This window comes from Squalius cephalus (assembly GCF_949319135.1).
Source record: "Squalius cephalus genome assembly, chromosome: 20".
In the NCBI taxonomy this organism is placed as follows: Eukaryota; Metazoa; Chordata; class Actinopteri; order Cypriniformes; family Leuciscidae; genus Squalius; species Squalius cephalus.
In genome coordinates, this window is record NC_137141.1 from 8643445 (window position 1) to 8715533 (window position 72089).

Consider the following 72089-nt stretch of genomic DNA (forward strand, 5'->3'; position numbering starts at 1 on the left):
TAAGTAGCCAATTCCAAAAGTTGCTCCTTTTTAAGATTATTAAACGCCTCTACCGAGGGGTTTTCAGCAAACTCCTGAACGATAGACATAATCGATATAACAATCCAAAATAAACAAAACAATACTACAGGCTACTACACCACTACAGGAAAAACAAAAACGAAGTGATCAAAAATCCCCAAAAAATGACCACAAAATTTTAACATGACCAACCACGCCACAATACTGACAAGCTGAGGAAAAGTTAGACATACAAATGGGCTAAACCACCCCCCCCCCCTCCCAAAAAAATCTCTGCAGCCAACAATAGTCTAAACTCAACCTCAGCCTGTTTAAACACTACATTATACAGTGCACTATTAAATCACTAAAGCGACATACAAAACAAGCGAGTAACAAAAGACTGGGAGATTCACTGCACCCCAACCCCTACTTACCTACCCAAAAAAAAAACTAAACTTAGCCTCACTAGTCTTCAGTGGATCCCCTACCCAGTGTACATTAAACGTTAAACTCGTGAGGACGTAGCAGACCGATTGCGCAGTCTACCACAACCCCCGAAACGTACCGACTAAGGATACCACCAAAAATAATGAAACTAAAATAATAAAGTGGCAAACTCCGTGTCTGCCCGATGACTTACTTATTGAGGTGCACGCTCCTCTACCCAAAATATTTATATATATGGTACTCACCAACAACAGCCGCTCACCAAAAACATTACTTCCTACTCAATTCAAAAACGGACGAGCGCCCAAATGTTACGATCAGACACACTAACCGCAACATAAAATGACTGCAACGTCAGTTGGACTCGTTTTGTCTAGGGGTTTATTAAACAAAGAATAAATAAATTGCCAACAAAACAGAAAATGGGAGATCAACTACAACAGAAGAAACGATGCAGGAAGGTCAGCCATTGGCGTGGTTGCCAGAACACAGATCTCCACCCTCTCCACGGAGTGACTGATGTTTTAAAGGGTGCCTCTCCGCCCACTCATTACCGGTCACACCTGCACACAATAATAAACACAGTAACAGAGCAACCAAACAGAAAAAAAGGAAACACAGGTAGTGGAGGGACATAACAGCGATCGACCTGAAGGACGCTTACTTCCATGTCTCCATTCTTCCTCGACACAGACCGTTTCTTCGGTTTGCTTTTGAGGGGCAGGCATACCAGTACGCGGTTCTCCCTTTCGGGCTAGCCCTGTCTCCTCGCGTCTTCACGAAGGTCGTCGAGGCAGCCCTTGTTCCCCTACGAGAACACGGGGTTCGCATCCTGAACTATCTCGACGACTGGCTGATTCTAGCTCACTCTCGAGACCAGGTTTGCGAACACAGGGACCTTGTGCTCCGACACCTAGCTCGTCTGGGCCTTCGGGTCAACTGGGAGAAGAGCAAACTCTGCCCAGTGCAGAGGATCTCTTTTCTCGGTAAGGAAATCGACTCGGTCGCCATGTGCGCGCAGCTTACGAGCGAGCGCGCGCAGTCACTGCTGACTTGTCTTCGTCAGTTCGAGGGCAAGAGTGCGGTCCCACTGAAACTTTTTCAGAGGCTCCTGGGGCATATGGCATCCGCAGCCGCAGTAACACCGCTCGGTTTGCTTCATATGAGACCACTTCAGCTTTGGCTTCGCGATCGAGTCCCGAGGTGGGCATGGCAACACGGCACACTCCGAGTCTCAGTGACTCCGACCTGCCGCCAGACCTTCTCCCCGTGGTCGAACCTCAATTTTCTACGGGCCGGAGTTCCCTTAGAACGAGCTTCCAGGCATGTTGTTGTATCAACAGATGCCTCCGCCATGGGTTGGGGTGCCATGTGCAATGGACATGCTGCCGCGGGCTCCTGGACAGGACCCCAGTGCCTTTGGCATGTCAATTGCCTCGAGTTGCTGGCTGTACGCCTTGCCCTGCACCGCTTTCGTGCGTTGCTCAGGGGTCAACACGTACTAGTCCGATCAGACAATACCGCCACAGTAGCGTACATCAACCGTCAAGGTGGTCTACGCTCCCGCCGTATGTCGCAACTCGCCTGCCACCTCCTCATATGGAGTCAGAAGCATCTGAGGTCGCTTCGAGCCATTTATATCCCGGGAGAACTGAACCAGGTGGCCGACGAGCTGTCTCGGCTTTGGCCTCTCGCTGGAGAATGGAGACTCCATCCCCAGACGGTTCAGCTGATTTGGGATCAGTTCGGGGACGCACCGGTAGATCTGTTTGCCTCCCACGACTCGTCCCACTGCGACCTGTTTTATTCCCTGACCGAGGGCACACTCGGCACGGATGCACTGGCGCACAGCTGGCCGCGGGGCCTTCGCAAGTATGCGTTTCCCCCAGTGAGCCTTCTTGCGCAGACCTTGCGCAAGATCAGGGAGGACGAGGAGCAGGTAATTTTGGTTGCCCCGTATTGGCACAACCGCACCTGGTTCCCAGAACTAGTACTCCTCGCGACAGCACCTCCCTGGCCAATTCCCCTGAGGAAGGACCTGCTTTCTCAGGGACGGGGCACCTTATGGCACCCTCGTCCCGATCTTTGGAACCTCCACGTGTGGCTCCTGGACGGGACAAGGTAGGTTTGAGTACCCTACCACCAGCAGTGGTGGCTACCATCACTTCCGCTAGAGCATCATCCACGAGACATGTCTATGCGTTGAAGTGGAACCTCTTCGTCAACTGGTGTTCTTCTAAAAATCTAGAACCCACGAAATGCCCCATCAGTGTCGTGCTTTCCTTCCTGCAAGAAGGGTTGGAGCGAAGGCTGTCTCCCTCCACCCTGAAAGTGTATGTTGCCGCCATTGCCGCACATCACGACGCAGTTGATGGTAAGTCCTTGGGAAAGCACGACCTAATCGTCAGGTTCCTGAGGGGAGCGAGGAGACTGAATCCTCCTCGTCCTCCCCTCGTACCCTCTTGGGACCTCTCAGTGGTTTTAACTGCCCTGCAGAGTGCTCCCTTTGAGCCTCTGCAATCAGTGGAGCTTAAGTTCCTGTCAATGAAGACAGCGCTCCTGGTTGCATTGGCCTCCATCAAGAGGGTAGGGGACCTGCAGACATTTTCGGTTGACGAAGCGTGCCTGGAATTCGGGCCGGCTAACTCTCACGTGATCCTGAGACCCTGGCCTGGATATGTGCCCAAGGTTCCCACCCCTTTCGAGTCAGGTGGTGAACCTGCAAGCGCTGCCCTTGGAGGAGGCAGACCCAGCCTTGGCACTGCTCTGTCCAGTACGCGCCCTTCATGCTTACGTTGACAGAACGCAGTGTTTCAGGACCTCAGACCAGCTCTTTGTCTGTTATGGTGGGAAGCTGAAGGGAAAGGCTCTCTCCAAGCAAAGGTTGTCTCACTGGATAGTGGACGCCATTGCTTTGGCTTACCAGCAGCAAGGTCTACCATGCCCCCTTGGTGTGACGGCCCACTCCACTCGGAGTGTGGCATCCTCTTGGGCTCTAGCGCATGGCGCCTCGCTAAAAGACATCTGCAGAGCTGCAGGCTGGGCGACACCTAACACATTCGCGAGATTCTACAATCTCCGAGTTGAGCCAGTTTCTTCTCATGTACTCGCTTCAACTAGCCCGTGCTAGATTCTGCTCAGGTGTCTTCGCTTGCTCGCCAGTCCTCTCCACGGACGGGATACGTGCGATATTTCCTCAGGTGAGCCTCATAAGCCCTGAGTCTCCTCCAGCACTGTTGACGTCAATGCCAGAGTTATGCCACTGGCAGCTTTCGCGCTTGGCTAGGTGCCTCCATGTGCATGGTTCCCCTCTGGGCGACCCCCACATGTGTATTTCCACTGTAAGCCTCTTTGAGCATGTGTCTTTCCCTTGGCAAGCCACCTTGCCACCCCTGGGGTTGAAATATTCCACCTTCGGCTGGACACCCCAGTGTTACTCCGTATGCAGCCCTTCGGGGTCATATGTGTATTCCAAGTCCCCCCCTTCGGGTTGGGCATGATTGCATATTTCCACTGAGATATGCTTCCCAGTGTACCTTGATATTCCTGTGTTAAGTAGGAGTCCTTCGTCCGTGCCAGTCTCACGACAGGGAGCTCAGACTTACGCAGGGCACTGGAAGACAGTCGAGAGGTGGCGTGATTACACTGGGAACCCCATTTGTCATCATCCGACGTAACTCGGAGTGACAACGAAAGGGAACGTCTCGGTTACGTATGTAACCCTCGTTCCCTGAGTAGGAAACGGAGACGTTACGTCTCCCTGCCACTTCCGCTGTACCGCTGGAACGCCTGAGTTCAGTCTCGGCTCCTCAGCGAAGAAACATATCTGCATGTTGCCGGCGTACTTCCTTATATACCCCCAGGATGGGGCGGAGATACGCTATCCAAATTCCGCAGACCCATGGCATTTCATTGCCATTGGCTCGTTTTATATACTCGAAGATGATAGGCTTTCTAAGCGAAACCCCATTCGTCGTCATCCGACGTAACGTCTCCGTTCCCTACTCAGGGAACGAGAGTTACATACGTAACCGAGACGTTCTGTTAGGATCAGCATAAGTGTATGTAATACAGTGAGCTTGATATTTAATTGTGGAACTTTTCTTACCACTTTCAAATAATGTGCATAAATGTGAATCTCTGAAAATTCTTAAGTCATGCACAGATCCTGACCATTTTGCTTTCACATTTGTGATATGGAAGATTTTAGTCAACTGCCTTTTTTTTATTTGATATAATATTACTAATCTGGAATATTAAGAATCACAATAGTAACTGGGCTGCACATTTACATTGCGAATCCCCTTTCTGTTCACATAATCCCCTTCATTGAGGCCTTGATGGCAGTCTATGGTAGCCTATAGTCTATGGTACCAATCACGTTAGTGAAGCCTGAGTGACATATCTGTAATCGGCATGGTCATGATTGTATGATCTTCATAAAAAATTATGAAAAAAAAAAAAAAAAACTGCTTTACAACATTGGGTCTTTGTTGTAAAAACACTGTTTTTTAAACATAAAAGCGTCAAAAAACGACAATCTCACGAATCACGAGAAAAAATATATATCTCAGAAAGAAAGTGCACTATTGCGCTGCGCTGGATTTCCCGTATCAGCTCTGCTTATGAAGCCGGGATCTAATCCTGTTAACATGAAATAAGCCTGCTCCCGAGCAGGTTTAAGTTTGCGCACATGTTGCTATGACAGCAAGTCCAGGATGAGCGTTGAAGAACCAAACAATCCAAGATCATGCCAAATCACCAACAATCAAATCCAGCTAAGTGAGTTAGCGACGTACGAAGAACGGACCCCTGGGGTCCGTTCTTCGTACGTTGCTTATTACATCCAAGATCAAATGACACATCCAAGATGATATCATCGTGCGAATCATGATCTGGCTAACTCGGTTCTTCGAACACACTTGCCGGATATGATTAGTATCGCTGGATTGAGTTATCTGAGATAATTGCGCGTTCATGCGCTGGTTAAAAGGGGATATGTATCGATAGTAGAAACATTGATCAGCAACGCTGCTATTGGCTGCTCAGCGTGGCCAAAGAGCGCGCACAGTTTTACTCAGCAGAGCAAGAACTAATTTAGTCGAAGTTTATTCAGAATTTTAATGTTTAATCAAAACGCCAGGGAACACCTCAAAGTCTGCAAAAGCCAGGAGAGAGGGCTGGCAAAAAGTAGCAGACAATTTAAATCCGTTAGAAGTGGCCATATTATATGTTTTTATCACTTATTAGCCTAGATTTTTGTATTTTAATAATTGCATAATTACTTTGTGCATTGTAATGTCAGTCACCATACTAGAACATGGGAACAAATAAAAGTGAAGTACAAAAATATTCTACATAATGGTAATTTTTTGTTATATTATAGTCTCTTTTATAAAAGGCACTGTTAAATAAATGTTTGTCTGTTTATAAAAGCAACCAAGAAAAAGGCTGAGAAAAAAATTGAAAAGATCTCAGTAGCCTACACTGTAAAATAATTTTTGCTGCATTAAATTAAGGCTGTATAGTCATTTCAACTGTTAAATCTTGAGTAATGATGAATTGCTTTGACTTGTGAAAGTGAAAACTGATAAACTTATGTTAATGTAAAAATATTTTGCCATGAGTTATTGATCACATTTTTCCCCAGTGTAGTTCATTGTAATGACATTGTGTTTTCCTCTTTTGTGCACTTTTACATAATACACCAACACTTGTATCTGTTCCCAAGAAAGTGGTGGCTGAAATATGTGCAGTAAGTGGACATTTTCTAACTTTCCAAAGGAAAGAAAGTATAAGACTTTGTAATGTCCATTTGTTTCCATTGCACTGGACAGTGAATAAACCCTCTCAGAATGTCATATGGAGGAACTAGCCTACCTGCAATTGCATAAATAACTTTACTTCATTTATACTTGTATGCTTTATGGCTGCAATATAAGTTGCAGGATTCCACATCTACAGAAAGGCCTACAGAAGAGTCTGCACACACAGAGGAGACATAGGCCTACAGGTGTATAGCCAACTTTTCCTTTTTATTTGTTGCATGAGGCATGTGTCTAATATCTCTTGTTGCAGGCACTTGACCACTGGCTTTTCTTTACAAAGAACAATTGAAATAAAACTCAAGGAACTAAGCACTAATCTTTTATTAAACATTTAATGAAAAGTCTTTTTTTTTTGGCAATGTTGTGTAATATGGCACATGCAACAATGTCACAGGCCCTGTCAGGTGTGCAACCCTCAGACTTTTCAGACATTGAAATCTTCCCTTTAGTTAGCCAAAGTTCATTTCATTGTGTGCCCTTGTCCTGGCTAGAGCTGCACTGTAACTGGTTTGGGTCAGGGAATGGGGTCATAAAACACCTGTCTGCAGGAACATGTCATAATCACCTATGAAAAAATGCAGTTCTGTTAGGATCAGCATAAGTGTATGTAATACAGTGAGCTTGATATTTAATTGTGGAACTTTTCTTACCACTGTCAAATAATGTGCATAAATGTGAATCTCTGAAAATTCTTAAGTCATGCACAGATCCTGGCCATTTTGCTTTCACATTTGTGATATGGAAGATTTTAGTCAACTGCCTTTTTTTTATTTGATATAATATTAGGCTACTAATCTGGGATATTAAGAATCACAATAGTAACTGGGCTGCACAAATTTACATTGTGAACCCCCTTTCTGTTCACATAATCCCCTTCATTGAGGCCTTGATGGCAGTCTATGGTAGCCTATAGTCTATGGTACCAATCACGTTAGTGAAGCCTGAGTGACATATCTGTAATCGGCATGGTCATGATTGTATGATCTTCATAAAAAATTATGATAGCCTAAAAAAAAAAAAAAAAACACTGCTTTACAACATTGGGTCTTAAGTGGCTTGGAAATGCCACAAAAAAAAAAAAAAAAAAAAAAAAAAAAAACTAAAACTGTTTTTTAAACATAAAAGCGACAAAAAAACGACAATCTCACGAATCACGAGAAAAAATATATATCTCAGAAAGTGCACTATCGCGCTGCGCTGGACTTCCCGTATCAGCTCCGCTTATGAAGCCGCGGTCTAATCCTGTTAACATGAAATAAGCCTGCTCCCGAGCAGGTTTAAGTTTGCGCACATGTTGCTATGACAGCAAGTCCAGGATGAGCGTTGAAGAACCAAACAATCCAAGATCATGCCAAATCGCCAACAATCAAATCCAGCTAAGTGAGTTAGCGACGTACGAAGAACGGACCCCAGGGGCCCGTTCTTCGTACGTTGCTTATTACATCCGAGATCAAATGACAAATCCAAGATGATATCATCGTGCGAATCATGATCTGGCTAACTCGGTTCTTCGAACACACTTGCCGGATATGATTAGTATCGCTGGATTGGGTTATCTGAGATAATTGCGCGTTCATGTGCTGGTTAAAAGGGGATATGTATCGATAGTAGAAACATTGATCAGCAACGCTGCTATTGGCTGCTCGGCGTGGCCAAAGAGCGCGCACAGTTTTTCTCCTCTGCAGAGCAAGAACTATTAGTCGAAGTTTATTCGGAATTTTAATGTTTAATCAAAACGCCATGGAACACCTCGAAGTCTGCAAAAGCTAGGAGAGAGGGCTGGCAAAAAGTAGCATACAATTTAAATCCGTTAGAAGTGGCCATGTTAGATGTTTTTATCACTTAATAGCCTATATTTTTGTATTTTAATAATTGCATAATTACTTTGTGCATTGTAATGTCAGTCACCATACTAGAACATGGGAACAAATAAAAGTGAAGTACAAAAATATTCTACATAATGGTAATTTTTAGTTATTGTCTCTTTTATAAAAGGCACTGTTAAATAAATGGTTGTCTGATTATAAAAGCAACCAAGAAAAAGGCTGAGAAATAAATAGAAAAGATCTTAGTAGCCTACACTGTAAAATCATTTTTGCTAAATTAAGGCCGTATAGTCATTTCAACTGTTAAATCTTGAGTAATGATGAATTGCTTTGACTTGTGAAAGTGAAAACTGATAAACTTATGTTAATGTAAAAATATTTTGCCATGAGTTATTGATCACATTTTTCCCCAGTGTAGTTCATTGTAATGACATTGTGTTTTCCTCTTTTGTGCACTTTTACATAATACACCAACACTTGTATCTGTTCCCAAGAAAGTGGTGGCTGAAATATGTGCAGTAAGTGGACATTTTCTAACTTTCCAAAGGAAAGAAAGTATAAGACTTTGTAATGTCCATTTGTTTCCATTGCATTGGACAGTGAATAAACCCTCTCAGATAACTGTCATATGGAGGAACTAGCCTACCTGCAAGTGCATAAATAACTTTACTTCATTTATACTTGTATGCTTTATGGCTGCAATATAAGTTGCAGGATTCCACATCTACAGAAGAGTCTGCACAGACAGAGGAGACATAGGCCTACAGGTGGGCAGTGTATAGACAACTTTTCCTTTTTATTTGTTGCATGAGGCATGTGTCTAATATCTCTTGTTGCAGGCACCTGACCACTGGCTTTTCTTTACAAAGAACAATTGAAATAAAACTCAAGGAACTAAGCATATTTGTCTTTTATTAAACATTTAATGAAAAGTGTTTTTTTTTTTTTTGGCAATGTTGTGTAATATGGCACATGCAACAATGTCACAGGCCCTGTCAGGTGTGCAACCCTCAGACTTTTCAGACACTGAAATCTTCCCTTTAGTTAGCCAAAGTTCATTTCATTGTGCCCTTGTCCTGGCTAGAGCTGCATTGTAACTGGTTTGGGTCAGGGAATGGGGTCATAAAACACCTGTCTGCAGGCAGGAACATGTCATAATCACCTATGAAAAAAATGCAGTTCTGTTAGGATCAGCATAAGTGTATGTAATACAGTGAGCTTGATATATAATTGTGGAACTTTTCTTACCACTTTCAAATAATGTGCATAAATGTGAATCTCTGAAAATACTTAAGTCATGCACAGATCCTGGCCATTTTGCTTTCACATTTGTGATATGGAAGATTTTAGTCAACTGCCTTTTTTTAATTTGATATAATATTACTAATCTGGAATATTAAGAATCACAATAGTAACTGGGCTGCACATTTACATTGTGAATCCCCTTTCTGTTCACATAATCCCCTTCATTGAGGCCTTGATGGCAGTCTATGGTACCAATCACGTTAGTGAAGCCTGAGTGACATATCTGCAATCGGCATGGTCATGATTGTATGATCTTCATAAAAAATTATGATAGCCTAAAAAAAAAAAAACTGCTTTACAACATTGGGTCTTAAGTGGCTTGGAAATGCCACAAAAAAACAAACAAACAAAAAAAACTAAAACTTTTTAAACATAAAACGACAATTTCACGAATCACGAGAAAAAATATATATCTCAGAAAGAAAGTGCACTATCGCGCTGCGCAGGACTTCCCGTATCAGCTCCGCTTATGAAGCCGGGATCTAATCCTGTTAACATGAAATAAGCCTGCTCCCGAGCAGGTTTAAGTTTGCGCACATGTTGCTATGACAGCAAGTCCAGGATGAGCGTTGAAGAACCAAACAATCCAAGATCATGCCAAATCGCCAACAATCAAATCCAGCTAAGTGAGTTAGCGACGTACGAAGAACGGACCCCAGGTTCCTAACTGTCACAGTTGTGTTCAGTTTGAGTTTGTTACTATGGTTACTGATTTGATTCTCATTCTGTTCAGCTGTGTATTATTAATTAACTTGGTCTGTCTTTTGTATTCAGGTTCCTGTTCTTAGTTGTCCGGTCTGGTTTTTGTTTAACAGTTGTTGCTTTGCCTTCCTTCATCTTTCTCTATGTGGATTATTAATTAAAGACTTATGTCCGGGATCATCGCTGCAGCTCCGTTGCAGCCTCTGAAGCCTTCGGAGTCGCCTGATTCCATCGGCTCTCTGTCTGCGCCTGTCAGTCAGAGCACAGTTTAGTGCTTGTAGCATTAAAGCTCTAGGGGTAGCAGTCAAAAACGTAGTCTTAGGAGAAGAGGGAATGCAATTAATCATTTTAAATAGTATGTTGACTTCATGAACAAACATAACTCTTAATTCGCTCGGTCTATTGGGGTACACTAAATAATTATTTATATATTGAGTTTACCTCGCAATTTTGACTTTTTTTTCTCAGAATTTTGAGTTAAAGTCAATCTTTTTTTCCTCAATTTTACTTTATAATTCGCAAGTGTGAGTTTATCACGCAATTCTGGTATAAAAAAATAAATTAGAGATAAAAAGTCGCAATTACCTTTTTTATTTTGTGGTGGAAATTGGCTTTCATAGTTTTAACAGGGATGTGTAGATGTTTTATATCCACTGAACATAATGTCAGCAAAACAAACAAATGTATTTTTCAATTTAGGCTGGCGTATAATTCATGAAAATACACACATAAAATGTTATGCGTTTTTCCACATTTGCTTTCAAAGAAATTTAGCTTCAAATAAGTCCAAGTGTCTTCCTGAAACCACTACTCAAAGATGAGAGAGGGAAAAAGAACAAGGCAGAAATCTATTTATTTATTTCAAATGGAAAATTCTCATTCAGTCCAACATTCAAATCCATACAGAGATAATCTAAACAGAGTAAAGTAGCACCGCCAGGGAACAATTAAAGTATGGAAATACAGCATTACAAAGTACAGGAAATTCAAAACATAACATGGAAAAAAAAAAAAAAAAAAAAAAAAAATCAAAAGCACTTTAACATTTACATCACTTGGAGAGTAGAATGTTTGTACCTTTTCTGTGAAAGAATGGTGCGAACATTTGCATGAACAAAAAACAATACCATGACTTGACAGGTTAACCTAAGGTTAGTTAACCTTGGCCAGTGATGTAAATTCTGGTCGTCTATTCATGGCCATTTAGCTCATTGCTAATTAAACCGAGACTACAGGAGACCAACAGTGATGGTTACTGACAGACCATTTTCCAATGTTTACATAGCAAACACACTGTTCTCTCAAATGAGAGACTGCACATTGAGAATGAAAGATCTCTGGTTAAAGTGTAGCTGGGAAAACAGGGGTGGGCCTATAACAAAAGTTTGATAGTAACACCATAAAAGACAACATTAAAGGGCCTCATTAGAAGAAACGCAAATTGGTGCAAAATGTACTTACATGACATACACAGCACTGAATATTAGAAGACATACAGTAGAATGCATATTTCAATGCAAACGGGAAGTAAAAAAAAAAAAAAAAAAAAAAAAGATTAAAAGAGATTGCTCCTATAACACACTTAAAATACAAACAACAATTCCATCTACAAACAGGAAACTGACTCAGGATGCAGCTCGACACACCAGGGGCACTCAGTAGCATGACGCAAGAGGACAGTGTGAGAACACACACATGGCTAGAGCTCAGCAGAGGGAACCACAACCAGGATCTTTCTTTCTTTCTTTTTTGCTTAGTGTATTGTAATGGTAATTTGTCAGTATGCTGGTTTCATATCAACACAGAACTAGCATGTCAATAAATGAGTAAGACACCAAAACGGTGGTTGTGTCAGTAAAACTAACACTGTAATAACAATTGGTTTCTCATTTCTAATGTTGACTGATTCAACTATCATCTACTTGACAGTGACACATTGAGGGAGGCCGATAGAGTATTTTAGTGCGGATCATCTCATTGTATTGACAGTATTAACAGTTCAGAAAACCATAAATATTGAGATTATCTTTGGATAGTAGTTAACAACACATTTCAGGAACATTAAAACAATGTCTGCATAATCAACCGACTTGGAATAAAATCAAATAATAATTTTTTTTTTTAAATGTAAAAAAAAAAAAAAAAAAAAAAAATTTTTTGACATGCCATTTTAAATAAATCCCAAGTTAAAACAACAGGCCAATATGGTTACCCAAAAACTTCAGGCTAAAATGGAAGACAATAAAAGATTCGGTTTAACATCCAATAAGGATTAAGGTTTTTTTTTTTTCCATCTTAAAAATAAATCACCAATATGGTGAAAAATGCAAACATCTTAATCTATATCTTACAATCTATAATCTATATTGTCAGTGAACTGGTTCACAATGAATTTGAGACCCCTGCAGTTCTGACAATTTAGGTAGAAACCTAAATGGTTTTATGTATTTGCTATCCAATAAATAAAAACCTAATCAAGTCTAGAGCCAATGCAAAAGTCAGCTATTGATATACATCTCTATAAGTCTCTATGCCAACAGCTGCTCTTGTTTGTTCATTTATATAATTGGTTTTTAATTTTAATGCTGTTCCACTAGCAAAATCCTTAAAAAAACAACAGAAATTATAATTTGTAAAATCACATTAAGCTTGTATAAGTCTGCTCACATTGGAAGACAGATGAAAATGGGTTGTGAGAAATAACTTCCATTTTTATAGTTTACACCAATTCAAGTTCATGAAAATGAAAAAAAAAAAATATATATTATGAGACAGTATCAAATGTCAGTATTGTCCTCTTTGGAATACTCTTCCACTAGCTGCTCATAGGAGTGATCATGGTCCAACCCATCTGTGGTGAATACAGAGGTCTCAGATTCTGAGCCCTGTTCCTCTCTGCAATCGGTCTCATCTGAAGCTGAGAATTTAGGCATAAAGTCATTATCATCATCCTCCAGGTTGTTGTTTAGCAAATTCTCCTCATCAATGAAGGTGATGTTAGCACTGGGAAACATGAGGATCTGGTTAACTTTGGAGTCCCACGTGATCCGGCCATTACTGCAGCCTGCAGGTTCAAGACCTTCTTGGTTCTCTCCTGCCTCCTTGTCTAACTGATTCTCATACATTCTCATACAGTCTAGGTCAGTGTCTATCCCTCCTCCCCCATGCATTTCATTCATGAGAAGACATTCCTCTTTGTTAAGAAGGTAACCCTTGGATTTTGAGAGGGCTACAGCAACTCTGTCACTGAAGCTATAGCGGCGCTTCTGTCGAGGGGAGCGGTCTAGACTGAGGATGGAATTTCCTTTTACTGAAAGAGAATCACTGCAGCTCTTTGAGCGGTTTGGTGATTTATTTTTGCAACCAGTGATGAAGCTGACACGTTGATCTTCTCCCTTCTCGACACCTATCTGCTTGATTGAGTCATTGTAATCTTCTTTTTTCTTGGACAGGAAGCTGAAGATGTTGACTTCATTAGGGGTTGGTGGCAGGTGTAGGGTCTTGTGACTTTTTTTGATGCACTGTAACTCATCCAGAGAAAGTTTGCGCCTTTTACGGCGCTTCTTTAGAGCTTTGTGTGCCTCCACAACCATGCGCACCTTCCAGTTGAAGAAAAGGGAGAGCCATGCCAGACCAAGATATATCCACACCTCCACAAAGTAGCGATATAGTGTAGGGTAGTCAGCATTGGGATCAACACCTAAAAATACAGATAAAGAGAAAAAAGTTTGCAAAATGATATCACAATCACAAAAAAACATTGAAGTGATTTCCTTAATGTTGGAATTTTGATATGTGACCCGTGCTGGCAAAACGAATCGGAATGCGCACGGGCAAATTACAAGCTACAGGACCAATTTTGGTCAATGGTTTTCACAAACATTAGTTCATTAAGCCGTCCTCTAGCGATCCCAATGCTCTAAAAAGCTATTAAACATCTAAAAGTATCTTTTTTGTACGTTTTCTGAGAGGAATACCTTTCCTTTCTCCATGAAAAATTCAGTTTTTCTCTGCTCGCTTCTTGACGACTGGCACTCTCAGCACAAGTTTGGCATCGTTTTAAAGCGCAGCATGCCAACTTTGTGAATATTCATAACAAATTCTCAATGGCATGAGTCTGAACCAATGAAATGTGATTTTCAAACTCATGCTGATGTAAACAAAGCGATCTTACTTGCGCGCTGACTGACACATTAGAAGTGTGCGCACAAAGGGATACTCGGACAGTGCATGATCCTGATATGATACACATATACACAGAATTACAGTTTTTCAAAATATCTGCTTTGGTGAGTATTCACGCAAACTATATCTTTTATGTCTTAAGTGAAAGTTTGGTTAACTGTTGGGGAAAAACATCATGTGTATCATGTGATTTTAAGGTATGATTGCTAGGTGATTTTGTTTTGGAACCTTCAGTAAACTTTAACTCGATTTTTCTCAAAACTTTTCTCAAGACTTTGCTGACTCTATCGACTTCAAACAGGTGTAACTCAGTCATTTTTATGATTCCAACAAATCATACATCATTTTGAAGTTTTTTTTAAATGAATACAACAATATATATATTTTTTTTTTTGAAAATGTGCTCATTCCGACTCATTTTGCCAACAGGGATCATATTTTTTTACCAATTCCAAACCACACCAATCTTAATAACTACAACTCATTTAGTATTTAACCATTTATAAGTGCCAAATAATTGTAAAGGTAGGCTAGAAGTGAAAAATGCTTTATATTCAGGTGTACATAATCAAGCAGGTGTACATAATCAAGCAGGTTTTCTTTTACAGGTAAAATGGGCCAAAAAAAGAAGTAGTAAACAATCATTAAATGTTCATGAGAAGGATGCAATACTAAAAATTGCTAAATGAAGGCGTGACCAATGGACACATACATACATACATACACACATACACACACACATACATAATATGGCTATTTGTGCATATCTCAAGAACTATAGAATTAAAGTTTCTCAGGACAAACTTTGATGTTGGCTTGACAAACGCTTTTATGAAAGTTTACATTTACATTTATTCATTAAGCAGACGCTTTTATCCAAAGCGACTTACAAATGAGAACAATAGAAGCAGTTAAACATGCTGCTAATGTGTTTTAACAGATTGCTAACATGTTTCTAGCATGACTTAAACAAATTTACTATATATGTAGCAACACGTTTTCTAACATTTCTAATTTATGTAGAAACTTGATTGAAGATATCGGACTCTTCTGCACAGGCACATCATCTGAATCGTAACGGTCAGCTGTTACTGTACGCTGAGGTAAACATTTTTTATTTTGTTTGATTACTTAATTATATCTTTAAATTGTAATTTTTACACATTTAATTTAAAATGTCATTTTAGAGTTGAAACGTTTTATATTTTAAAACATTTAATAATTTTCTGATTCATAAGTTTGTAACATTGTCATGTTTGCGCACCAGTCCATGCCGCAGCAGGTAAACGATGAGGTATATGTTCGAACTGTTTTAGTTATGTAAATTGTCAACTTCAACAAACTTATTACTTTATAACTTTCATATTTTTTAAACTGTATGACAATAAGGTCATTTTCGGCTGGAAATGAGTCTAAAAAGCAGTTATATATGCCTTTCTCATATGCTCTTGCTCACGTGCAAGGCTGTGAGATTGCTTAATATTAGTATTTGCTTATATGCAAAGTTATTATTGAGATCTTTTAAAAAAGTAATATCATGACTTTATCATGAATGACCCATGATTTTCTTTTTAGATTTAGGGAGGAACTCCGCAACAGAGACACATCACAGAGCACTGAATGGTAGGGGATTTTCCTGTATGTAACAGTGATTCAAGTTTTCTACCTTTGTATCTAACCAGATGGGGTTTGTAAATACATGGATGTTTTAGGTTTTCCATCATAAATATTTTATGAATTACATGTAAAATCAAAACATGACAAAGTCATTGGACTTCTTACAAAATGCCATAAGTCAAAAAATTGTGCGCCGATATTATGCCACAAATGTAGTGGATTGATAGCCTGGTTAAAACCAGACCATTCTCAGTAGTAACTGAGTTATGGTCTGGCAAAGCTTCTTTAATAACTCATTTCCAAAGGGGCGTCATCAACGGATGTCGCTCAAATGCCTCTGGGCGCAATTGGATAGACCTAAAACTCCTAAAATCAATCAGAGCGATCGGCATTGTGTAAAGACATATGCTGCATCCCAATTCGCCTAAGTTACACTACGCCATAAAAGTATGTACTCTTTTTGTGAAGAAAATGTATTTACTTTTGAATGTGTAGCAAAAAAGTAGGCAAGCTTTGGGACATACTACTTCGTCATCTTTATCGGATGGATCTGTCGCGTGCATCCGGTCACGTAAACTGCCCTGTCAATCATCTTGTCACAGTTAAAATCCTCTATTAAATCTAATTTAATTTCCTACTGTTTCGGAGAGAAATCTAGTAGCACGTTCATCTGCCAGTGGGTCTTTCATGGAGACTGTCCTCATGTGTTTGCAATTTGAATATAATAATGCATTTAAAAGTTGGTGCTTCACCAACGGAGTGGACGTCGCTCAAATGCCTCTGGGCGCAATTGGATAGGCTAGACCTAAAACCAATCAGAGCGATCGTCATCGTGTAAAGCCCGCCTCAACGTTTCTGATTGGTGCCGCGATTTCGACGTCATGGAAATGGGCTTGAATGAGCTCTTTGCCAGACTACTTGCAGAGCAAATCTAAATTTGCAGGAAGTTGTCTGGGTTTTCCCAGGCTAGTGGATTGAGCTTAACTTTAATTGAACCTGGAATGACACTGTTATACCAGATGTGATACTTTGAAATGGGTCCGACTGTTATTGAACTGTACTATTTTTATTGCAGGTTTTCTGGAAGCCCCAGTTGAAGGCATCAAGAACAGCTGTTGGCCTAAACGGGTCAGCCTGGACAGACGTCTATTCTAGTCCTACAACACATCAATCTCTCTGCTTTTGCTGACTACTTAACTACCATGTTCTTTTAAGGTATTACTGGAACAAAACAACTGAGCACCAGAGACAGTGGAATTTGTGGTTGTAGAGAATATCACATGTATCAGTGGAATTTGTGGTTGTAGAGAATACCACATGTATTAGTAGATTTGAAGTCACAGAGAATTTTTTTCGGAGTGGCAAAGATCCGCAAACATAGTATCTTTCTCTCTCCCACAAATACAACACAACAGTTACTCAAATCAAATTCTTAATTGCAGACGCAAAAATTCTATTTTATGAAATCACAAATGATCTAACCCATAGACTTTTTTTTGCTACAGTTGCTGCAGTGAATATGGTGCAAAACACACCCGTTTCAAAAATGTTAAGCAATGGAAAAATGTTGCGCATCCCCAAATCAGTATGTAACTTTATGCAATGAAAGTTGTGCACATCATCTCAACTCAGCTCAAATTTTATTTATAAAACACTTTCAAAACTATAAGAATAGACCAAATTAAGTGATGTACATAAATTGCATTGAACTCTAAAATTATTACAAACATAAAATAACAATAAATTACAATCAAGTCATCCATCATACAGCAAATCACTCACATTTATCAGACCTAATCAAGCACCAAAAGCCAGACAAAATAAGTCAGTCAATTAGATCACTTTTGAAAGTGTCCATACTTGAGGATTTTATAGAGAAGGGCAGTTCATTCCAAAGTGCAGGAGCTGCAACAGCAAAGGTGCGAAAGGTGCGCCTCAAAATGCGAGTATGGGACAGTTAAACATATACACTGAGAGGAACGGAAGAGTCTGCTGAGCTCAAATTTTATTTATAAAACACTTTCAAAACTATATATCTTTTATAGACTTTGGAGCCTGATCATGCAGTGCTTTGTAAACAAACATTAACACCTTGCATTTTGTATTATACAGGTAACCAATGAAGAGATATCACCAGGTGTTATATGATCCCTTTTCCTGGTATTAGTTAAACTCAGTCTTATCCTCGTTTAGTTGTAGGATGTAATCACTTGCAAACCACCCCTTCAGTCAAACACTTATGAAAATTAACAAAGGATATACAGTCATCAAACTCTAAAAGGAAAGTACAATTGCGTATAAATAATTTTATATTTTCTAAAAATTGACCCCCAGGGGCAGCATATATAAAGAGAACAGTTAGGAGCCCCCGAGAGATAGTTACTGATGCAGAAACATCGTTTCCAATCTTAACTGAGCATGTCCTGTCCTGCAGATAAGAGGATAACCATTTAAGCGCCACACCCTTGATACCTACATAATCTCTAAGGCTTTCTATTAAAAAAAAATTATCTATGGAATCACAAGCTGCGTTCAAATCTAACAACATTAAAGCAACACCTTTCCCGGAGTCAATACAAAATATCATTAGCAACCTTCAATAAAGCTGACTCTGTGGTGTTTAGTCCTTAATCCAGACTGAAAAATATCCATAGCATTATTTACAGTAAAAAAAAACAAAAAAAAAACAACAACCCTTGAACATTGTTTATGAACGTCTTTAAGATTTTATTCATAAAAGGAAGTTTTGAAATAGGCCTGAAGTTTTTAAAATCCTGTGGATCCAGGATCGTCATCTGTAAACTGGTTCAACAATGGCATGCTTCCCATATGATGGCACAGTGCCATAAAATAAAAGGCTATAAATAATCGATAAAATACTAGGACTAATAATGTCAACGACCCCCTTAAGTAGTCACGAAGAAAGAACTTCATAAAGTGAGGTAGTCGGCTTTAAAAGCAATATATCTTTCAGCTGAGCTAAGGAAATTAATTCAAATTTACTCAAGCAATCTGAAGGATTCATTGCTTCAACTACAACGTTCCCTACTGGCGAAATATTCAACCTTATAAGATTAACTGTGTTAATGAAAAACTTTTAAAAACCTCACAATCCTTGGACAGGGAAGAGAAAATGTTACTACTGTAGATGGACTAATTACCTTATATGGTTGCAATTTGCAAACAATGCCTTTGGGTTATTGACATTTTGTGGTATAATTTGCAAAAAAATATGAAAATCTAACAGCTTTAACATCATTTTACAAATTTTGAATTCATACCCTTTGTCTAAACCCTAGTGATGGGTAAGTTTAGGGGCAGGGTCAGGGGTAGGTCATTTGTGCAGATTCATATGAATTGGGCAACTCGTAAAATATGTACAATTTAGCAAAAATCATACGAATTCGTACGAGTGAGGTCGTATGAATTCGTACAAATTAGCCACCACATAAAATACATATGAATAGCCATGAGATCGGGTTGGTAATACATTTCTTAAAAGTCAAATTGAACCTAATAAACATATGGTCCAAAATAGCGGTTTCCTCAACCCAAATGTTTTCAATCTTTATTCCCAAAGAAAACACAAAATCAAGCGTATGACCATGATCATGTGTTGGTCCAAAGACACAAAGATAAAAAAAAAATAAAAAAAATTCTTGGGTCATAGGTTTAGAAGGACAATAAACATGGATATTAAAATAACCCAGAATCAAAATCCTATCTGCAGATGGAACAACCACAGATAACTCCTAACATTCATCAAGAAAATGTGTGTTGTATCTGGGAGGCCTAGGGCAGGTCAATCTTCATGAATTAAACTTTCAAAACTTTTGAAACTTTCAACATGCAACAACCCAGATAGCAAAAAATATCCGCACGGCTTCTTTTTACCGGCACGTTTGAAACGTTTGCCGCCGAATACGTCACTCCCATTTCTTGCGAGATGCCGCCGGCGGGCCGACTGCTTAATTTTCTTTGGCGGTTGCCTCCGTCTAATGGACCGCGGCCGGCTGGCGGCAGGCCGCTTTGGAATACAAGGATTTCTACTCTAAAATCGACCTGCCATGTTGGCTATGTTTGGCATGTTGGGAGTTAGAATGGAAGTGGAACTGACAGCATTTTAACTACTTTTCACATTTGAAGCGATTATAAAATCATAATAGCCTATATGTGAATTATATCAAATATTAGTTTTTTTTTTTTTTTTGCTCCAAAGCCATTAGGGTTTATAACAGATTCTTGACTCTTGATTCCATGATAAGGTAAGGTTTAAATGACATTTAAATTACTTTGAAACTCTGAAGGATACAGTAAGGCTATATATTTAAAATGTATCAAATTATTTTATGCACTTAGTTAAATTGTTTACATTTCTTTGATTTATGCACAATTGAGACATGCACCAATAAACCAAAAATAATTCCTTTTGTAAAACTTACTTGGCAATAAATATATTTCTCATTGTGATTTAAACTAGATATTTAATTCATGGTATGAACCATTAGCTGAATAAATTGAAGTTGGACTTTTCACTAATGCCTGGCTAAATCAGTGAACGGTGAAAGACATCTGCAACATGGCCAAAATCTTGGGTTGGCCTAGGCTATACTTTATATTTTTTTATTCATTTATAACCATGGTAGGCCTAATATCTATCATAAACATGAAAATTTCTGTTTTGACCTGAAGGATAAACTCAATGAAAAAGCTAAAATCTCCTCTGGTTTCACAGCTGCGCTAGTAGATTTGTGAAATAGTTAGAAATATTTTTTCTCTCTGCCATTCCAGGAAATTTCGTTTATGTCTTTAATTTTTTTCCAACCTCGATTTTTTCATTTATTTAAATAAATCTATTTTTTATTTATTTATCTAAACACATTATACATTTTAGAAATGTATTGCTAAAACACATTACAAAGACTGTGAACTGTGAAGTACTGATTTGTGTGTGACTGTTTTATAGTTTTTCACCATTGCTGTGTTCAGGATTTTTTTGGGCGGGGCTAAAACGGTGGCTCGATGACGCACTGGAGCCACTTAGGCTGGCCCCTCCCCAAACAATATAACTAGAGCACATTCGCCGTTCAATCGCGTGTTACTGTCGATTATCATCGTTTAAGTAAGTACATGTTTCCTTTTTGTGTAACGCAATATTATGTTTACATTGTTTTTAGTTTATCTTTGTTCTTGTCTTACTAGTCAAGCTAAAGTAAGGCTAAAGTCAGTTAGCTTTTTACACACTGAGTTCAATCATGTTCTACATGTTAAAATGTATCTAGCTACTACAGTAGGTAGCCAAAGCTTTACATATAGCAAGACTAAGTTTAACTTCTGGTGTTTTCTTGCAAAAATAATGTTGTATATAGGTTGTTTAAATTATTTTGTTTGTCTGAACAAGCTGCAAGTCCAGTAGCTAGAGTGGCTAGCAAGTGTTAGCTAACACATGCTGTTTTGCCTTACAGTACACACTGAGGTTAAGCAATGTTGCTAGTTACGTTACATGTAGAAATGTAACTAGCTACAGTAGGTAGCCAAAGCTTTACATCTAGAAAGACTAAGCATAACTTTTGATGTTTTCTAACAAAGCAGAATGATGTATATAGGTTATTTAATTATTATTTTGTTTGTCTGATCAAAGTATGCTGCTAGTTCAGTTCACAATGTAGCTACAGCGGCTAGCAAGTGTTAGCTAGCACGTGCTGTGTTACTACTGTACTTCTAGGATTTAAAGGGATTATGATGAGTTATTTATTTAGTGATTAATAAATGAGTTATTTATCTGAACTGCTGTACATATGTTTGAGGGCAATGCTGTGTTCACTTGAATCACTACACTGAATGAGTAAATATTCTAACAACTTTTCCCTACAGCATAGCTACTGTATATTCCTAACATTAACAATGTGATTTTGTTCACATTTTCTTGCAGATACCTTGACCGGAGCATAACTGGTTAACTTCACTCAAGAGACCTACTGTTGGACAATCGTTTTGGCTTTAAAAGGTAAATGCATTGTTAGTCACAATGTCTAGTTACTGGGCCAAAAGGAGAAGAATACTGAAAGGAGTTGAGAGGGACAAACAAGAAATTGCAGCTGCAAACAAGGCTCTACTTGCTGTTATTCCCGACTTTGACCAAGTAAATCCTCCTGTTAATGAACATCAACATGGAATGGCTCCAACAAGCCATGGACAAACTGTAACCCCTGAAGCACAGAAAATAACTGTTGATGAGGTATATGAACCTGGTGAAATGTTTTCCTCAAGCACAGAAGATAGTGAAGAGGAAGAGGATTGCCTAAGGACACAATTGGCAGGGTGGGCTATTGACAACATGATCCCCCATGTGGCACTTGGTAAGCTTTTAAACATTTTGTCCAAGGATCATCCAACCCTTCCTAAAGACCCAAGAACCCTTCTGAAAACAGTGACTTGTGTTAAAACAACAGAACTCTCAGGTGGTGTATACCATCACTCTGGAATTGAAAGTGGAATATTATCGCACTTTTTAGAGTGTCCTCAATTGCAGAAGTTGACGTCAGTTTCAATGCAAGTTAATGTTGATGGACTTCCACTTTTCAAAAGTTCAAATGCCCAGTTCTGGCCAGTTCTTGGTTTAATTGAACATGAACAATTGTGGGTAATGTCCAGCAAAACAAACTTCCATTTGTCATTGGTCTCTATAATGGGAATAAGAAGCCAAGCAGCCTTCACTTTTTGAATCCTTTTGTAGAAGAGGCACAGCGACTTGAAACGGAAGGAGTTCTGTTTGAAAGGAGAGCACTTCCTTTCAAAATATCAGCATTCATCTGTGACGCCCCTGCTCGTGCACTTGTTAGAAATGTGAAAGGTCACAGTGGATATTATGGGTGTGATAAGTGTGTTCAAAAGGGGGTCCACTACGAGAACAGGATGACCTTTCCTCAAACAGATGCTACTCTAAGATTAGACCATGCAGTCCGTGACGAACTTTCTGATGACAGTCATCAGTGTGGAGAAACGCCATTGGCATTGTTGTCTGTTGGTTTGGTCACCCAGTTCCCACTGGATTATATGCATCTGGTATGCCTTGGAGTGACAAGAAAGTTGTTGCATCTTTGGCTAAAGGGACGGCGGCTGACAAGATTTTTACCCAGCATGGAAAAAGAGCTCTCCAAAGTACTCCTGACCTTCACACCTCATGTTCCGTGTGAGTTCAACAGGAAGCAACGATCCATGGAAGATGTTGAGCGTTGGAAAGCTACAGAATTCAGGCAGTTCCTCGTGTACACTGGACCAGTCAGCTTAAAAGACCTTGTACCAACTCAAGTGTACAACAACTTCATGCTGCTTTCAGTTGGTATCAACATCCTACTGAATGTATCCCTGTGTGCTGACCTTGCAGACTATGCACACGGAATATTGGTTATCTTTGTTGATCACTGCAGCAAGCTTTATGGAAAAGAACATGTGACATACAACATGCATGGATTGGTGCACCTCAGCCAAGATGCCAAAAAGTATGGTGTCCTTGATAACATCTCATGCTTCCCATTTGAAAACTTCCTTGGGCGTCTGAAGAAACTGTTGCGCAAGCCTACACAACCACTGGAGCAGGTTGTTCGCCGATTGTCGGAGAGAAGTCAGCACAGAAGAACAAACATCTCCAAAACAAGGTCCTTGAGAAAGCACAACCATGGACCACTCCTCAACGGTCTTTCTGTGAAAAAGCAGTATGAGGAGTGTTACTTTCAAGACTTTGTTGTGAAACGTTCAGAGGGAGACAACTGTGTCCTGTTGGAAAATAAGGACATAGTAGTTATACAGAATGTCGTCGTTGATGAAATGGACAACACTTTGGTCATCTACAAGAAGTTCCGGAACATGGTCAATTTCTTTACTTACCCTGTGGAATCTTCCAAGCTAGGCATTTTTCATTTATCTGGCCTTCAGATGCATTCCGGTTTACCCATATAGCAAATGTGCAGAAGAAATATTATCTTCTTCCTTGCCCGGATGGAAAGGCTGGTTTTCCGTTGGTCCACTTGTAAAAATGACTGCTTTTTTTTTATTTTTGCCTGGAAATTAATAAAAATGTATACTTTATGCCCATTTTTCTTCTATTTTAGATGCTGTTTGCCATTGTTCAGTTTATTGATGAGGAGGATCTGCCATTTGCAGTGGTTCCGCAAGTGTGGCTCAGCGAGGGCATGTGCTATTGGCCCCCATTTAACCTCCTCAAAAAAGACCAAGGCAACAATTTAGCCCTCCGCTGCACGCCTCCACACAGCACCTGGGAGAAACATAATTTTAAGTTTATGAAGGGAGCAGGTAAATGGGTCTGACTTGTGCATTTGATTTTCCTGCATTTCATCTGTGTATTTTCTTTGTCTGTTTATGGTGGATAACTCTTTCATTCATTATTCCCTGCTCTAGAATCTTGGCAAGAGGCAAAGAGATATTTGGTGCGCTTCCAAACAGGTCCCAGCGTTGAAACGACGGACGATGACAAGAAGGGAAAGAGAAAGAGAATCTCAAATTCCAATTACAGACCCCTTTCCTCTTCTGATGAAGAGCAGTCTAGTCTTCCAGATGCACCAGCAGTGCTGTCGTTTGGACAACCTTTTTTGAGCTTTGGTAACAAGGTTTCAGTGCTGCCCGATGCTCCAGAAGTTGCATCGATTCCACAAAACCAGGAAAATGTTGAGCCATCTGTAGACTTCAGAGCTGGTATGTAAAATTGCTGTGATGCTTGATTTGTGATCCTGCCACTTAACTATACCCTTTGTTAGATTTTCAATCTGCTGCGACGTCTTGGAGAGTTTGGTGATGTTGTGCGTAGCATGGACAACAAAATGGACATTATGCTGCAACATTTCAGTGCCAATGTGTCTGTTGGAGAGTTATCCCTGCCAGGGGATCTGTTACTCCCCCTAGACACCCAGGAAGATTTGGCGTTGCTTGACAACAGTTTGAGGCAGGATAAAGAGCTTCAGGAACGATTTGTAAGTGTGCTGATTTCGTTTATAACTCCATAGGGTAATCTAAAAAGTAAAATTAAGATTGTACACTGCATATTCTATAGTCTGAATCCACAGCCTGTCACATTTTATATTTATGTATGATAAGCTTCAGAGAAATGTAATTTGTAACACTTTTTGGGGATTTTCAGCTTCGGTTGTTGGCAATCAAATGTGGGAGGGACCTAAAGACAACCGTTTGGCGAATGCTTCAGAGTATCTTCTCTAATCACCTTTCCATCAATACAACCTGGACTGGAGTAGGGGATAAAGCATGTTTTAGAGACATGTTCCTGAAGACCATTGTTCAAAGTAAGTTGCTTTTTTTTATTTTATTTTTTTTATATTTAAGTAGATGTGTATGGCACTATGCCATTCAAATGGAATGACACATCTGTATTTTCTACAGGAGCCATCCGGAAGAACCCGGCAACCCAGGATGCCACTGATGAAGCGGTCCAGGTTAACGTTACGCGTTATCTGAAAGGAGCATCTGACCGTGAAGGTGGCAAAAGACGCCGCACAGCTGAGAGGGACCCACAGCCGACCCCTTAAACCTAGGCTGACTACTGACACCCGAGCATCACTGACAACTGGAACCCTTTCTTTATCCTGCAGTCAGTAACATCAAGACCCCTAAAGAAGCCAGAAGTGTCAGACTACACTCACCCAGACTACACTCACCCTATCCACACTGTTCACTGTGGAAATTATTATTATTATTTTTTATTTTTTTTAATTCCCCGTTATACTTGATATCTGCACATTATCTGGCACCAAATATTCTACTTACCGTGACTTTAGTATTGGCTTATTTCATTCCGCCAGTGCTTAACGATTCTATTATAGTTTGTAAATCCTATTTCATACCTGATATTTGATATCGCACATTAACTAGTACCAAAATTCTACTTTCATTCCATCAGTGTGCTTAACTGTTATTCTATTAAAAATAGCTTGGAAATCCTATTTTATACCTCTGATACTTGATATTGCACATTACCTGGTCCCAGATAGCACTCAGACTGACTGACTGTTTTTACCTCAGTAGTATTTTTTTATATATATACACGTCAAGTTGTTTATCACAGATACAAGAGACACCGATCTTATTGCAGTACAGTGAAATCTTGTACCCCAGGTCAGCAATGCCATTATAATGGTCTATTCTACTCCAGAGCTTACTCTAAATTATTACCACTTATCCTATTGTTAGAAATGGCTTGTAAATGTAATGTTATACCTCGATTTATTTGGTATCCTGCACATTCTTTGGTACCAAATATCTTAATTACTTGTTATAATGTTTACTGATAATTCTTTTCATCCCAGAGCTGACCTCTTTATATTATTAACAATTATTGTAAGTGTTATAATTTGCTTGTATGCTAAGGCTGTTTTTTTTTTTAAACCAAAATGTAATTGGAAAACTGCATGTTCTTTAGTGTGTGTGTGTGTGTGTGTGTGTGTGTGTGTGTTTTTTCTTTTCTTTTTTTTTCTGTTATTTATATTTCAATGATCTGACATAATGTTTCATTGACAGTTACTGTACTTTGAAATGTGGAATTAAAACGCCAAATGGAAATTTGTCTGGTTTGATCAATCATTATTCTTGATAAACTGCATGCCATATAAATATATATATGTACAATAAGCGGCGACAGATCGCTCGAAAATAGCGTTTGACGCGGAAGGGCCGCCTTCGGTATAACGGCGGCGGGACGGCGTTTGGCCCGCGGGCCGGCCACGGAACGAAGGCGGCTGCCGCTTTTAAAAAACGGCTGCCGCCGGCGGTGCACCGTCAAACGTGTTTGCGATTACGCCATTCTGACGCTTCTACTGCCTCCGGAGCGCCGCCGGCGGTCCGCCGACTCATTGCTATCTGAGAACTTGCACTTAATCATATTAAAAATTGCAGCCAGATCTCCACCTCAACGAGTAGTCGTCAAGGTACTTAAAACATTACACCTAGGGGGTAAGAGTTCAGCAAGAGAGCTCAAATCAGCACCAAGTCTCAGTAGTAGAAAGAAAAGTCCAATCCATGTCTTACATAAAAGCCATTTAAAATAAATGTTTTGTTAACAACTGAACTTGCATTTATCAAGGCCATATGCACTGTAGTCGACTCAAGCTGATAAGAAGAAATGACACTTAGCTCTATTGACCCAATTCATCTCACAGAACAGAGATTTGAGTGAACCACTCCATGTTTGGTCCCTCTCAACATTGTCCGAGACAATGGTGACAGGGAAAATGGGTATTGGATAGGAAAGCCATGACTCCGTCGCTGATCTTACTCCACTGGACAGGTTCCTCAATTTCTTAAGTTTCACCCAGCACATCTGCCTCGTATCCTATGTTGTCTTCTCTTCCAGCACACGCACCCAGATATATGTGACAACTTTCATCAGCGCCTGAAACATGCACGTCTTTTCCGCAAACAACTTCATATTCAAATCGCGGCTCCATATGTCCATTGCTGGGGGTCGAATACTAACTACAAGACAATTTTCTGTGTTACTTCATATTTACTGATACACGTGTGGCTGTTCTCTACAACTACAAATTGACCAGTCATAGGTGCTCAGTTGTTTTGCTCCAATAACACCTTCATATTTTGCATATCCGAATTGGATGTATACAAATATAACAAAGGGACATAACTGAATATTGCAAGAGCAAAGATCTTTACTTCATAAAGAAAAGCTATTTATCTGCTATATTTCTCTGTGCTTTATGTTAAAAGGTAAGATTTCTTTATAAAGTGTCTACTGTGAGAGGTATAGTTAAAAAACACACACTTTTCTTTTGTTGTGGGACACAAAAGGAAAGAGAGCATTCAATCTCAATCATCAATTTGTTTAATATAAAAAGATGCAATGATAGTTAATGGTGACCAAAACTATCAGTCTCTTAATGTTCTACCGTGCATTTCCTTTTGTGTTCCACTGAAAATAAAGTCACATTTTTTTGGTACAAAATATCAGTGTGTATACTTGAGTTATATTCTTGAGTCAACTATTTCTTTTAATTTGTAACTTAGAGACTAGTTATATTAGCGTTTAAATTATTTTGTACATCTACTGAATGCATGAATGTGAATGCCTTAATATTTAGCCATTTAATCTTAAGATTTATATATAAAGATTTATTATATAAGATGACCATTTTTTTCAGATGTATTTTCCAACAAAAAAACATTGTCTTATATTCAGAACAATATGGTAATTTATCTTAATACTGTTCTTTGTCATTCTAAATTCAAAATAACCTATTCATTTCTTAATATCAATTTCTGATAATCTCAGGTTGCCATGGTCACAGGTTGACACAGGAGGCCATGACTTCACATTGCATGGCCACGACATAAGGATGTTGTTACTAGAGCCCGACCGATATGGATTTTTGGGCGCCGATGCCGATACCGATAAAAAAAAAGCCAGATACCGATATATCGGCCGATATTATTTATGTGTATATTATAATACAGTAGCAATATTATTTATGTGTATTATAGTACAGTAAGTTTGGACACACTTTACAATTGGTGTGTACAAACTTTTGATGGGTCCTAGAGCCCGACCGATAAAGGATTTTGAAGGCCGATACCGGTACAAATATTTGTTGGTTTTAAAATCCGATATTCCGATATATCGGACGATATTTTTTTTTTTTTTTCATTAACGCGCAACAAAACATTAACAAATTTCCCTAACATTAGTTATTTGTAGTTATTTGAGTTTTAACTAAAATAATATGATAATGCATTTTAAAAAGAAACTTGTTTCTTTTATTGTCACAACAGAACAGAGGAACATCAAAATATATTAAAGTTCTGATAAATAAAATGTATAAAAATACAAACTTAAGATTTTTTTTTAAGACTAAACGTTTAGTCCTTTGAACAAAAACAACAATTTCACATTCAAATTGACAACAAATTCAAATTGTCATAATTTACTCTCTCAAGTTGTTTTTTTCTTCTGTTGAAAATAAGTTATTTGGATGAATGTGGGTAACCAAACAGTTGATGTACCCCAGTGACTTCCATAGTATATTTTTCTCCTTTGGAAGTCAATGGGGACCAGCTACTGTTTGGTTACCCACATTCTTCAAACTATTAATATTAGAAAAATATTAGAAGGAAATTAATACAGTTGGAACAACATTAGAGTGCCTGTAAATAATGAGATCATTTTTATTATTGGGTGAACTATCCCTTTAAGGACAAGCGGCAATGTGTTTACAATTGCTACTGTCTCTTTAAGAGCTGAGCACGACACGTCTAATGTACACGCATTTGACTAGCTGATTTTCTCTCAATTTTGCCTTCACTTTAGACAACCGACTTTGTTTATGTAAATCTTGTGTGTATTTAACAGTATTAGCACAATAATACTCGAAAGATAACTTAGTCCAGTATCCAGGCGCTGGTAGAAAGGCTTTTAGTGCATGTGAGCTTCACATGTAACTTACGCGCTGAGAAACGCATACGTTAGAACAGCGCATCAGCATTTAAAATTAAATGTTTAACCGACAAAGCATTAAAGCACATGCACATTATGAACTTTTGTGAACTGCAGTGTTAACATTTTATGTGAATATAGCCTACGTCGCGTTGTTCCGCTTCACTCTCGGCTTATTTAACCGCAGCAAAACTGGACATGAGTCACGAATTTTGTCATCCTTATTTGAGTTAAGAGAACTGATAGGGATGTTCTTTTAATTGTTATTCAAGCAATGTATGTCTCGTGAGTCGTTACCAACTCACCGATGATCTCACTCGCGGTTCTCTCTGCCCGACTCTGGCTGGATCAGCAGGTTGCAGAATGTGTGGCGCGTTATACACGAGTGTTGCCAACAGGGACGGTGTAGAGTGCCCTCTGGTGGACAAACTATACAACGCCAACACTCATAACATGGTTGAAGGGTGTTTCGTCCGTTTTTATTTTATTTTTGAAATATTCATTTATCGGCCGTTATAAATGCCGATACCGATAGTTTTGAAAATGCCTAATATCGGCCGATAATATCGGCCTGCCGATATATCGGTCGGGCTCTAGTTGTTACCACAACAAAATCATCTTGTGGCCATGACTTAACACGTTCTCAAGAGTTACTACCGTATGTCGTGGCCACGACAAATCTAGGTGAACCGAACATGTCCCTGGTCACCGTATTCATTTTTTTACCTCTGTAAGGGCAATTTTTATAACTACCTTGTATCTGTGTTGTTTTTGTCAAATATTTAATCAATTAATCCAATCAATCAGAATACTATAGTCTTTTACCAATTCAATTTTGATAAACATCAACAATACATACAATACAATACATACCATACATACATACATACACACACACACACACATACATATATGTGTGTATATATATATATATATATATATATATATATATATATATATATATATATATATGTGTGTGTATATATGTGTGTATATATGTGTGTATATATATATATATATATATATATATATATATATATATATATATATATATATATATATATATATATATATATATATATATATATATATATACACACACACATGCATACATACTAGGGCTGTCACTTCTGAGAAAAATCAAATTCGAACGGATATCGAATATCAAGAAATGTATTCGAATATATTCGAATATCTACGAGTAAAATGTAAAATGAAGTTAACGAACAACCTCGATCCATCAGGAAACGCCACATGGTCGCTGAATTTCACTGCGCTTCATGGAGAGTTTTTCTTTTGCGTGAAAAAGCCGTTCGCCGGAGATGTGTTAAAAGATAGCGGAGTGCATTCATGATTAGGCTACCGGTATAATAATCCTCCTGGCGCCGGGTCTGAGTGAGTAATGTACTCTCTTACCTTTGTTATTTGATTAACATTAATGACACTTTAAGACCAGCTGCTGCGGACAGAGACGCGATCTGACACGCATCGCATTTTCTCACATCTCTACGTTCATTTAAGTCTTTATTTAAATAATTTAAGACTGCTCTTATGAGGACACTCGACAAAACGGACATTTGGCATAATTTGTGTGTTGTGGTTTGTTCAAGCCCAAAAGAGAACTCGATACTGACACGCGTCTTTTCTGTGGGTCGTGTGTGTGTGTGTGTGTGTGTGTGTGTGTAATAGGCAGGAATTACAGCGCGGTCTCTTTAGTTTTGTCGTTATCTTCCATTTTCAAAACAAGCGGGCTATTGGCTGCTATTATTCGCTTGATTTGGTCATGGGCCTACGCTACAATACGTTTAGAGCGGCCGCTACTGGATGAGATGGCAAACAATAAAATAAAAAGCAAACGGTCTAATCATAGACTGTAAAAAAATGGCAAAACATGGCACTTTAAAAACCGGATAGTTAGGGCCCAAGCCCTGAAAGGGCGGAGGCCCTATTGTTTTCGTAAGGATTTTTTTTTTCTTTTTTTTCTTCATTATTTTTTTTTTTTGCCTTTTTGCCACTTTTGGGGCCCTTAACATGCTCAAAAACTCTTGAAACTTTGCACACAGGTCAGAACCCACGGCCATCAGGGCCGGACTGAAGCTGGTACCCGGGCGTGGCAGGGGGGCTCGACAGCGCCCCCTGGAATGGGGTCCGAAATCTTGGTCCATATATCAAACACGCTTGCATGTAATAATATGAAACTCAGTACACATATAGATCTCATCGGGCCGCACAACTTTCGTGCTCTAAGTTTTACAAAAGCCCAACAGGAAGTCGGTTATTATACGTTGTTTGGAAAACGCATACAATGGAATGTGAAATACTCCTCCTAGGGAATTCATCCGATCGCCGCCAAACTCGGTGTGAATGAAGTCAAGACATTGAGGATGAATTCTTGCGAACAGATTTTTGATATCTCGAACGGTTTGGCCGTGGCGAGGAAACAAATTTATGGCGAATAATGGGACACAGGAAGTGTGTTATAACTTCTGCATACATTATCTGATCTTGCTGAAACTTCAGCAGTGTATTCGTTGTAAGAGGCCGATCACATGGATGTGACCTTTGTGAGTCAAAGTTATAGCGCCACCAACTGGCAACAGGAAGTGTGTCACTTTCAAAATGCTTTGAAATCACTTTCTTATTTTTACCCGATTTGCTTAAAACTTTATGTGTATAATGTAGACACACGGCAGATGTAGACCTGTGAAAGGATTATTGATATCTTAGATACTGTTGCCGTGGCAACGCATCAAACTTTAATATTCTTTTCGGATGCTTTTGAGACTCTTCACATGCTTGAAAATGCATGAAACTCGACAGACACATCACATTTATTATACAGTAGACATGTGCAAAGTTTCAGAAACGGGCGTGGTGGAATGGCTCAGTAGCGCCACCTTTAGTCAAAAATGGGGGCTTAGTTTTTCCTAGAATCACAAAACTTGGTAGGTGTATTGGTCTCATCAAGCAGGACACCTTTCTAATTTACAGTCATAACCTCAGACCCACAGGAAGTCAGATATTTTGGTTTGAATGTGGATTTTCTGGAGAATTTTCTCTCTCTCTGTGTGTGTCTGTGTGTGTGTGTGGGGGGGGGGGGATTTGTCTATTCCATTTAATCTTTGTTTTTCAAGGTTTCAGGGGCTTTTGGGGCCCTTAACATGCTCAAAAACTCTTGAAACTTTCCACACAGGTCAGAACCCACGGTCATCAGAGCCGGGCTGAAGCTGGTACCCGGGCGTGGCAGGGGGGCTCAACAGCGCCCCCTTGGACACGGTCTGAAAACTTGGTCCATATATCAAACACGCTTGCATGAATTAATATGAAACTCGGTACACATATAGATCTCATCGGGCCGAACAACTTCCGCACTCCAAGTTATTAGCTCCGCCCAACAGGAAGTCGGCTATTATGGGTTGTTTGAAAAACGCATGCTGTGGAATTTAATGTACTCATCCTAGAGAATTCATCCAATCGCCTCCAAACTCGGTCAGTATGAAGTCAAGACATTGAGGATGATAAATTCCGGACGGATTTTTGATATCTTGAACGGTTTGGCCGTGGCGAGGAAACAATGGCGAGAAAAGAGAAACACGAAGTAATATAACTTCTGCATACGTTAACTGATCTTGATGAAACTTCAGCAGTGTGTTCGTGGTAAGAGGCCGATCAGATGGATGTAACTATTGTGAGTCAAAGTTATAGCGCCACCAACTGGCATATACATATATATATATATATATAAAAATATAGCTGCGAGCAGCGATGGAGGGCCCAAGCCGGTGACACCGCCACCCCGGTGGCTTTAGTGTAACTAAAGGCACCAGGGTGGCGGTGCCACCGGCTTGGGCCCGCAATCGCTGCTCGCAGCTATATTTTATTTATAGTTCGGTTTCGGATATTTCACGTCATGTTCGAATGCATATTCGAATATCGAATAAAAAGTTACAGCCCTAATACATACATAACTGGATCTCACTACAGCAAGGGGTTCTTAACCCTTGCTACCATGTTTCTAGATAGATAGATAGATAGATAGATAGATAGAGCCAACTTAACTATTAACTAGAGCCAACTATTAATTTTCTCAAGTGATCTATGATAACAAGCAGTTTTAACAACAAAGACACCCACCTGCTACAAGATCACCGAAACCAATAGTTGTCAAAGTGACAAAAGAAAAATACAAGCCCTCGATATAGGTCCAGCCTTCTTGAGACATGAATACAAATGGAGGAATCAGCAAATGGACCAGCACACCCCATAACAGAAAGACAGCTGTGCAGGTGAACTGCGTTTTCCGCTTTGAGAAGCCAAAAAACAAAACAAAAAAAAACACAAAAATAGATTTTCAAAATGCAGTTAGAAGTTCTCATAGCTATTTTTGTTATAGTTTATATTTATTATAGTGATAATCATTTTTACAATACAATGCCTGTGTGTGTTTGCTCCTTACCAATGTTACTCCTTTCTTAGTAAGATATTGCCCAAGGTGTTTAGCTCTTCCACCAAAAAACTTTCCAAGTTCACTGATCCAGGTGAAACACAGTGGCACTCCAAAAAGACCATAAAATATACAGAAAACCCTCCCTGGAGGCGTTTTTGGCGCAATATTTCCATAACCTGCAGAAATAAAAAAAAAATTTGGTGAAAATGGATAGCAGTTTATAGTAAATGGCATTCATCTAATTTTTTGATGTTCAATTTACACAGTCTGAAAACGTTTTATTTTTGAGTATTAAGCAAAAAAAAAAAAAAAAAAAAAAAAAAAAAAACGAAACTGTACTACTGTACCCTTGTTTGTAAGGATAGAGGGATATGCCTGAATGGCTCTGAATTATGGGAAATAATAATAATAATAACAACAACTTATTATTATAAATTATTTTTGTGAGTTAATGACGGTAGCATAAATGAATTCACCCGCATTTTGTATTATTATTATTTTTTTCTAAAAATAAAAATCAATGTTTCCTTAAATGCTTGCTTAAATTGTCCAAATCCTTACCTATAGTTGTGATAACTGTAGCTGCAAAGATGACGGCATTGGGCCAGTTCCAGTTGTTGAAGGCTTTGTCCCCTGTGATGGTGACGCCTTGTCCTGCAGCATCAGACACCACCTATTTAAAAATGAAACAAACTGATGAAAACAGCCACACATTCAATTTGAACACAGTATGACATCAAGAGAGGTTATTTTCTAGGGAAGCATGTGGATATGTTTTGTCTGAGACCAGAGCTTACATCCTCTCATGCAAATGATATTATCAGCAGCCCCCTGAGAATGCTGATGAGCCTGCCATCTCTAGGACATGAGTGGGCCATACCTCAAATATATGTTTCTCGACGATGGATCTGAGCTCAGATCAGGCAAAGAAATCAAAGCGGTATAGTGAACAAGGCTTAATACATCCCTTAATCACAGATAAAATAATCTGTTGAGTGCAATTATTATACAGAAAAATGCTCACTTAAACAAGAGTTCTCTCTCTCTCCTCTGAGACCTCTCATGTAAAATTAGAGAATAAACATTTATACAGCTTTGATCTGACAACTTAGTAGGTTTGCTCGTTGCATGTCCTTGTTTGTTCTTAGCAATAACAAGACATGCTTCTGCTGCCACACAGATAGATAAGATCCTCTAGCAATGTGTCAGAAAAATTCTTATTCACAGTATTTCAAACAAGCCTGCTGTGTTTTTAAATGTGGGTGACATTTCTGGCAGTACCTCAGTCCTCATTTGAATATCTCTGTAGAATGTGCTATATCTTACACCAGATGTAAGCGGTGCGACATGATGCATCAAAAGCCAATAGAGCCCATTATAACTAGCGATTTTGTCTACACTGGATGAACTGTAGACAATAAACTGATGCCCCGTTTGCTACTGAACAAATGCTTTTTTAAAAGTTAGCTTTTTTTCCAGTGCAGACAGCCTCAAGCTGCCATGCTCGAAGCTTTTAAATATATAAAAACTGTATGCAGTCGAGGGGGGCACATTAACTTGATTCACAAATGTGTCTAGAAAAGCATTAATCTCTTCCAACATTTACAGTGAGGGATCATTTTGTGAGAGCTCTTGAGTTCATAATATCAACACTAGACAGAGAATCTCCCTGTAAACACGAATCAATGTCATGTAGAGATGTGGTCTCATCTGACAATGCTACATCCATGCCACTCTTTTCATCACATAATTTGTTGCAGATCAACTCCAACTGCTCCTTTTCCACCACACCCTTTCCACTAAAACCACCAGGTGGATTACCACTTGGCCTTGGTACAGAGTGCGTTCAAACATCCAGTGTTTCATCAATAACTCAATATTCCTAAAGCCAGAAACTGCAATTGTTGTTTTCCCCTCATTTTCCCCTCATCTAATTGAATATTCACAGATGAAGATACACAGACTTCTGACATTTTTACCTCAGGAGAAGGCACAAGTTTAGATATAGTGCCAATCTCGAATCCTAAAAGCAATGCCTTCAACTCACTCTTTATGCAGGCAAGCGTGCAGTTTATGACCAACATCAAAGCATTCAAAACACATCAAGCTACCTGTTGTTGCGTAAATCATGTATGTTTTTAGAGCCGGGTGAGAGATCACCCAGGTCACCCAAGAGAGATCACTTTGAAAGAACTAGCAATATTTCCACAACAAGGCCACATTCAATCAACTAATTGACAAAATGCTGCGCTTTCAAAAAGACCACGACAGCCTTGATCATGTGAGAGGCAGATCAAATATTTTCATGGCCTATCACCTCCCCTGTCAAACAAGCACATTCTCCACTGTTATCAGCAGGTACACAGCTAAAGCCACTGCGCAAGGACAATGTCTCTGCCTCCACACCCAACTCGCCAACACCAGCCAACAGAAACCAAAAATCAACACTTAAATCATGCAGGGTAAAGATGAAATGGAAAACAAAAGTATACATTGTTTCTACTGAAAAATGTCATTGAGCTTTTCAGTTGAAAAAGTATTTTATTAATCGCAGGCCGGCGCTGACAAGTTCCTGTTCACAATAACGTTTCTGTGTGTGTCTGTGCTGTATGTGTGTGCATTTGTATGGGAGAGTGGGAGAAAGAGAGTGTGCTTTCAATAGAATTATAAAAGGTAATATAGTTGGAAAAACTATTGTTGCTCTTGACTGACGGTTGTTGTGCTGTGTGTTAGATGGTGATTTTGGTGATCTCTGGAAGCCACTTTTTATACAGTTTGCTCTATGTGAAAACATCAGAGTCCCATGGATCCTATCTGTATACATTCTTAATTATTTGAGAAGCCGTATAGGGGGTGAGTGCCTTTTTTTGTAGGCCAAAAGGCCATCACTTTTTCTCATGTTTATTGGTTAGATAAGGAGATAGGGTATGTCATTGTATGTTTTGTTTCTTTTATTTGATTTGTAGGGAAGTAATTTTTTTGTGGGAAAGTCAGTTTCTGTTTGTTTATTGTTTTGGCATTAGCTCACCCCAGAAGATTTTGCTTCCAAACTTTTTCTGTTGCTGTGTCTTTTTTTTTTTTTTAACAAGAAATTGTTTTGTTAAAATCAAAAGAATATCACAATGAAAACGAAATTTTTGTAAATATTGTTTTGTCATTTATGTTACACCCTGACCTAAACCAGGGACCATAACAGTTTTCAAAGGTGAAGCATGCTCAGTGACACTGTAAATCCCATGGCCAGAATTTTGTGTTCATGTGGAACATTAGAGAATCGCTAACTGGTCCGGAATACGTCACTTTGTAAATAAATCATGCAATCAGTAGACCTACACTGAATTCAAGCCTACAGAATTCCACAGAAAGCACAGCAGAATTTCCGACCTTTCCGACCCAACGAGTTGTCCCCGTTGCATATATTTCATTCAATTCAGCAGATTTTCTTCCAAAATCAGCACAAAACAATGCATAGATTCCATGTGGGCCTATCACATGTTGTGCTGTCCTTCATTTTGAACAGATGACTTACGATGTTACGAGCTAGCCTGAGTATAAAGCATGAAATGCTATTCTAATGTGCTGAACAATTTATTTAAATTAGGAAGGGAGTTCACACAAGCCCCTAGCTAAACATTCAGGTCATTTGAAAGTAAACGATAATCCATGGTTAAATCTGCATTAAATAACATGAAGGAAAATAATATTTGGATCTTTGCCTTTTACATCATGCAAGGTGTTAAAAGTATTTACGCTCTAACACAGTGGTTCCCAAACTTTTTTCCAGGAGACCCCCATTTTCACATTCAAAATCCTTAACGACCCTCAAAGACACAAAAATCTGTTAAGTTTTTATTAAAAATTCAACAACAGCAGAAACACTAAAATAATACTATTAACAACTACGGCCGGATTTGACTTACAACAATTATCTACAAACATGTACTACATGTTCAAATAAAGTATTGACCAAAATGGTTTTATAAAAATGATAAACCTAATATTCCAGCCTGGGACACCCATTGAATTCAGGTGTTCCAATCACTTCCATGGCCACAGTTGTATAAAATCAAGCACCTAGGCATGCAGACTGCTTCTACAAACATTTGTGAAAGAATGGGTCGCTCTGAGGAGCTCAGTGAATTCAAGCGTGGTACCGTGATATTGGAAGTCCATTCGTGAAATTTACTCACTACTAAATATTCCACGGTCAAATGTTAGTGGTATAACAACAAAGTGGAAGCAATTGGGAATAGCAGCAACTTGGCCACGAAGTGGTAGGCCACGTAAAACCACAGAGTGGGGTCAGTGCATGCTGAGGCGCAAGTTGCCAACTTTCTGCAGAGTCAATAGCTACAGACCTCCAAACTTCGTGTGGCCTTCAGATTAGCTCAAGAACAGTGCATAGAGAGCTTCATGGAATGAGTTTCCATGGCCAAGCAGCTGCATCCAAGCCTTAAATCACCAAGTGCAATGCAAAGCGTGGGATGCAGTGGTGTAAAGGTGGTTTCTAGGTGGTTTCTAGTGGACTCTAGAGCAGTGGAGACGAGTTCTCTGGAGTGACGAATCACGCTTCTCTGTCTGACAATCCGATGGACGAGTCTGGGTTTGGCGTTTGCCAGGAGAACGGTACTTGCCTGATTGCATTGTGCCAAGTGTAAAGTTTGGTGGAGGGGGCATTATGGTGTGGGGTTGTTTTTCAGGGGTTGGGCTTGGCCCCGTAGTTCCAGTGAAAGGAACTCTTAATGCTTCAGCATACCAAGACATTTTGGACAATTTCATGCTCCCAACTTTGTGGGAACAGTTTGGGGATGGCCCCCTCCTGTTCCAACATGACTGCGCACCAGTGCACAAAGCAAGGTCCATAAAGACATGGATGAGCGAGTTTGGTGAGGAGGAACTTGACTGGCCTGCACAGAGTCCTGACCTCAACCCGATAGAAAACCTTTGGGATGAATTACAGCAGACACTGCAAGCCAGGCCTTCTCGTCCAATATCAGTGCCTGACCTCACAAATGCGCTTCTGGTCAAAAATTCCCATAAACGCACTCCTAAACCTTGTGGAAAGCCTTCCCAGAAGAGTTAAAGCTGTTATAGCTGCAAAGGATGGGCCAACTCCATATTAAACCCTACAGATTAAGAATGGGATGTCAAAGTTCATATGCATCTAAAAGACGTCCCAAAACTTTTTGCAATATAGTATATCACCTAGAAAGCGCACAAAGACTGCTCGCTTTATAATCACTAAAAAGCTGTCACCTCAATTCATTGCAATCTCATAATGTTCCGCTATAATCAATGAAGCTGACTGCACAATGAATCTTACATAGTACATACCCTACATAATCCCTACATAATTTCTACACTTTGTTAGAAGTTAACATAACAGGACAAAAACCCTGGCGACATAAAACTTACTATGTAAAAAATATTGCCTTGACTCTTAACCCATGTATTGTTAATTTCCTCTTAAGTGACCTCAACGTCCAGGTTAGCAGTAGCATGAGCCATCAGGCAAGTGTTATTTAAATAAACTCCTGATAAACTTTCCAATGACTCTTTTTATGAGTACAGAACCTATTTGTACTACTGTAGTAGTTTGGTACCATTCTGGGCATTATTAGTGGGGTAAATTACGAGATAGATCCTTGGATCCATTAGCGCCTGCACTAAGCCATTCGGCTGATATCTTGAAATAAGCTCTAGCTTTAATGATGTTCGACCAAGGGAAAAAAGGCTTCTGGGGGGTGTTTGGCCCGGGGTCATGGTGCAAAGGACCCTAGGTTGATTTTACTCTGAACCATCCCTTTAATGTTTTGAATGTGAAAAGATTCTTGTGGGGAAAAGGAGGGCAACCTCTTCTTTTTGATTATTGTTTCAGATATAAGCCTCAAGATGTTTGTCTGAAATGTGTAACCTCCTGGAGAAAGACGATCTGGTCGTTTGAAGGACGAGAAGGAAGTAGAACCAGTGGAGCCAGGGGATTTTCTCAAGAAAAATAACAGAATACAGAGATTTCCAGACCTGCAAGATCCAGAACTCCAGGCCTAAAAGACCTAGAAACCCTGAGACCCACCATGGGATGGATGGAACTTATGAATAGACACAGACTCGGACAACACCAGTGACTGCTTCTTCTAGAAGGACTTACGGTCCAAGTGGAAAAGAATGGACAATGAGAAGAGAAACAAGAGGAGATTTCAGAGGCTATGGACAGCAGTCTTTCCACATAGAGGGAAAACAAGTGGATAAAGGATGTCCACATGACAAAATGAAAAACCACACACACACACATTATATTGTCTATTGATTGTCAAAAACAATCAAAACCAAACAATATGCTAACATCACTGATACACATTGTGAGAGCCCAACAAGGCCTTGAAGAAAGACAAGATTTTTTGCAAAACAAATTCATGACGGAGACTAAATATGGCCTGTTCTGGTTTAATTTGGAATGTAACTTAAAACGGCTGTATGTGTAGGCCTATGTATCTTTCTTATTATTTGCCAATGCATTATGTTATGTGTTCTGTTTAAACGTCGAATTGCAGATAACTTAATGATCACTTTAGGACACTCCTACTGGCTGTTATGGTTCTTGAATGTCTTCTCACCCACACCCAAGAAAATGTTTGTATATCATATTGCCAAATTTTAGAAGAGTCTCTTTGACAATTCTACCCAACTGGATGGAGCTGTAAGCAGTGTGCATGAGGTGTCGACCCAAAGACGGTAAGATTCTCCAGTGGCCAGAGGGGACAACCTAAGCCAGGGCTGTACCACCACTGGGCACCTGCCCGATAGAGAAGGGAGGTGTAATCTGTGAGAAGGGAGTGAATGTGATGCTTTTTTTGGGTCAAGAGCATCAGAGAGGGGACTGTAAGAAATTGTAGTCTGCCTCAACCCAAATTCCACTACAAAATATATTTTAGAATGAGCTCATCCCCAAAATGGCTTAATTATCAGAGATGAAAGAAAGTCAAGTTATATTGTTTCTTCACCATTTGGGTTGATCACATCCTAAACAAATGGAAGTCAATTGTAAAATGGGACTGGGTGTGGGACACAGAGAACCTTCTCAGACAATGGGGTGTCACAACTTCATTAACATACAGACCACAGCTGTTGCAACAAGAGCAACTTCATTTACATTAAGAACAGGATAAAAGGTTTAAGGTTTGACACCGGTAAACCCAAGTTGCTTTGTGTACCTTGCCACTGCTATTCTGTAATAAACTTCATCTTCATCGAGATCTACATAATTTTTTCTTACAGGTCCAACAATTTAACAGGTCATGAACTTGCCAGAAGTGGCACTGGCCTCGTGCTACAATGGATGCTTCAATACCATAAAGCATCATCACGAATTATAAACAATATGGATGTACTGACTACTTATAAAACCTAAGCATTTTTACGTATTTACAGCTATAGAACTAAAATATTTTCAAATCCTTTATATTGGTAGTTCCCAACCTGGGGTCCGCAACACAATTAGGGAGGCATCAGATTTTGCAAGGGGTAGGAACTTATATGTTTTGTTCTTAAAAATGGATGCAAAAAAACCCCCTTTACATTAAAAGTTTCTAGGAATGCTCCAAACGATCGATCAGAGGTATAATAAATATTAAAAGCTCAGCTCAGTGGTTGCGGCAGTATCTCAGTCTCAAAAGGGTAGAGTAAAATAATTACAGTTTATCTAATTCAAACTACTATATTAAAATTCTGAGTCCGACCAATTGACACTAACAGCAGCTGCTGATGATTCAGCAGACATGTGCTGCTCTCTTTCCACTCTCTGCACTCCGTACTTACACGAAAACGTGTACTTCTCATTAAAGCTCCAGGTGAAGGGCTGCAAGATACTACAAAAATACAACCTCTAATAAATAGTGATCCCAGTTATTGTGCTTTGGGTGGGAAATAGTGTTCTCAAAACAAGCCCCAAGTATTTTGTGTACGTCTTTTTTTCAGAAATCTGCCATGTCCCACAAAAAACAGAATAAACATTTTTGATAAGTAAAGGTTAAACAGTTACAGAAATTGTATTCATTTAGACCATTAAGTCTAGTATGCGCTGTTGGGGGTCATTTGCGACCTCAAATGACATTTGCTGAAATAAAAAATAAATAAATTGGAATGATGACATACTGTAGCAGAAAAAGTGAAGCAGATGTGCTGAATGAAAATGCACTTTCACCCTCTGACAGCAGAAATGCAGCCGTTACCCTGGTGACCCCATAAACAAAACAGCTGTGCTACTTTCTGTTTCTGCACAGTATTAAATGTTTTAAACAGTTATTCAGATTTTTGTATTCACAATGGTGTTCATCACAGCACTAAACTCTTAAATACTTACGAGGTAGACTTACTAGGTAGACTGGGTAAACCCAGCTCGATCTGCCAATCTATCTCGATTTGATTTCGCCCTGCAGCTCAGGCTGGAAACCTGTACATTCTTCTCTCCTGCTTCCGTTACAAATTTGCTGGGACCAATCATAAACTGGCTTATCCAACTGGCGTGCTATTGGCGGGTTTAATCCAATCCAATTCCTTTTAACCTCTCGACGATGCTCAATGGCTTCTTTAGTTTAGCAAACAAATCGCTCGAGTGGGTGTAAATACCACTCACTTTCATGTTTTTTTTTGCACAACCTGCAAAAATTGCTCGATGCCATTGCTGCTTCTGCAAACCGCTGATCAAATCTCCGAACCAACACGTTTGTTGACACGTTTCCTGCCTGGAGTTTTCGCTGCAAAGTACATCACCTGGATTGTTGGTCTGATTGGTTGAAGGACTATCCAATTGCGTACAAGTCATTTGATCTATATAGAGCAGACTCCCCAGACTAGCTTAATGTTCAATATTAAAAGATTGAGATTGGTCTGGTGATAGCCAGACTACCTACTAGGCTTTTTATTTACAAAATTAAACATTTCCACATTTTAACTATAACATGCCCTAAATATTGAGTGAAAATTTTCTGATTTTTATTATTGTTTGGGAACACTTTACTCTAAGGCTCCATTAGTTAACATTAACTAACAATAAAAATACTTCAAATGCATTTATTATTATTATTTATTAATGTTTCAACATTTAATAATATATTATTCAAATCAAAATCTGAGCTAACACAAACTAACAATGATCAGTTGTATTTAACCAACGTTAACAAACAACAACGTCTGTAACAAATGTAGATATTGCTTTTTGTTAATGTTGATGCATTAAATAACAATAACTAATGAGACCTTATTGTAAAGTGATAACTATTCTTAAAGTGAAACCTTTTTTTACTATATACATTTTTAGTGTATTACTTTATTGTATTTAAATGTTCAGTTCTTTTTTTGTTATGAGAAAACAGTTATTAATCCTGTTGTAATATCAACACTTTTTTTGCAACTTATTTTAATATCCTAATACTGTATACAGTGATAAAATCTTCAGCAATTACATGAAATTTGATACCATCACGTCTATCTACAGCCATCTAGTGGCTGTAGTTGAAATTTCATGTTATTTTAATTTTTAAATTGTTTTCCAGTAGATGGCAGTAATTTCCCACTAAACCATGGCATATTGTCCATGTTTTCTCTACGAATGAAAGTTAGAAATGTGGATCTTTTGTGAAGTGAATTTTGCACAAGTTGTTTTATAAAAACCTATTATAAAATACTTTTAGTTTATTTATATAATTTCAAAAAAATATATAATAAATCCCCGCAAAAACTGCACAAACGTAGAGTAAAAACATTATAAAGTGAGTGATATTACACTTGTTTAAAACATTTTTTTTTTACTGGCACCAGAAGTCATACGGAACAGAATGATGTTATAATATCAAATAAACCAAATAACCCAACTGCTTAAAATAAATGTAAATGAAAACAACCTCATTGATCATAAATAGGCCTATAGAAGAATCAATTGATTAATTTGATGTATTAAATATTCATAGCTTAACTAAGAATTTGTAAACATTTTATATGTTGGTAAAGTTGTATGTAAATGATTTATGTTTTAGATGCTGTCAATACATTTGAGTGCTTATAGAAACTTAAGTAAATATATGTGGGATTGAACCACATTATAAGCAAAGTACATACTCAAAGTACATATAAGTACATACTTATGTAATCACAACACAGCCCTCTTCAATTACTAACTAAATTACTAACTATTTCTACCTAAAAAGAGTAGCACAGACTCCAACACTCAGTTAAACTTCTACTGCTTGTTTACAGATTGTTCTGTAGCGTTTATCATTTTCAAAATAAATTCCACACCATCAATTTCAAAACTTAATTCTGCTTTGGAAAATTGTTTTTGTGTGTCAGGAAATGATAACGAAAACAATAAATAGTTTTTGCTTACTCATCAGCTTGTGAAAGTACTTATCAGCTTATGCTGTAAATGATACACTCCTAGTTGTATAGAGCTTCGGTAAAATGGTCAAATATAGAACACTCAAGCATGCGACATTAATAAACGACTTTAAGACAAGATCAATTCCCCCTCTTGAACTTTTACTTAAGCAAATTAGCAAAAGCAGCACAGTTATGTTGCTCTAAATATCCTTAAACAGGTTATCAAGCTAATCTTTAACCAATTACTTTATTTTCTTTCCAATTAAATGTCTATGAAAAAACTCAAGACAACAGGCGGATTCACACCTACACAGCAATGTGAATTACATCTACAAAATGAATATACATGCATTCATCATGCCAACCTCTTTATCAACCTGAACATCTTGTAATGATTGAGGAGGGAAAGTTCACAGCTTCAAATGGATGGATCTTTCCGCATATATGAACAGGCTTTTCCAGAGGTGATCTTAATCAAATATAACATTCTCACTTCTGCAACGCTGCATTTTCATTGCACACTTGGCTTACAGATTCATAAAAGGATGACAGTACAGTCAAGAATGCTGTTAACCCCGAGGGCAGATGAAACATAATTATTTAGCAAACAGGTATTTTACAGATGGACAATTTCAGTGTTATGAATTATTACACAGTTCTAAGGTAATGGCTGAGACTATACACTTTATAGAAAATGTGAATTTAAAAGCACAACTCATTAACAACAAAACCTATAAAGAATAAAAATATTAAAAGAAAAGAAAAGCCAAAACCTGACCTTTTTCTATGGTAAGTTTGACATTTGCATGGGATTGCCAAGATTTCATATTAGTGCCAGTTATAACTCCCTCATTTTCTTCCCTGGATTTATTTAGACTTTGATCTTCATTTAACAAATCATAAAACCAGAGAAAGTTTCCTTATGGTTCTTTATGTTAAAAAACGTCAAATGCTTTAAACCAGTGCGACTCAGCATACACCACAAATTATACTCATCCTTCTCAAATGCAGCAATATGTCCCCCAATTGTCTACTTCTTTCAATAAATGGTTCAAACATGAGGCTTGTTGCTTCTAAAATTATAAAACCACAAACAACTACTATGAAAACCGAAATATGAAACAGGCTAATGTAGGAATTCAGTAAGACTATAATCATGTCTGGTACTTCGTAAAAACTATGTGGCTTATTTAATATTCATTGTTGTGAGTTATACATTTAGAATGTGCTGCTGCTGTAAACACACTGGTTGTGTTTTAGAGTAATTTGGCAGACAGCTGCCTGAGCTGACAGACAGCCCAAAATGTCCTACAAGACACAGTGAATGCTCCTCTCACTGAAAGTCTTTCACCCTACTCTGTCCCTCATGATTTGAAAGAAAAGAGGACAAAGAGAACTGAAAGTGAATGTGACCACAGCTTGGATAGGGTCATTCCCACTGGGGGCAACATATACCCAATCCACTCAAATGTCAGTTCCTTTGGGGGATGGGGCAGGAAAACATACAACTTGTTTCTACATGTCTTTTTTTTTTCAGTCCTAAAATATTTTAATTCAGGTTGACATTTAAAATCAGTTCTTATTGCCACTAGTCCAATGATTTTATTACCATAGTCATCAAACATTAACAATCACAAAAATGGTAAGGATGGCTCTGTTCCCTAAACAGTAGCCTATGCAACATTGATGTTTCTCAAAAGCCCATGAGAGCTTCCTCAGTTATATTAAATGCAAAATATTTTGTTTTCACATTACTATAAGGCAAGTGGATATTTGTAGAAGACACATTTTTTGATAGATTATATAAATCTAATTGGTTAAAAGAGCAGGTGCAATAAACAGTTGAGCATAGAACTACCCAATGCACACTACCCATATGTGTACACTTTACGCATACATTTCTTCCTCCATACTACTATACCTCATGCTTTACAGATTTCTCACAGAAGGCTACAACCAGAGTTAAATTTATTAATACAATTGGAATGCATTTAGCTTTCTGTTTCCTACGTTCCAACGTGACGAGTTACAACAAGTAATTTTGCACATTTGTTAGAATTAACGTAACTCAAACTGGTACACCTACCTCTAGAATGTAGTCCAGGTTAGCCTTTGTCAGACACGGGAACTGTTTCAATATTTTCTCCTTTTCGGCTTTATACGCTTTCACTGCAATCTCCCAGTTCGGTTCTTCGATGACTTGGAATATTGCTGCCCCAATGGACAAATAGAAAATGATAGCTGAAGTCAAAAGGGGACCCTTATCCACCATAATTGAATGAACTCAAGTTAGGTGGAGTGACTTAAAAAAAATTACATAAACAGCGCCCACATTCTTCAAATTAAACAATTTAGTGCGAGCTCAAACTCGTCCTTGCAGATTCCTTAATGAAGAGAAAAGGTTCGTTTCGGAGTGAAGTCGCCGGGAGAGTTTGCGGTCCACGTGCGCCGCTCGCACAGCTAATGTAGAACTCTGATGAAACTCTTAGTTCAACACACCATGACAAAAGGAAGTTGGCCAAGATCCACCCACTATACGCTAGTCCTCCCCCTCTTTCATCACATTTACAACATTTAACTTTGTTGCAATTTCACATTTTCTTATTAATGTATTTATTAATGTATTATACATTTCTACACATTTCTATCATATGTAAATAATAAATGAATGGTAAATAAATAAATAAATTAATGGTAAATCTTAAGGATTTAATAAAAATGAATGAATGACTCTATACTTTTATTAAACAAACAAGTATGTAAATGAAGATACATATTTATGAAGATGGTAATACATTAAACTTATCGTAATTTGCACCTTGATAGCACGCAAATATTTCTGCGTGTTATCGCTCGTGTCAGCCTCTGATTTTACGCTATACAGACTTAAAGCTGCAGTCCGTAACTTTTGTGTTAAAAATGATCCAAAATAATAATAATAATAATAAAAAAAACATAACCAGCCAGTGTTCAAAACTATCTGCTTGCCTTAGCTCGATTTAAATAGGTTAGCTTTTAATAATGCTTTTAATTCCAGTGGTACTGGTGGATTTCCATGGGAAATTCGAGCATGTCTTTGCGTCATTACGTCACATCTGTACACATAAAGAAGGAGTCCTGGCTAGTAGGCTATATTGCGTGTGAGGATGCTGGAGGTGGAGATTTATAACCTTTTCTCACAGCACTTGAAATAATTAAACTTATAGCGGATCCAGAATGTTTCAAACGACAATCACCAGTGACAACTGGAGATTCACCAGTTGTAAAACCCAAAAGACTTCGGACTTCGAAGTGGCTAGAGAAAACAAGTAATAAAAACTCAGTGAGTGTTTTAGCGCAATTTTCTGACGTCATGGGATCACAACACTAAGAGATAGTAAATCTTTTTATGTTTTTTTTTTTTTTTTTTTTGTGTGCGTTCCCGAGATTAGACCTTCCTTAACATAATGCCGAAAACCCGAAGTCTCTAGGTGGTCTGGTTGAGGAGGAGATAGAAGTGCAAGATTGGTGCGCACAGACAGAACAGAAATCATGAGTTAACAATCGCAATTTTGTCCGTAGGAAAATTGCGCTAAAAAGAGACTGCAACCGGCCCATGCGAAAACAAGGATAAACATCGGCAGGGCTTTTGAAAGATGGCGTGAACTCCGTCTTTTTTTTTGCTAGACAGGTAAGACATTTCAATAGTTTAATTACGTAACAGTAGCGCACTTGTTCGCTTAATTTACACAGTTACGGAGTTTCCTTTGTTGTGCCTTTCTCATTTTGCTATTATGGTAAATATGAATTATTTTGTGCTAGCTATGAGAGGGAGCAATTCACCTCTACTCCAAGAAAATCAAACCTGCCTCCGTTGTCAAGTATTGGATCTGAATCAGATCGGTAAAGTGAAAATTTTCCTGACGTAAGATGTTATTATATTATAACACGTTTATGCATAACAGGGATTCCGTTCATACACCGTTTATTTCATAGCACTATGATTGTTATTTGTTTGTAAAAAATAACTGCTCTTCTATAATTTGCACGGTTTGACATGATATGATAAGCGATCGTTAGATTTAATCAGCGCGATTTACTGCAATGCTTTTTTCCCCTTAGTTGATCAGAACAAAAGTGGATGTTACTTATTTGTTCAGATGTCATTTTCCGCTGAAAATTCTAATATTGGTCATACTTCCAAAAAGTATAGGCTATTCTGTGATTCTGAATGCCAGTATCCACACCGGCGCGGTGATTGACAGCCGCACACTCACCTCAAAACATTGGATTCATCCGCGCTGTTTCATGCCGATGTGCAACCCACGCAAGGCTGGATTAGTACCCCCAGGGGCCCCTGGGCACTGAAGCTCATGGGCCCCCCTCCCCTACCTGACAACCACACCCTCCAAAGGAACACACACACACACACACACACACACACACACACACACACACACACACACACACACACACACACACACACACACACACACACACACACACACACACAGGTGGCCCACCAGGTGTGGGATTTAACATGCCAATCACTATTGATCTAGTTCACAAGACAATGATACAAAATTTTTTTTTTTCTGAAAAGTAGGGCTGCACGATTTGGGGAAAATGTCGTATTGTGGTTATTGAGGTCAATATTGTGATATGTGATTGCGATATAGTAAACAAATGGTTTCATGAGTTAACTTGCTTATTTCTCAAGTAAAATGCACACACAGATTAGTGATAATGCTGAAATTTGTAGCCTATTTCTCAACTCAAACTAGAAACAACAACTAAATGCACTGTGTTTTCAAATTAAAATAATATATATATTTTAAATTAAATATTGTTATTTGTCTCAATAATACAAGAGTTAAAAATAAATGTCATATTTACCTGTGCCTGTCTAACAGGTAGACCTAGGACATATACCGAAATTGAATAAAGTTATCAAACTGCACTGCATAAATTATAAATTAAATATAGACTAATCCTTATTATAGCAACAAAAAAAAAAACAAAAAAAAAACACACTTTAGTCAACAGCATTCTTTTGCATTCATCATGTTCTTTGATTAACTCTACTGACAGAAAGCTTTATTGGCTGCTGTCTCTTTAAGACCAGCTGACGGAGACGCGGATCTCACATGCGCCTCATTCTCTCACAACTCTTCACGTTCATCATAAGACTGCTCTTATGTTATGAAGATACTCGACAAAACGGTCATTTTGGCATAATTGTGTGTGTTATTGTAAGTTCAAGCACGAAAGATAACTGTATTCTGGCGTGCTGTCTGTGTGCACGATACTGGCGCGCGCGCGTCTTTGTGTGTGTATGTGTGTGTGTTGAGAAGTTGTGTGTCCCTAAGCGTCAAGGTGCCAAGCATGTGCCACACCCCACTTAGCTTGTGAATTTTCCTATTAAGTTTTAGCTCCACCCACCTAATCTCAAGCCAATTAGGACACTATCAGGCCTTATAAATTGCACCTGTGCTCACAGCACCTTCATTCTGGTGCACATGGATGCACTGTGCAGAGGACTGAGTTCTTCCTTTGTTTTTCCCTGCGTGTGTGTATTTGACCATGTAAGTGCTTTTTTGACACTTAATTATTATTCTGTATTAAGTTTATCCTAAATGTGTTTATTTTGCTGTATTTCTTGCTTGGGCATGTTCTTTAGTTATTTACATATGTATTTGAGATTATATGAGTAGATGACTTCATGTATTGTTTAAATTCCTTTATTTCCTGTGGATTTCATGTTATGTTTATTGTGAACTAAAACATTGTATTTCTGTTCTTGTAGAAACCACACGCTCACACACATACATTTAATAAATAAAGATGCTGTGTAATTGAAGTGACTGGACTGGATTGTTCTTACCGACACCTCCACTGGTTTTCAAGCCAGCCACCTACATCTCTCTATCAATCCTCCTTTTCATGGTCCTTCGAGCCGGAGCTCATTGATGATCAGTGGATATGTCTAGTCACTCCCTGCCCTCATTGTCTCAGCATGAGCGCCCACGTCGCCAAGCTCAGCTCCCCGCACGTTATGATGATTTCATCCTACAATATCCTCAGCGGTCGCAACCTACAGCAGAAGCACCAGAACAACAACTGCTCCATCCTGCAGATATTCCTGGTACTGGTCCTCATTATCAACCCTGGAAAGATGAGTCTGAGGAAGAGCCAGAGGAGTTGGAATTGCCCACGGAGGGAGATATTCAGGAGTATATTCCACACCCTTATTCACCTGTCCTATCTGAGAGAGTGCAAACCCCTGAAGTTGAACACCAACATACCTCTCCAATAGCTCCCATTCCTGATACTCAGACTGCACTCCTACAGCAATTGGTAGAAGAATTAAGAAATCAGGGTAGACTAATCCAGCAGTGCATGCTTAGGAGCAGCACCCATTCCTCACGGTCTCGCTTGCCATCCCCTTGCCCTGATAATCTTAACCTTCAATCAGCAGCATCTCCACAAGCCCATACAGAGGACCATAGGCACCCTCCTCTCCTACTTCAGCCACAGCTTCCATCTCCTCTGCCTCCTGTAAGTCGTGCCCCTCTTACCCAACCTATGCCACAGTCGTTGCAGAGCACGAATCCTCCTGGCTGTGGTCAGTTTCCTGTCGCATATCAAGCACCAGCCTCATATAACCCCATGCTCCCAGCCTATACACTGCCAAACCAACCTTTGCCTGGTGTTTTGTCCTATTCTGTCCAGCCGGCATACCAGCCTCTCAATGTGCAGCCCCACCACCTAACGTCAGCTGCCCCTCTAAACCAGCTAGTTCCTCCTATTGGCCCCCTGCAGTTAAACCATAGGAGGGTAGAAGGTCCTTCTTTCCCTGATCTCACGAGGGAGGATGAATGTCAATACATGATGTTAAAGATGGCCCTATCCAACTTGTTAGATCCAAGAGAATCAGAGCAATATAAATACCACATCCTATTGGATCATCTAAAGGTAGACCAGGCGAGGAGACTTGCTTTGGCTTATGTTTATGCTCCAGATCCTTATACTCGAGCTATACGAGCCCTAGATGAGCGTTACGGTCAACCTAGACAGCTTGCTTTGAAGGAGCTCCGGTCCATCATGGAGATGCCTGTTATTCGTACAGGTGATGGTAGAGGCTTGGACCAATTTTCTCTTCGAGTGCAAGCATTAGTAGGCCTCCTTCAGTCCATGGGCCCTGAGGGTCTCTCTGAGCTTACCTGTGGCTCACATGTTGAGCGACTTCTAGAGAAACTTCCCCATGAGCAGTTCTGCCAGTTTAAGAGATGGATATGCTTGAGTAGACCAGGTTCCCTTTCCTATAACCTCCTAGATTTTTCCAACTGGCTACAACAAGAAGCCCGCTGTCAGCCTAGGAGAGAAAGGACATTTCAGCCTATCCGGCAGAGGCCTCCTCCACCTCCTCACCCATTAAGAGGTACAACCATACTCCATGGTATTAAAACCTCCTCTCATATGACCTCCTCCAAAGCCCAAGTTCCCTCACCGAAAGTAATTCAGCCTCCTAACAACATGGCGGAATCCTATCCAGTGTGCGCTTACTGCAATTCTACTGAACATCATGTCAGTAAGTGTGGTGATTTCCTCCAGCTCACCAAAGACCAGATAACTAATTGGATCAAGGAACAGAGACGTTGTTGGCGATGTTTACGAGATCACTTTACAACCCAATGTAACCTGAAAGGACGCTGCAGCCAGTGTAATGGGAAACACCTACACATCCTATGCAACGTTAATCAGAGGCAAGTGCAAAATCTATATCTTGACCACCCTAGTGACTGCAATAAAGTACTACTGAAGGTAGTAAAAGTGACCCTGCGCAATGGAGACAGATCCTTAGACACTTATGCCATACTGGATGATGGGTCCGAAAGAACAATCCTCCTTCACCCTGCTGCCCAAACACTTCAGCTAAAAGGTAAATCTGAGAGTCTACAGCTGAGAACCGTGAGACAGGATGTTCAGACTCTTAATGGAGCTTCTTTATCCTTCACCCTTATTCCTAAAGTGCATCCTAATAAGTCCTATGTCATCAGTCAAGCCTTCACTGCTGAACAACTATCCTTGTCAGAACATTCTCACCCCGTGAAATTCCTCCAGCGGCGCTACTCACACCTCCGTCAGTTCCCTCTCAAACAGCTTAATAGAGTAAGGCCACTTCTCCTTATAGGAGCTGATCATACACACCTCATCATCCCAACACAACCTGTCAAATTAGGCCCTCCTGGTACCCCTGTAGCAATCAAGACCCGGCTCGGCTGGACACTGCAGGGTCCTGCAAGAGATCTTTCTAGCTTATCTTCTACTTGTTCTCATTATATCTCCTTTAAATGCCCACCTGATGACATCCACCATAATGTTCAGAAACTATGGCAGATTGATGCGTTACCACAGAGAAGCATGAAAGCAGTGGTTCGGTCCAAACAGGATCAAGAGGCAATGCACCAGCTTGAGACCCAAACTATCAGGACACCTGTTGACGGCGTTCTACGATATGCAGCACCCCTCCTCCATGTAGATCCCTGGCCCCCTCTGAAAGCCCCTAAGGAGGCAGTAATGTCCCGTCTCCGCAGCTGTGAAAGGCGACTCCTTCAAAATCCACAACAGGCAGAGAACTATACTGGTGAGATCCAGAAATTAGTTAATGCTGGGTATGTCAAAAAGTTGTCATCCTCTGAAATAGAAGATACTCCTGAGTCCTGGTTCATACCCCACCACAATGTGCATCACAATGGTAAAGATCGCATTGTGTTTGATTGCTCCTTCTCCTTCCGAAATCAGTGTTTGAACTCGCAGTTACTTCCTGGACCAATCCTCGGGCCTTCCCTCCTTGGAGTTTTGCTCCGTTTTAGGCAGCACAAGATTGCAATCAATGGAGACATTAAATCAATGTTTCACCAGGTGCGCCTATTACCCCAGGATAAACCTCTCCTGCGATTCCTCTGGCGTGACCTGGACTGTAAAGTTCCCCCAACTGTGTATGAATGGCAAGTCCTCCCCTTTGGCACAACCTCAAGCCCTTGCTGTGCCATTTACATCCTCCAGAGGATCATCAAAGATGCTCAGGCAGATGAGTGCATTCACAATTCCATACACAGTAATTTCTACGTAGATAACTGTTTACAGAGTTTCCCCACTCCAGAGGAAGCCAAAGATCTCCTTAATAGCCTACGCACTACCCTCTCCTCTGGTGGCTTCGAAATCAGACAATGGGCCAGTAATGATCCTCAGGTCATCTGTCACCTCCCTCCTGAAGCCAGGTCAGAACAAACAGAGCTCTGGTTATCACACCATCCTTCTCTTGATCCCTTAGAGTCTACTCTAGGCCTCCTCTGGAACTGCCATACAGATACTCTCAGATACAGGCACAGAACCATTGAATCTACTACTCCAACTATGCGTCATATTTACAGAGTCCTTGCTAGCCAGTATGATCCTCTTGGCTATATCCTCCCTTACACCACAAGAGCCAAAATCATCGTCCAGCACTTATGGGGAAAGGCACGAGAATGGGATGACCCTAATCTCCCTCATGATCTCTTAAAAGCCTGGCTTTCATGGGAGAATGAACTTCCTAACCTCTCCACCATCACTTTGCCTCGCTGCCTCACACCTCATTCAGTAGACACCTCCTTAACCACTCAAGACCTCCACATCTTCTGTGATGCATCAGAGAAGTCCTATGGTGCGGTTGCCTACATGCGCACAGAAGATTGTCAGCAGCAAGGGAATGTGTCCTTTCTCATGGCGAGGTCCCGCGTTGCTCCCAAAAAACAACTTTCCATTCCACGACTTGAATTATGTGCTGCCCTCATAGGAGCTCAGCTATTCAGTCTCCTCCAAACAGAGCTCACCCTCCGTATCAGAAAGACTATTCTGTGGACTGACTCTACCACTGTACTCCATTGGCTCACCTCTGACTCTTGCCGTTACAAAGTTTTCGTTGGAACCAGGGTAGCTGAGATTCAGGAGCTCACTAAAGGCCAGGAGTGGTGTTATGTGGATTCTAAGAACAACCCAGCGGACGACCTAACTAGAGGAAAGCTACTTGCTGAACTTAGTAGGCCCTGCAGGTGGAACCAAGGACCTGCCTTCATGTTCCAATCCCCTGAACTGTGGCCCACTAGCCCTGTTATAGATCAATCTGATGATGCTGAAGAGTGCCGTAAGCCCAGTTTTTGTGGTGCTGTATCTCTCAGTCCATACCCCTCCATCCCTGACCCCAGTCAATTTGCCACCCTCCAAGATCTCCTTGACTGCATGGCCGCATCTCTTCATGGAGCGGCAAAGCCTCCATCAGCAGAAAACTATCGTGATTCAGAGACAGCCATCCTAAGACAAGCCCAGGTGGATTCCTTCAGGGATGATTTAGCCTGCCTTCAAACCCAAAAGCCCCTTCTTCCTTCAAGCCGTTTACTCTCCCTTGCCCCAGAGCTAGACCCAGCATCAGGGCTTATTCGAGTTGGCGGAAGGTTACGGCGAAGTAGTGATCTACCCCCTGATGCCATTCATCCAGTAGTCCTGGACCCTGCCCATCCAATCACAACGCTTATAATTAAGGATTGTGATGACCACTTACAACATCCTGGGCGAGAGAGGCTATTCGCTGAGTTAAGGAGGCGGTACTGGATCCTGAGGGGTCGTGAGGCAGTCAAAAAAAAAAATATCAGCATAGGTGCCCGAAATGCCAACAGTTCCGAGCACATCCTGTTATTCCCCAAATGGCGGATCTCCCTCCCGCTCGCCTTCGCCTGAACACACCTCCATTCTATTCCACTGGGATGGATTGTTTTGGGCCCTATACAGTAAAGATTGGCAGACGAACTGAGAAAAGGTGGGGAATAATTTTCAAATGTCTGACGACTAGGTGCGTGCATCTTGATCTACTCAGTCACATAAATACAGATTCCTTCCTGATGGCGCTCAGGCGCTTTATTGCTCGCAGAGGTAAACCATTTGAACTACTCTCTGACAGAGGTACCAACTTCATTGGCGGTAAGAGAGAGTTACTTGATGCCTATCAATCCCTGACCCCTGACCTTCAGGAAGCTCTAGCTAAGCAGAGGATTTCCTTCAAATTCAATCCTCCATACGCACCTCACTTTGGTGGAACCTGGGAGCGTGAAATACGCTCCATCAAAATCGCTCTGGAGACTACCCTCGGTGCTCAAATTGTCAGTGAGGAGGTATTACGCACAGTAATGATTGAAATTGAAGGCATCTTAAATTCCAAACCCATAGGCTATGTGTCTTCTGACATTGCTGACCCTGACCCGGTGACCCCTAACTTGCTGCTGATGGGGCGGCATGATGCTTCCCTTCCTCTGGTTACATATCCAGACTCTGAGCTGCACAGTCGCCGTCAATGGCGTCACAGCCAGATCCTTTCTGATCATTTTTGGGCCCATTTCCTTCGAAATTATCTTCCCTCTCTCCAGTCCAGACATAAGTGGCGTACAGATCATCCTAACCTACAACCTAACACTGTTGTTCTAATACTAGATCCTCAACTTCCCAGATCCCAATGGTCAGTGGGTAAGGTCATCTCCCTTCATTCCAGCAAGGATGGCCGTTGTAGGGTTGCTGATGTCCAAGTCAAGGACAGGACATATACAAGGCCCATTGCCCGCCTCATTCCTCTTCCTGCCCTGCCTGATCTCCCCTGATTGATCAAATTTGCTATACAAATTTGGGGGCGGCTGTTGAGAAGTTGTGTGTCCCTAAGCGTCAAGGTGCCAAGCATGTGCCACACCCCACTTAGCTTGTGAATTTTCCTATTAAGTTTTAGCTCCACCCACCTAATCTCAAGCCAATTAGGACACTATCAGGCCTTATAAATTGCACCTGTGCTCACAGCACCTTCATTCTGGTGCACATGGATGCACTGTGCAGAGGACTGAGTTCTTCCTTTGTTTTTCCCTGCGTGTGTGTATTTGACCATGTAAGTGCTTTTTTGACACTTAATTATTATTCTGTATTAAGTTTATCCTAAATGTGTTTATTTTGCTGTATTTCTTGCTTGGGCATGTTCTTTAGTTATTTACATATGTATTTGAGATTATATGAGTAGATGACTTCATGTATTGTTTAAATTCCTTTATTTCCTGTGGATTTCATGTTATGTTTATTGTGAACTAAAACATTGTATTTCTGTTCTTGTAGAAACCACACGCTCACACACATACATTTAATAAAGAAAGATGCTGTGTAATTGAAGTGACTGGACTGGATTGTTCTTACCGACACCTCCACTGGTTTTCAAGCCAGCCACCTACATCTCTCTATCAATCCTCCTTTTCAGTGTGTGTCACTGTCACACTTTTGTCTTGTCGCACATGAATTGTTTAAAAGCATTTGCATGAATAAGAGATCATATAATGTAATATACACCTTTTTTTAATTCTGATTGGATAATTATCAAGATCGAGGCCAAGCCTATACTATTTTTATGTAGCAGCGTATGTGGAGCACAAAAAACAAAAACAAAAAAAAAAACTCCGATCACGGAGGGCCCCTCTCTGCGCAAGGGCCCCTGGGCACGTGCCCAGATTGCCCGTATGGTAGATCCGGCCCTGAACCCACGTAAAGTTGATAATTCCGTGAATAACTGCAATTGCAGATTTCGAACAGAGAAGGCGACAAAGAGGAAAAGCTACGAACTGCAGCTTTAAGTTCGCGCGCTGTTACGTTCAGCTAATAAAAGAAAAGAATACTGCAATTTACTGTTGTTTCCTGAGAAGAAAGCTGAGAGCTGAGAAGAAAATACATTTGTAGGCCTATTTTTTTATTTTGTTGTTGTTGTTTTGTTTATAAAGAGGTTTGCACATTGTTTTTCACCTTTGTATAACAGTCCATGCATGCCATTTTGACATCTTGCATGTTTTTAAGAGTCTCATGTATGCTGATTAGCCTATTGCATTTCCTTCCAAAATGATTTTGATACCTTTAAGGGCTGACATATTAAAACTGGTTCTGTGGCCACTAAAATGTTTGGATATTGGGAGTTTCATGGTTAGTATTATCTATGAATTACATGTTCTTTTAAAAAACATACGTCATAATGGGTTTCATAATTATTGTATAATTTATTAGGCTCTACTCTACTCTACTCTGTCTACTCTAAGTATTTTCTTTAGTGTTTGTTTTAAGGAAATTAAAAAGATTGAAATTTAATCTTCTGTCTTAAATGTAGGTCCAATGTGCCACAGAAAAGCCTTTTAAGACAGCAGATATTTGTTCTATATGAAATGCACCTATTTGTGTTATACAGTAGCTGATCTCTTGAAGTAAGTATGAAGATAATATGATGCCATAAAGATTCGCATGCGCAGGGTTAGATTTGTGAAAGTGTACAATGACAATGACAATTTATTTGTATAGCACAATTACAAACAACAGCTGTTGACCAATGTGCTTTCCACATAGATTCACAAATAACAACATATAATGAGAAAAAAAAATATATATCACCTTTCAAGTGTAAGAAAAAAATATTTGCTGCATTTTACTGTTATTCGTAGGTGTAAAGCATGTATTGTGAAACTGCAGCTTCATGCTTACGCAAAATAAATAGGATCTGCATCCTTCTGACTTCCATTTTTCCGTGCTTACACTTTTGGCACATTTTTTTCCGCACAAATACGGCCAAAAGCAAGCCTGTGAACAGCAATTTGCAACCGAAAAGGAACAGCTAAACAGATTGATCTTTGTGTAAAAAAATTAACTGTTGCAAATGTCTAAATGACTTGTGTACACCTTTACAAATCTTCTCTTGCACACGCAAATTTTGTTTACGCTTGCAATCTTATGTACACTTTCACAAATCTTACCCTGCACATGCGATTCTTTATGGCATCATATTACCTTCGTTAGGCTTATAGTCATGCACATACAAGTTATGTTGTTTCATTTTTCAAAATTCAACAAAACCTGTTTCAGATTATGTTTACAAAAGGTGTGTGGGCGAGTCTTTGTTCTTAAAAAAATACTTATTCTTGTACATGCATGGAGTCAGACAGATTTCTCAAGAACCAGTTGACTAGAGCCCTATGCAAACAGGACTAGTTGTCTAAACGATGTTTGAGTTACATTTCTTTTCACCTCAATGTGATACCAATTCAGAGAGCATCATGTATAGTATATATGTTTTTTAATGAATTATTATTGATAGAACTTTAATTTCTTATTAAAACCCTATGTAAATAAACTTTAAATGAGTTTATAGAAGTGTCTGTTTATAATTAACTCACATAAGTGAAAAGAGACATTTACTGTAGACATGTATCTTACCTGACACTTATTAAAATGGACAGTCTTTGCAGTTTTTTTTTTTGAAAGCATGTGAAAGATTGGTGTGCAAACCGTAGCTCAGGTCAAAAAACACATGAGGAAAAGTGTTAGTATAATACAGGATGGGCAATCACAGACATTTATATTCGGATGGGATTAGATTCCTCAGATGACTGTTTAGTTTGCTGAAAAACAGTATAATTTGCCCTGAAAATTTGTATGAGGTTGTGTGAGAAAAGCACAGACATGGCAGATTCAGATTTCAGATTAAAATCACAAAGTACGCCTGCGAAACAAATTTCTTTAATATCCTAAAACTAGGCCCATCCGAATAGGATTTAGGTATTTTTTTCAAGTCTGAAGAAACCGTAACACTTTTCAGAGGGTCATCCATAATATTGTAGGCATAATTTTACATAAAAAAAAATTATTAAAAATGTGCCATTTCTCAAAAAGTATATACTGAGATAATGATCAATTTGAATCATAATGACACTATGTTTGTTTGTTGGCTAGAGGAGAACTGCCCCGACTGAGCCTGGTTTCTCTCAAGGTTTTTTCTTTATTCTTTCTTTCTCATTGTCCTGTTTTTACTGTACAGCTGCTTTGAAACAATCTGCATTGTATAAAGTGCTATATAATGGTGACTTGACAGTACTTTTACCCATTTATTACAAGGCTACTTACAAAATATATAAATAAATGGACATGAAATGTTGATTTTAGGTTAACAGTAATACTGACTTAAAATGAGGATCCGTTAAAGCCTCCAACACCATGGATAGATCCAATGAAGGAACACACACAGGGCCCTATCTTGCACCCAGCGCAATTGGCTTTGTACACCGACGCATGTATCATTCCTATTTTGCACCCGCGCAAAGCGCGTTTTTCCCTCCACAGAAGCACGTCGCTAAACTAGGGAATGAACTTGCGCTCCCTGGGCGGTTCAGCGCAAAAAAGGAGGCGTGTTCAGGCGCAAACGTTCCTTCATGCTATTTTGCAGGTTTAGAAAACAGTTGCGCCACTAACCAGGAAAAAATAGTTTAAAGTCAGTGGCGCGTTGCGCATGTTATTCATATGCTATTTTAAGGGCGCATGCTGGGCCATACTCAATGTAGCGTGTGCACAACGCGCATACACTTTGATTCTCTCATCTACACAGAAGCAGCAGTTTTCATTTTTGCAAATCATACATTATTACGATAGATAGATAGATAGATAGATAGATAGATAGATAGATAGACAGACAATTTATTATTAAAGCATACATCTAGCTTACACATTTACCCAAATTCTCATACGCCTTTTTAACCGAAGTTAATTTGGGTGGGTTTCTCCATCCCCAACGTCCCTGACGAGAGCGTTGCTCTCCTTGGCTGTGAACCGCTCCTGGCGCGCGCCTGGCAAATCCGCCGTTATAATAGGAATCCGCTTTAGAACAAGCGCGTCTGCTCTTAAAGGGAATGTGAGATGACGCTCTGATTGGTTTATGTCACGTTACGCCCAAACCACACCTATGAATAATGAAGCTACTTCAGACCAACCCATTTTAGATTTGCGCCTGGCGCAAGAGTCATTTATCCCGCCGGGAAAATAGCAACAGCGCCAAGACCCGCCCACAAAGTTACTTGCGCTTTGCGCTTTGACACTTGCGTTTCAGATCGTTAAAATAGGGCCCACAGGGTGGAAAGGTTTCACTGTCTCGCCTCACGCATAAAATTAGAGATGAGAGAATGTCTTCCCAACGATAATATATTAATCTCCATTTCCATTTCATTTTCTCAATTGGGAAAGGAATGGAACATAAATAACGCATTCTACTGAGCCCCTAAAGGGACAAGGTTAGGCTTGCTGCTGTAGCCGGTTACATTACAGTACATCAGATTTCACTTATCACATTTCACGAGTTCACATTTACAAATAAGTCATAGAATAAATAGTATGCGTATTTAGCATGCTGTCCGAGGAGAGGGCTTCGAGCTCGGTATTTGGCCCAAACCCACAGTACTCCCCCCGTATTCCTGGCTGTAGTAGGAGCAAGCCAAGAGTGAGGAGTGGTGGTGGCGAAGGGATGCTGAAAACTGTCGAGGAATGTAGGTGAGTCAGTTGTGTAAATATATAGGCATCCTCTCATGTTGATAGGTGCAGACGTGACAATTGCTGATGACGAGTTGATTGGATAGATCATTTGAACGTGCTCATTCCGAACTTTGTTAATGAAACATAATTTTATGAGTTCACACTTACAAATAAGTCAGATAGAAGAAATGGTATGCGTATTTGCCGTGCTGTCCAAGGAGAAGGCTCCGAGCTTGGTATTTGGCCCGAACCCAGAGTACTCCCCCCAAAAATTTTAAAACTAATGAGGGACAGCAGCCAGAAAATGTTTATAACCCCCCAAAAACTTGCAGAGCATGAAGCTGAAGATGTGCTTCTTGCGTCCTCGGATGAGAGTTTGATGATCATGGCATCAGAAAGGTGAGCCTCGCTAGTAGTCCGCTGTGGAAGGTCGCACATAGGTGAAGTCGGGTTATACAGAGAAACGGAGCTCTTGCGGAAGTGGAAGAGATACAGTAACACTGCTGTGGCAGTAGAGCAAGTTTGGATGGAGTGAAGGATATTCTGCGGGAGCAGAGTAAATGACACTGCTGCGACAGTGGAGACATTTTTTCAGAGAAACTGAGCTCCTGCGGGAACAGAGGGGACATCACTGCTGCGACAGTGGAGAATTTTTTTCAGAGAAACTCAGCTCCTGCGGGAGCATGAGGGAACATCTCTGCTGCGGCAGTGGATAACATTTCCCCAAAGAAACTGAGCTCTTGAGTTCTTGATGCTGTTGAAATGAGACATGAATGAGGTGATGGTGAGCACAGAAAAATCATGAAAAGCAGGTTGTATGTGGAGTGGAAATTCTTAAAACACATCTATGCAGTTAGGCGAGATTGGAGTGTTCCAGGGGATACGACTTGAAGAATGGAACTGAGAGAGGCGTCAAGGAGGGGTTTTAGTGGGAGATTTATTTTAAGATAATATTCAGCTCTAAATATTGAGGAGCTGGGGTTGGGGTTGGGACCGCCTTTCGAGCCAGTAGCCTGAATTTCTTAGAAAATCAGTGCTTTGATGTTGCCGGGGACAGGAGGCAGCTCCAACAAAGCAATTGCATTCAGTGGTATGAGCATCCGTGTTGCAGAGAAGAGGGAAAATTACGATCTAGCCTGGGGAAGAGAGTTAGGAGGGGAAGGCTCCGGGGCCAAAGTGTTTGCGGAGGCAGCTTCCTGCTTGCGTCTGACCTTGGGGCTTGGGTTGTAACATGGAAGGTAAAGGAAGAGGAAAGCTGGGGTGGAAAATAGGCCATCCTAGGCTCACCCTAGGGTCCGTGTTTGGAGCTGTAGGCCAAGGACAAAAAAAAATAAATGATTTTTTGAGAAGTTTGTGGATTTCGACTCAAGTTTCAAGCCTCAGAGCCACATTCTGGAGCTGGCTGATGGAGAACGGGCCAGTGTTATCGCGTTGAAGAAAGGTACCGCAAAACTACGTTTGAGAAATAATAATGGCCGCATTGTGGACATGATGTTGACAGAGGCACTTTATGTGCCATCATTTTCTCAAGACATCTTTTCCATCAAAGCGGCAATTTCACACGGAGCGACAGTAATCTTCAAAGAGGGACAGAACCAACTCATTCACAAAAATGGTACAACTTTTGATATTCATATGTATGACAGATTGTTTTACTTGAGTACTGTAGCTAATGAGATTGATGAGTGTAACGCGTGCTATGATATTCAGACATGGCATGAAATACTGGGTCATTGTAATTATGATGATGTGTTAAAGTTGGAGAATGTTACAGATGGGATGAAAATTAGAGGTAAAATAGACAGATCCAATTTAAAATGTGAAGTGTGTGTAAAAGGCAAATTTGCTCAGAACAGAAATAGAGTTTACATCTTCTGTATTTCAGTCATTGCTCAGCAAAAATGCTATAAGACATGAAATCTCAGCTCCTTATTCACCCCATCAAAATGGGACAGCTGAAAGAGCTTGGAGGACTTTGTTTGAATGGCAAGATGTATGCTAATTGAGAGTAATTTACCAAAGGAGTTGTGGACATGTACAGGATGCAGTACAGACCGCGGCTACAATTAGAAACAGATGTTATAATAGGCGTCGGGGACAAACTCCATACTATCTGATAACTGGAAAAAAGCTTGATCTATCCAAAATGAGAGTGTTTGGGTTAGAGTGTTATGCATACAAATATGACAAGAAAAAGTTGGATGCGCGATGTGAAAAGGGTATATTTGTTGGTTATGACAAAAATAGCCCTGCTTATCTTGTTTTCTATCCAGACACAGGGAGAGTACTCAAGAGTAGACTGGTGAAGTTTGTCACAAAAAGTACAAATGAAAGGGATACTCAGACTGTGGAGGATGTGGATAAATATTTGGAATATAGGAAGGAGGTTGAAATCCTAGTACCAAAACTAGATAAGACTAAAGTAATTCCACAAGAAATGAAAGTTGAGGATGAAGTCAGTACAAAGGGTGAAAAAGAATGATCTAGGTACTAGATATCCAAAAAGAGAAAGAAGACCCCCCCAGTACTTTGCAGACTATGATTATGAGGTTAAAGATGATGCAGATCAGCCATTGACTAGATGCTTAATGCTACGGAATAGTGCGGACCATCACGGAGAGAGAGCGAGAGAGAGAGAGAGAGAGAGAGAGAGATCCTCTTAATGCTACGGAATAGTGCTGACCATCACGAAGAGAGAGAGAGAGGACATCAACATCAAGCCTTGGACTGGAGAGGATGAAAAGTCAGCATGTCCACCAAGCAGCGAGACCAGCAGAGACCAAACCCAATTGTTCCCTTTCACCTCCCGAGGGTGAGAAAGCCAGCATCTTAAAAGCAGCATGGTTAATCAACCAATTCTCCACACCTGCGACACAACAATTAACCTGGAGACACAAAAAGTGTTACCTAGAGACACCTGCTGGACAAAATAAAATACCACAGCCCCTTGGATCATCACAATCAACAATACGACACATTTATAATATATAAAGTGTCTGCGGTAAAAGTGAAAGTACCAGCGGCCAGCAGGTGAAATGTTTCGAAATGTCTCTTTGCACAGCAAAGCACCCGTTTCAATAAAAGGATTTATTAAAGTTTATATAGCCTACTTTTACATTTTCGCTGCTGTTCTAAAATGATTTTCGCCATTACCTTAAACAAGCTGCAGCTGCTTGAATCCCATTGCTGGAGGCTGTAGGTTAACTTACCACAGAAATGTAAGCGGTTAGTTGATTGCTGTGGTGATTCGAGACACTTGCGAACAGCACTGAACACGCACTTTCGTTGTCACAATATCTAAGGGCACCAAAAGAACAACATTGGGTGGCTGCTAAACATGTGTTGAGGTATTTGAAAGGTACAGCAGACTTGGATATGTTATAAGAAAAGTGATGTAAATCTGAAACTTGTGGCTTATAGCGATGCAGACTGGGCAGCAGACTTGAATGACAGGCATAGTATTACTGGCTACTGTTTCAGTTTGTCTAAGAATGGGCCTGTTGTTTCTTGGAAGTCTAAGAAACAAAAAACTGTTGCTTTATCCACATGTGAAGCCGAATATATGGCTTTATCAGCTACTGCACAAGAAAGCTTGTATCTGACCAATCTAATCAATGGAATGGATAATGTACTTGAATATGCACCAGTGACTATTTTTGAGGACAATCAGGGTGCTATTGCACTTTCAAAGAATCCGGTGTGTCCACAAAGGTGTAAGAATATTGACATAAGGTATCATTTTGTCCGATCTGTACTGAATGACGGCAAAATAATTCTTCATTATTGTCCTACAGTTGATATGGTGGCAGACATTTTAACAAAATCTGTGTCTAAAGCTAAAATGGATAAATTTATGTGTTTTTTATTTGGAGTGTGAATTAATTGTAATTCGGAGATGCATGTATGTGACGCATTGTGTTATATTCTGTCAATTTAAGAACAAGTGGGGGTGTTGATTATGTAATTGTATATGTTCTCTAATTGACTGTTAGGCTACGTTCACACTGCAGGGCTTAATGCTCAATTCCGATTTTTTGAAAAAATTCGATTTTTTTTGCAAGGCCGTTCACATTTCCAATTAAATGCGACCTTTTGTGATCTCCTGTGTGAACGTGAAATGAACCAGAAGTGACCCGCATGCGCAGAAGAGTACTCAACGGTCAACGACGTCACTTGTTGTTTGCGGAAGTAGCTAAACTTGAACTAACTGTGATTCTCACTCTCTCTTTCTCACACACACACACACACGAGCGCGCGCAGCGACCGTTACACAAGAGCCAGACAGCAGCCGCTGACCTATCTAATATCAGATTCAGCACAAATAAGTTAACATAACGTATATATAATGGCCGTGGGCTTTTTTTTTTTTTTTTAAATTAACGGGCTCGTCGAGGTCGACCCGTTCGGCAGATTTACCTCAGCTCGACGAATATGCAGTCTGTTTTCAAACCGACGAATACAGAATTATGACGTTTTTCGCGTATCAATGACGTGCGGGTCGGATACATGCGACCTGGCCGTTCAGACTGAAGTCGCATTTCAAAAGATCGGATATGTATCGGATTTGGGACCACATACCCAAGTGGCCTGGGTCGCATTTGAAAAGATCGGATCTGTGTCGTTCAGACTGTCATGAAAAGATCAGATACAGGTCGCATAGGGGCAAAAAAATCGGAATTGGGTCGTTTCAGCCTGCAGTGTGAACGTAGCCATAGATCATGAAGTGGGTGGAGTAACATACACAGGTGTGCAATCATTAATAAAATGGCCGCTGCTCTCTTGTGCGGGTGTGCAGGCTAAACGCCAGATAATGTCTGAGTTGTAAGTCCTTTAATCCTTCGTCATGTATTACCGGTTACCTAGCTCTAATTGAGATGGCAGCGCCAACAGAATCCATTAAATAAGCGCATTTAGTTTCATATTTGTTAAAATATTATAATGTTATTTTTTTTTTTCATTTATGTTGATTTATGAAAAGTGAACAGCACGAGATAGGATGCGCAATATGAGACATAGAGTGGGTCAGACATGATTTTGACCGCTTCATTAAGTTTTTTTTTGTAAAGCCTTTCTTTAAAGTGAATTTCGTTTTGTATAAATTGTATCTTAATTTTAATAAATTTTTCATCAACCAATTGCCTGGATTTAATGAATAAGAAGTATATAACAAATATTACAGACAATAATCATGGAGGCGCCCGCGCGGTCACTTGCATTGCACGTTAACTGGAGCGCATCTCATCCTAACTTAACGAAACTCAGTGTATGCCTCACACAGACATGAGAAATACATCAAATACACAAAGCTTGAAATGTCTTTAAACGAAATAATTCAAAACGAAAAGAAGGCTACTCTCTGATTTTGTAATCCATTATGTGCATTTCTCTCTATAGGTGCGTTCACTATCTATGGCGATCGTCAACTTCATCTTTGCAGCTGACACTGTCAGAAAACACTAGTTTATTAATAGAAATGAATACACGCGTCACCGGATTTACAAATGCACATCTTGCTTGTTGCACGCACACATATTATGTCGAAATAATGAGATATTATGTTGAAATAACATTATTATTAATAATAGCCTACATCTTTTTAGAATATTTGATTGAATGCTGAATGTTGCGCTTGTTCAATTTAATAAAATTAAAACTTTAATTGTGATCATTAAAATAATTGAATATTAAATATTTAGTGGCCAAGTTTTGTGCAGCTCCCCCTGTCAATGATCTAGCACCCCCTCAGCACATGCGTTAAAAATTCTCTGGCGCCGCCCCTGCAGAGAAAGACAGTGTAATTTTTTTTTTGTTTCGTTACCTCCACCCCCCCTCTGCGCTCCGGGACCTCCCACTTTACAAATTAAGCACTGCACTCAGGTAATACATTTTACAACCAAACAGATTATTACGCCATGATAGCACTATTAGAAAGTATGACATTACCCGTTTTTTGGACATATACATTCATTTATACATTAAATAAGCTACCATTGTTCACAGTTTATGAACACCCGCCATCCCGCGGTAGTTTGTGTGCAAGCAGTGGCATGCGAACTCGACTTGAAAACGAATGCCTTTGCCTGCCGTAGACACAGTTAACCAGTTTAAACATGCTTGCAGAAATATACATTTGATTATATATTGGAGAACAGACAGAAGATCCGTCGATTATACTTTTGTTTGTTTTTTTGTGTTCAGATGTTTAGTAGCAGTCATGAGCGCGAGCACATGTGAAGACTTTTAACTCTTTCTTCTCTGTGTCAATTACTGCAATTAATGCAACACTCTGCAGAATCACTTTATTTCGACATTGTCTAAGAATCCAAATGTAGTTGTATAAGTTACTATTATACAAACCAAAGGACAGGCAATGATTTTCGGGCTACAGATGGCAGAAATAATGCTTGTCTCTTCTGTGTTTGTTGCAAAGATAGCCAATCTACTTCTGAAAATAATAGTCATTTAAATAAAAAAAAATCTAAATATCATTTTATATGTATGACGATTTCAGATGCAAAAGCCTCTAAGTACCATCTGAAATTTTCTTCTAAAAGAGCATCTTTATCAAGCTTGTATGTTTATGTTCAGTTATTTCACTTAAATGGCAATGATAAGTACCTATTAATTGTCATTAAAGTGAAATTACTGAACTTAAATATACGAGCTTGATAAAAATGTTTGTTTTAGAAGAAAGTTTCAGATGGCACTCAGAGGCTTTTGCATCTATCTATCTATCTATCTATCTATCTATCTATCTATCTATCTATCTATCTATCTATCTATCTATCTATCTATCTATCTATCTATGATCCGAAGCAACTAGTAACTAGCTACTTGAGTACTTTTTTACTCTTACTCAAGTAACTATTAAGATTATTACTTTTACTTTTACTTTGAGTAAATATTTCTATACTGTAAGTACTTGTACTTTTACTTGAATACAGTTTTTGGATACTCTACCCACCTCTGTTAAAGTAACAGAAATTGTTTTGGCTTTACAGTAGCTCTAGAATAAAGTTATTGTCCAGCTAAATTTAGTTTTGATTAATTTACTTCCGTTGCAAAGATCATTAGTTACTAACTTAGGGGGGGGCACTTACACGACACTGTTCTAACAGAAAACCCTTATTGCGCTCCAGCCTGCCCATTTGCACAACAACAGTGCATGGTGGCTCAAAAACGCAAACCTTGAAATAGGTTCCAAGTGCAAGCGTTGAAAATTTTTCAAAAACTTTATCATCTCCGCGTAAACTTCAAAAACGCAAATCTGTGAAAACGCTTACGGCGTGCACATGTGTATTATGTGTTTAGTCTATACATATGTGCGTTTGAGTACATATGTGCGTAGGCGTGTAGTCATTCTTTACAAATTGACCTCACCAAATGACTTGTCTGGCCTTAAAATTTTGTCTCCCTATTAAACATCGCATAAATTTTAAAATATTGCTGATTACTTACAAAGCACTAAATGGTTTAGCTCCGCAGTACTTAAGCGAGCTCTTAACGCATTATAGTCCTTCACGTCTATTGCGATCTTAAAATTCCGGCCAGTTAATAATACCTAGAATATCAAAATCGACTGCTGGCGGTAGATCCTGGCGGGAGAACTCCCTCACATGGTTTAACCCATGCAGAGGCTGCGCGCTGCGATGTCAGAATGCGGAACGTGTGTAACCTAATGTAACTAACGTGACAAATGTGAAAATTCCTCGACCGGCCCAAAAGTGAAGCGGCCCACCGGGAATTCTCCCGATTACCCACCCCGGGCCTGCCTGGACCCGATGACAACGCAGTGCTGAAGTGCCAACTAGTCTCTCCCTATGGAGGATCCCTTTACCACTCTACAGATAAAGCATTGTCGGGAAAATCCGTTCCCTTACGTTGTCACTCCGAGTTACGTCGGATGACGACGAATGGGGTTTCGCTTAGAAAGCCTATCATCTTCGAGTATATAAAACGAGCCAATGGCAATGAAATGCCATGGGTCTGCGGAATTTGCATAGCGTATCTCCGCCCCATCCTGGGTGTATATAAGGAAGTACGCCGGCAACATGCAGATATGTTTTCGCTTCGGAGCCAAGTTGATTCTTCACTCCACAGCCAAATTCTGAGTTATCTCTTCATTCTCTTCGAGACGAGCCTCTCTCCAAGTGTTGGTGTGACAGAGAGTTCCAGCGAGTGCACATTCCCTGCTTATCTGTGCAGTGATTTGCCAGAGTGTGTGTGTTCTCTCCCTGGTCGCTTCAGCATTTGTGGAGAAATCTCCTTTCACAAAAGAGCATTGCACGCGGCACGTCTTTTTAAAGATGCCTCGCCCGTGTATTTCTGGTTGCGGTCTATATGTGTCTGACTCTGATGGGCACAATCGCTGCCTTGTGTGTCTGGGTGCCGCCCAACCCCAATACCTTTCTTCCCGGATGTGCATGAGGAGGTCACGAGGTCCTGGAAGGCACCATTGTCTTCCCGTGATTGCTCGGCGACCTCCTCCGCCTTTCCTCCTCTCGATCAGGGGGCTGCCAAAGGGTACACTGGGGTTCCCCAGGTTGAACGCTCTGTTGCGATGCAACTGTGTAATCAGAGTGCTTCTTCCCGTGGCGACCCAAAGCACCCCTCCAAGGCCTGTAGGTTCTCCTCCACCCTCGTGGCGAAGGGCTCCTGGACAGGACCCCAGCGCCTTTGGCATGTCATTTGCCTCGAGTTGCTGGCTGTACGCCTTGCCCTGCACCGCTTTCGTGCGTTGCTCAGGAGTCAACACGTACTAGTCCGATCAGACAATACCGCCACAGTAGCGTACATCAACCGTCAAGGTGGTCTACGCTCCCGCCGTATGTCGCAACTCGCCCGCCACCTCCTCATATGGAGTCAGAAGCATCTGAGGTCGCTTCGAGCCATTTATATCCCGGGAGACCTGAACCAGGCAGCCGACGAGCTGTCTCGGCTTCGGCCTCTCGCTGGAGAATGGAGACTCCATCCCCAGACGGTTCAGCTGATTTGGGATCAGTTCGGGGACGCACAGGTAGACCTGTTTGCCTCCCACGACTCGTCTCACTGCGACCTGTTTTATTCCCTGACCGAGGGCATGCTCGGCACGGATGCACTGGTGCACAGCTGGCCGCGGGGCCTCCGCAAGTATGCGTTTCCCCCAGTGAGCCTTCTTGCGCAGACCTTGCGCAAGATCAGGGAGGACGAGGAGCAGGTAATTTTGGTTGCCCCGTATTGGCACAACCGCACCTGGTTCCCAGAACTAGTACTCCTCGCGACAGCACCTCCCTGGCCTATTCCCCTGAGGAAGGACCTGCTTTCTCAGGGACGGGGCACCTTATGGCACCCTCGTCCCGATCTGTGGAACCTCCACATGTGGCTCCTGGACGGGACGAGGTAGGGTTGAGTACCCTACCACCAGTTGTGGTGGCTACCATCACTTCCGCTAGAGCATCGTCCATGAGACATGTCTATGCGTTGAAGTGGAACCTCTTCGTCAACTGGTATTCTTCTAAAAATCTAGAACCCACGAAATGCCCCATCAGTGTCGTGCTTTCCTTCCTGCAAGAAGGGTTGTAGCGAAGGCTGTCTCCCTCCACCCTAAAAGTGTATGTTGCCGCCATCGACCGCACATCACGACGCAGTTGATGGTAAGTCCTTGGGAAAGCACGACCTGATCGTCAGGTTCCTGAGGGGAGCGAGGAGACTGAATCCTCCTCGTCCTCCCCTCGTACCCTCTTGGGACCTCTCAGTGGTTTTAACTGCCCTGCAGAGTGCTCCCTTTGAGCCTCTGCAATCAGTGGAGCTTAAGTTTCTGTCAATGAAGACAGCGCTCCTGGTTGCATTGGCCTCCATCAAGAGGGTAGGGGACCTGCAGGCATTTTCGGTTGACGAAGCGTGCCTGGAATTCGGGCCGGCTAACTCTCACGTGATCCTGAGACCCCGGCCTGGATATGTGCCCAAGGTTCCCACCACACCCTTTCGAGACCAGGTGGTGAACCTGCAAGCGCTGCCTTTGGAGGAGGCAGACCCAGCCTTGGCACTGCTCTGTCCAGTACGCGCACTCCGTGCTTACGTAGACAGAACGCAGTGTTTCAGGACCTCAGACCAGCTCTTTGTCTGTCATGGTGGGAAGCTGAAGGGAAAGGCTCTCTCCAAGCAAAGGTTGTCTCACTGGATAGTGGACGCCATTGCTTTGGCTTACCAGCAGCAAGGTCGACCATGCCCCCTTGGTGTGACGGCCCACTCCACTCGGAGTGTGGCATCCTCTTGGGCTCTAGCGCATGGCGCCTCGCTAACAGACATCTGCAGAGCTGCAGGCTGGGCGACACCTAACACATTCGTGAGATTCTACAATCTCAGAGTGGAGCCAGTTTCTTCTCATGTACTCGCCTCAACTAGCCGGTACTAGATTCTGCTCAGGTGTCTTCGCTTGCTCGCCATTCCTCTCCACGGACGGGATACGTGCAATATTTTCCTCAGGTGAGCCTAATAAGCCCTGAATCTCCTCCAGCACTGACGACGTCAATGCCAGAGTTATGCCACCGGCAGCTTTCGCGCTTGGCTAGGTGCCTCCATGTGCATGGTTCCCCTCCGGGCGACCCCCACATGTGTATTTCCACTGTAAGCCTCTTTGAGCATGTGTCTTTCCCTTGGCAAGCCACCTTGAAATATTCCACCTGCGGCTGGACACCCCAGTGTTACTCCGTATGCAGCCCTTCGGGGTCATATGTGTATTCCAAGTCCACCCCTTCGGGTTGGGCATGATTGCATATTTCCACTGAGATATGCTTCCCAGTGTACCTTGGTATTCCTGTGTTAAAGCTGCCGTCGGCAACATTTTTTTGATCAAATTCAGTGAAATTGACACTATAATCCGACAGAACAACATAAATAAGGTGGTTTTAGAAAAAAACCCGAGCTTCTAACTCCACCTGGAGCGTGTTATTTGTTTTGCAAAAATCCACCGCTCCCGTCTCATCGGGTCCAATCAGCGCAGGGGGGTGTGAGATCTGACTGTCAATCACAGTTCGTGCACACGCCACAGATCCGCCCTCCCTCGCGCAGACGCGCGTATTACAATATCACATGCACACGACATGCTTGAAGTTCGCCTGAAGATTGTATGAAGCGTGATGGCGGAGAGAAAATCTACTAACAAGCTTCCAATTCCTCGGTTATTGCTATCTATGGATAGATTAGCCAGGCCAGCCTACCTCCGAGTCCATGGTGTTGATCGATGCTGAAGAGATGGACGCGTTCACAGAAAATCAGGTACACACGCACTGACGATGGGCGGGTGCTCGTTGGTAGTGGGGAGGGGCATGAGAGTTGTAAACATTCAAAATTTTGGCTAAGTCCACTCAATCTGCCAGACTTGCCGACGGCAGCTTTAAGTAGGAGTCCTTCGTCCGTGCCAGTCTCACGACAGGGAGCTCAGACTTACGCAGGGCACTGGAAGACATTCGAGAGGTGGCGTGATTACACTGGGAACCCCATTCGTCGTCATCCGACGTAACTCGGAGTGACAA

The 72089-nt window shown here is 40.4% G+C and overlaps 1 protein-coding gene across 1 annotated transcript; it reads right to left on the reverse strand.

Moving 5' to 3' along the window:
- Window positions 1-10954: 10954 nt before the first annotated feature.
- On the reverse strand, window positions 10955-46716 carry kcnk5a (potassium channel, subfamily K, member 5a). The gene is made up of 5 exons (XM_079853453.1): window positions 46289-46716; window positions 34390-34501; window positions 33838-34004; window positions 33516-33684; window positions 10955-13811 (listed from the first exon to the last, which is right to left on the reverse strand). The coding sequence occupies exons 1-5, from the start codon at window positions 46472-46474 to the stop codon at window positions 12889-12891; spliced, it is 1557 nt and encodes a 518-aa protein (XP_079709579.1). The 5' UTR covers window positions 46475-46716; the 3' UTR covers window positions 10955-12888.
- Between the last annotated feature and the right edge of the window lie 25373 nt (window positions 46717-72089).

Coding starts and splice junctions, on each gene's coding strand:
- kcnk5a (XM_079853453.1), bottom strand. CDS start 46,474: ATGGTGGATAAGGGTCCCCTTTTGACTTCAGCTATCATTTTCTATTTG. Junction 34,502..46,288: donor ACCTGGACTACATTCTAGAG/GTAGGTGTACCA, acceptor ATTTTTAAATAG/GTGGTGTCTGATGCTGCAGG. Junction 33,685..33,837: donor CTAAGAAAGGAGTAACATTG/GTAAGGAGCAAA, acceptor GGCTTCTCAAAG/CGGAAAACGCAGTTCACCTG.